This window comes from Polyodon spathula, unplaced genomic scaffold (assembly GCF_017654505.1).
Source record: "Polyodon spathula isolate WHYD16114869_AA unplaced genomic scaffold, ASM1765450v1 scaffolds_1563, whole genome shotgun sequence".
Taxonomy (NCBI): domain Eukaryota; kingdom Metazoa; phylum Chordata; class Actinopteri; order Acipenseriformes; family Polyodontidae; genus Polyodon; species Polyodon spathula.
Window position 1 is genome coordinate 9,900 of NW_024473040.1, and position 65,101 is coordinate 75,000.

The window sequence follows — 65,101 nt, forward strand, 5'->3', positions numbered from 1 at the left end:
CATGCAGGGACAGGGTTAGGGTGCGGGCTGGAGGGCAGAAGACTTTCGAGGTTTAAGATACTGGCTCCCTTTAAAAACAACAGCGCACCTCACCCCATAAACAATTGTATGTAAAGTGCGCCTTATCTTCAGACAGGCAGGGCCCGTGTGCTGGCATGTGTTCGGAACGTCGTTTTGAGGTTTGAGTCGAGGGATTTTGAAGCTATTTCAACTTGACAGAGTCTGGAGGTCGGTTTCGTCCGTCTCTGTTTGAAAAAAAAAAAAAAACATCGTCAGGTTTGCCTTCATAGCTGAGAAGCCAAGCATTTTTACACATCACTGAGCTGTCATATCCACACCCTGCCTCCCAGCTTTAAAATGCTGAGCACTTCCCTCAGAGGGGTGTTTGGTTAGGTATGGGAAGGGCACTGGGGTATCACTGGGTCATAAGTGAGAGGGTCCGTTTCTGTAGCTAGGGCATAGTGTAACAAAACTAGGTAGCTCTATTTACTGTGTACCTATACGAAATTACAATGTTATTATGCAGTTACAATGTACTTAATGTGTGCATTTGGTTGCATAATATAACACTAACCCTAACCCTAACCCTAACCCTGACCCTAACCCTAACCCTAACCCTAACCCTAACCCTAACCCTGTGTGTGTGTGTGTGTGTGTGTGTGTGTGTGTGTGTGTGTGTGTGTGTGTGTGTGTGTGTGTGTGTGTGTGACCCTGAGCGAGTCACTTCACCTCCTTGTGCTCCGTCCTTCGGACGAGACGCAAAACAATTGAGGTCCTATTGGAAGAGACTCTGCAGCAGCAGCAGCAGTTGTTGATGATGCAGAGTTCACCCCCCTGGTCTCTGCAAGTCGCTCTGGATAAAAGTGTAATAATAATAATAATAATAATAATAATAATAATAATAATAATAATAATAATGTTGATGTAATTGTAATTTTCTGGGCTTTTCTATAAGAGTAAGTGGAGCACTAGATTAAAATCACATAGATTAAAAGCACTAAGCACTAAAAAATTTGAAAAATTCCTAAAATTATTTATTTATTTATTTTTTTGAACGGGTACTTTTTGAATTGTAATTACGGGTAGCGTCTCTTTAAATGCTGGAAGTCCGCCAACGCCACCCACGGACAGTTCAGCCTGTCCAGATCACATTTTCCAAAAACACTCCATTGAAAAAACCTTGAACGTGATGTTCTCAGGCAGGGCTGAGTGACTTCACCCCCCAGGAATGTGAAAACAATCGCCCTGCAGCTTCCTAATTGAGGCCCCCGGCTTCTCCCACGATCCCAGACATCGTCGGAATTCAACCGCAAAAAACAAAAAAAACAAAAACAAAAACCAAACTAAACCAACAAAACACAGAGAGGAGGAAAGAGGGAGAGAGAGAGAGAGAGAGAGAGAGAGAGAGAGAGAGAGAGAGAGAGAGAGAGAGAGAGAGAGAGAAAAACAGAGAAAGAAAGAGAAGGAGAAAGGAAATATAAAAAGAGAGCAGGAAAGAACTAAAGAATGGTAGCCTTTCAGTACTTCTCTTTGAAAATATAGTCCTGTGTGTGTGTGTGAGTGAGTGTGAGTGTGTGTGTGTGAGACCCTGAGCGAGTCACTTCACCTCCTTGTGCTCCCTCCTTCAGACGAGACGTAAAACAAACGAGGTCCTATTGGAAGAGACTCTGCAGCAGCAGCAGCGGTTGTTGACGATGCAGAGTTCACCCTCCTGGCCTCTGTAAGTGGCTGTAGATAAAAGCTATAGCAAAGCAGTGGCACCCATTCCTGGTTTTACTAGGAGCTTGATTAGCCACAGTGTACAGGTAACAAGCTCAGGTGCAACTTTTTAAACTCTGAGGAAAACCAGGAATGGATCAAACTGCTGTGCAGTGGGGGTCCCTGCTGTCATTCACCTCAAACCATTGACCGCTCAATTCTGGCACAGCGGGTGGGCATTGCTAGGTGGACTTGATCTGGCTAAGCAGGCTAGTCAACAAACCAGGGAGCTGGGGGGGGTGGCACTGGAAGAACATGCCGCACACCAGGGGCAATGCCAACCCCCCCCAAAATCAGACACCGTGTCTCAGCAAAAAATCACTTCAAAGGTATGGATTATTTCACATGCTTTTAAAGAAAGAAGAGAGGCTGCAGGTTCAGACTTGTCTGTAAGAGAAGTATGCCGGAGGTTTGTTTTCCAGACACTCACAGCTCAGGAATGTGAAGAGAGCTGCTTCTGTTTATTGTACAAGACGTGCTCCAGCCTAGCGACGCTCCACTGCGACTCACTGAGCTGGGAGAGGCTAGTCAATGGAAGGTCAGGGCTGTACTGCTTCTGCTTTGATGACTCGTGCCCCTTCCTCCACACGATGGGGCGCGTTGCAGTTTCATGGAACTGGAGTGGGCCGTTTCTGTAGCCGGGGGAGGGGTCGTGCTGCGGCGACACAGTCAGAAAATAGACCCTTGTTCAGGCTGGGTGCCTTTCTCACTTCGGAGGAGGGAATGGGTGTATTCCACAGCCACCCTGCCACAAGCCCGACGTTCAAATAGACAATATCGAAATTTGCACCGGCATTTAGGATTCTCCACGACAAGCTCAGAAGTTAGATATGCTGGGAACTCAGTGTTAGATACTGGGTAAGACAGCCAAGCGCCATTCTAGCGCCGCTGTCTGTCCGTCTGCCATTGAAGATCATTGAGGGTGTAGCTAGCACACTGGGGTCCCATTCTACCAGCCTCACCCCATTGCAGTGCTATTGAAGATCATTGGGAAGGGTATAGTGAGCACACTGGGGTCCCATTCTACCAGCCTCACCCCATTGCAGTGCTATTGAAGATCATTGGGAAGGGTATAGTGAGCACACTGGGGTCCCATTCTACCAGCCTCACCCCATTGCAGTGCTATTGAAGATCATTGGGAAGGGTATAGTGAGCACACTGGGGTCCCATTCTACCAGCCTCACCCCATTGCAGTGCTATTGAAGATCATTGGGAAGGGTATAGTGAGCACACTGGGGTCCCATTCTACCAGCCTCACCCCATTGCAGTGCTATTGAAGATCATTGGGAAGGGTATAGTGAGCACACTGGGGTCCCATTCTACCAGCCTCACCCCATTGCAGCTGCCCTATACCTGTGCTACCATCGCCCCTCAGTGTAATACAGACCCATAGCCTGAGGGTGGCATTGACAGGAGTATTTTGTCGGCTCCCTGTTGGCTATCCTGTCCGTCACAGGGCTATTTAAATCTGCAAGTCGTGATTAATTGAGGTAAATGTTTGACTGTGTTGTTCTGAGCTCTGTGTGACAGTCTGTGCCTGGTCTAGCTCAGTCATGTTTTATGTTGTAATCTAGGGTGTGTTGACAAACAATCACAGATACATCTTTACTGTGTTTTTTTTTTTAAATGACTCTCTCTCTGTGTGTTTCACGCACAATGTAGATTTATGACCCTGGAGATGATATTGATTCAATGTCACCTCCTTAGAGACACAGGTTTCTGTTTGACTGCCTTCTTAACAGGTCCTTTTTTATGTCTTGTTAAAAGGTCACACTGTTGGATTGTTGATTTAAGCAGTTGCAGATCACTCTGAACATTTGAAAGTCGCAATCATTTTGCTGTGAGTTTCCCCCTGGCTATACTCTGCATTTGTATCAGTTCACATAATATGCTTTACCAGACCTCTCTGTGCTTTACAATGCTTCCTTATGCTTTACCAGACCTCTCTGAGCTTTACAATGCTCCCCTATGCTTTACCACACCCCTCTGTGCTTTACAATGCTTCCCTATGCTTTACCATACCTCTCTGTGCTTTACAATGCAATGCTTCCCTGTGCTTTACCAGACCTCTCTGTGCTTTACAATGCTTCCCTATGCTTTACCTCTCTGTGCTTTACAATGCTTCCCTGTGCTTTACCACACCTCTCTGTGCTTTACAATGCTTCCCTGTGCTTTACAATGCCTCTCTATGCTTTACCAGACCTCTCTGTACTTTACAATACTTCTCTATGCTTTATCAGACCTCTCTGTATTGCCCTGTAACACCTGTGTGAGTCGCCTTGGATTAAGGCGTCTGTCAAATACATAATAATAATAATAATAATAATAATAATAATAATAATAATAATAATAATAATAATGTGTGTGTAATAGTTCCTTTGTTAGCTAGCAGCTGTTGTGGGTGTGTCTCTCACCTGTACTGTGCTGCACTGTACTGACTCAGTGAACACACAGCACTCAGGCACGCCTATGGGCTGGCCCTGAAAGGAGAGAGTCCTGGGAAAATACTTCTTTATTTTGCTGCGACACCAAAACACACATTCCCACCGAGGCAAACTTTGGTCTAGCTATTGGGAAAGCATGGCAAAAACCCAGCTGTAACCTTCTCTCTCTCCCTCCCTCTCTCTCTCTCTCTCTCTCTCTCTCTCTCTCTCTCTCTCTCTCTCTCTCTCCTCTCTCTCTCTCTCTCTCTCTCTCTCTCTCTCTCTCTCTCTCTCTCTCTGGAGGTTATAACCCTCCGTTTCTCCTCTGTCTCTATCTCACACACTGCTGCTTCATCGATTATTGAACCAACTCTCTCCCTCCCTCTCTCTCTCTCTCTCTCTCTCTCTCTCTCTCTCTCTCTCTCTCTCTCTCTCTCTCTCTCTCTCTCTCTCTCCCTCTCTCTCTCTCTCTCTCTCTCTCTCTCTCTCTCTCTCTCTCTCTCTCTCTCTCTCTCGTTGTGTTTTCTGCAGAGTTGCTCTTCTCAGATCAGATGATGCTCTTTCCTCCTCACTGTAGAATCAGCTCTTCACAGTGTCAGTCCTCGTCAAAGACCAGGAGGGTGAACTCTGCATCGTCAACAACTGCTGCTGCTGCTGCAGAGTCTCTTCCAATAGGACCTCGTTTGTTTCACGTCTCGTCCGAAGGACGGAGCACAAGGAGGTGGAGTGACTCGCTCAGAGTCACACTCACACACACACACACACACACACACACACACACACACACACACACACACACACACACACACACACACACACACACACACACACACACACACACACACACACACACACACACACACACACACACACACACACACACACACACACACACACACACACACACACACACACACACACACACACACACACACACACACACACACACACACACACGTTTGTTTTCCTGTACTTGTGGGGTCTTCTCATTGACTCTCACTATATTGTTATTCACTATTTCTAACTCCAGTCAGAGAAAACTCCAAACAGGGTGAAAGTCGACAACAAACTCAATACTGTGGCACTTTCAGCTTTTTTTTTTTTTTTAAAGGCATATTTAGTTCTTTAAAACATGTTTTACAAAGTGGGGAGTTACTATCTCTGTGGGGACATTTTCTCAAATTTTGTCCCTATGTCGATAAAAATACCTGCACACACACACCCACGCACGCACACACACACACACACACACACACACACACACACACACACACACACACACACACACACACACACACAGAGTGAGTCAATGGCTGAGCTGGGATTTGAACATGCATAATAATAATAATAATAATAATAATAATAATAATAATAATAATAATAATAATAATAATAATAATAATAACACTGCTGTGGTTGCAGTGCGTTGGCTAGGCCTGGCATTTCCTCAGGTACTTTTCTGATGCAGTTTCCTGACGCTACAGAGTTCGGGTAAACGTAGGCGAGTGTGGGGATTCCCCTCATGCAGGCTGCAGAAGGCCCCCTGGGGTTTTAGGTGAGTTCCTGACCCCGTCACTGGATTATTTTGGAGACAAAAAAAAAAGAAATACATTTTCAAACCCCTTTCGATTTCCAGTGCCTTCGAAGGAATCCTCTCTCAAAACGTCAGTGAAGCAAATACTTCAGCACTTTACAAACGACGAAGGCAACATGACTGGCCTACCACGTGTAGTGCTAGAAGAAATAAACACAGAATATTATTATTATTATTATTATTATTATTATTATTATTATTATTATTATTATTATTATTATTATTTTACTTTTAAATTGCATTCCACTGCCTCGAGGTGGCTTCCCATGTACCTGCATGGACCCCGCAGAACTACATTTCCCATCATCCTCCTCCTGCTCACTGTTCCATCTCAGTTACACATGTGAGCAGGAGGAGGATGATGGGAAATGTAGTTCTGAGAGGGCCATGCTGGTATACCATGGGACGCTATCTTGGGAGGCAGTGGAATGCAATTTAAAAGTTCAAAAAATGGTCAAAAATGTAAAACTACAATAAAAAAATAACTTGGCCGTTTTTAACAATTTTACTGATTCCGACCGGGGAAAGAAAGAAAAAAAAAACCAAGGCTGAAAACATCCTGTTAATATTAAATTATATCTTTGCGAATTGCGTGGGTTATCGATATGGCTCATTTACAAGGAGCGCTGATAAATATATATATAACACACATGATAAAAGCGCTATTTGAAACTGCTCCGTCAGAGGTTTACAGCGCAGTAAAGGCTGAGAAAGAACTCCACTGCCAACCAAACCCGTCTGGTTGCAGGGGAAAGAGTGTGGGAAAGCGTCAAATCACCGTGCAATTATTTCATCTGTGTTGTTTTTTTTTTATTTTTTATATGGGTTTGAGGCAGATTACGGAGGCTCCAGCGCGGTTCGCATGATAGACTATTACCCCAGAGTACTCCAGGACAGCTTGCATTGCGATCTCGAACCAGCCTCAAAGGTCTCTATAAAGATCATAAAAGTGGGTGTCTCTCGTTATTATTAACTCCTGCTGGAATTTAAATCCTTTTCGAAGGTGGGAGTCGCACTGTCACCTGGAAAAGCCCTATCGCAACTACAATTCAAAGCGACCGCGCATTTACGCAGCGGTTACTATACGCGTAATGGCGTTGTAATTCTGTGTAAGTGCAGAGTAGCTGCCACGTAAAGACACGGTAATTTGAACGTGTTTGTAGTTGTCACAGTGATAGATCTAGTCCGGTGATGCAGTCGCTGGGGGATATACTGTTCCCAAAATCTTACTTCATTATTTTCAAACCTCTTGGGATTCTCAGCGCAGTGCGACGAACCAAATGGACTGAATCCAAGTTCAAACCTTAAAAAGATCAAAACATTGTGTGTGTGGTTGGGGGTGGGGGGTGTCATCTGTTTGAAAAATGTGCGTGGGAAAGTACAGAGTATCGACTGTGTTGCGCATTGTCGCGGTGCGCAAACCCAATGCAAAAACACAGGCTTGCAGATCGGCACCCTCTAACGAGCAGCGTGACACGCTGACTTGCAAACGCTGCAGATACAAAACAAGGACATGTTTTTTTTTTCACAGCGTATATCGTTCATGAATTGTACCTGCCTCCCCAAATCAGATATTAATAGGAATATACTGTACCCCAACTCATCTGCTAGTTAGAAAGATCTGGGGATCTGGGTTTATCCACAGCTGAGATCGGATTCGCATATTTCAACGGCAAGACGTTCCATGAATTCCTATGTATTTACATCACAGTTAGAAAATAATTGTGTAATTATGTGTAGTTACAGTGTGTTTAATGTGTACGTTTTGCATGATATAATCCTAATGCTAACCCTTTTCTGATACAATTATCTACCGACACACTAAGTACATTGTAACTGTGCATAACAGCGTTGTGATTATGTGTAAGGAAGTATTTACTAAGTAACTACTATATAAATACACAGTCATTGGAGATACACTTTCAGGAACAGCGGCTTGAAAGCTGGTTCCAGTTTCCGTGTTCCCTTCAGCTTTACTTTTATCAAAGGCCTTGGAGCAGGTCCTGTGTTGGCCGATCAGCGTTTAGTCACAGCGCCCCCCCCATGGTACGCGAAATGACCGCGGTCCGTCTGTCTCTGGATGTCTTGCCGGGACCCCCTTGTCAACGTCTCAATGGGGGGGGGGTCATTCCTTCAGAAGGAATTGTTATTTTCATTTGAAATATATTGAACAAAATGGGGCGAAAGAGGTAAGACTGACCCCAAAGCTGCTCAGCTTTAACCGTTAAACAGAACGCTGCTCCTTCATCAACGCTACCCCTGTTTTGTTTTTTGTTTTTTTACAATGGGTACAAAAAGATGGTATTAAATTCTGACGGGTCATATTGCGGTATCAGAAACTCCTACCCTTGTTTAGACCTCTCCATCATCACGTTACGGTCTAGGAATACAGACTGGCCATGTTTTACAAACGGGTAAGATGAATTTCCCCGCGTTTGAGACCTCGTCAACAAACACCTTTTCACACTGCATATTTTCCATTAATCTTAGGAAGGTAGCCTTTACCCACATTTGGGAAAACAGCCACCGATAATAACACGCTCATCTGTTGATCAGCCTGGGCCAGCGTCAGACTGAAAGATCGCGTGGAATTTGCTTTCCCTGCCCAGGCACGCGGAAACATTTGCATTCGACAAGCCCGTACGTGTCGACTGATTGCACTGCGAGCGGGTGTCAATCTTCTCATCAAATGTAAACTGAAAGAGATTTGCATGTTCTCAATCTACTGCTTCCTGGAATCTCCTGACAGTAAAGCACGGATCAGCCCAATGGGGGTTTTTGGGCTGCACCCCTCAATCCCAGGGGTAAAATGCACTCAGTACCGCTGGAGTGCCATTATTTTTGGCTTCTTTTTTTGCTAAATTCCTATACTGCTCTCCTCACACTTACTGTGTCTGGAAAAAAGCTCCCTATTGCTATTATGTTTAAATGTTGTAATTATTATCGTTGACTGTTTTGCCAATGTGGGTAACAATTTCTGATGGGGAAGCAAATCACAGCAAGTGATTTCCAGCAGGACTCTGTCTGGGGATTTCATGGCCCGTGTTTCCTCACTCAGACCCCTTGCTTACTAACCCCGCTGGTATCTCTGAATAGATAATCGCCTCCTTTAACAACAGACTGAGGGTTTTAACCAGCGAGACGTCGTGTCACAAGTAGAGCGCTCCCCCGAAACGTTCTCCTTTCTCTAGGGAAGCGGCGCAGCTGGGGGCGGGGAGTGTGTTGTCGGATAACTTCACTCAGACCCCTCGCTCGCTAGATATCTGGAAGCACACAGAATGAGAAAAGAACACTTGCTTGCATGTGATAAGGTTTTCAGATGTCACAGCCTGCATTAGATTAAGTTCTCTGGGCTTAAAGAGACGGGTCGCTTGTTTGTAGACAAACCTCGCTAATGACAGCACTGGAATTCTAGCTACTGTTTACTTGGGAAAGGGCTCACAGTGACGTCATGATTAAAAAGCATCTCTGCAATTCAAAATGTGAGGCTGTGTTGCAGAAAACTATACAGGTCTGCAGAGATGCTAAGATTATTCGCAGCCCTAGTTAGATCCCACCTAGAGTACTGTGTGCAGTTTCGATGACCTCACTTCAAAAAACACATCACTGCCCTAGAGAAGGCACAGAGGACGACAGCGAGGCTGATCCCAGGATTTAGTGACACACGATCGATCAGGACAGCTTCAAACAATTCAAACTCTTATATTATTATTTTTTTTTTTTTAGAAAGTCTGTTATAATCGCACTTCCTAGGTCGTTTTGTCTCAGCGGAGGCTTCCGGGTTACTGGCTGAATGGCATGTCAGTCAATCAGGGGACGCAGTGGACTGGTCCATTGCAAGGATAAAGAAGCAGAGGAGAAGGTAAGGGCTAATTTACAACCCAGACAACCGAGGAAGGGCAACATTATCTGAAAGAACGCCCTACAAAGACGAGTCTGGTGTAGAACCAGGTACCATGTTCAGAGGTGCCTGTGTGTGCGCGTGTGGGTGTGTGCGTGTGTGTGCGTGTGTGTGCGTGGGTGCGTGTGTGCGTGTGTGCGTGTGTGCGTGTGTGCGTGCGTGCGTGTGTGTGTGTGTGTGTGTCAGTGTGAGTGTGTGTGTGTGTGTGTGGGTGTGTGTGTGGGTGTGTGTGTGTGTGTGCGTGCGTGTGTGTGTGTGTGTGTGTGTGCGTGTGTGTGTGTGTGTGTGTGTCAGTGTGTGTATCTGATGAACGTGTTACAAATCGGACAAAGTCCTTTCACACAGTTTCTGTGCCATGCCTTATTAAACACACACACACTTTTTTTAATCCAGCCAGGGCTGTGTGTGAATGGATGTGCGTGCGTGTGTGTGTGCGTGCTTTCTTTCCAAGCCAGTTTCATTGACTTGTGGACAGTGATGTGTGTGCAAAGATATATTCCATATTTTGTTAGATTCTGTTTATCTGAAAACGGCAACATCAGTGAACAGAGTTTATTAACAGCAAGAAGACTAGAAGGAGTTGCCCTCACAGGAGTTTGCTGAAACAGAATTGGAAGTGACAACTCGACCATCAGTGTGTGTGTGGGTGCGTGGGTGCGTGGGTGCGTGGGTGTTTCCTTTATGATATAACTAGAGAAATTATTCAAGGTCAGCTTACAGTATCTGATGAACGTGTTACAAATCGGACAAAGTCCTTTCACACAGTTTTTGTGCCATGCCTTATTAAACACACACACACTTTTTTTAATCCAGCCAGGGCTGTTAAGAAGTCTGCAATATTCACTACATAACAGAGACCTTCGAAGGAACCGGAATGGATATGTTAGAGGCACGATTTTTCAACTGCTTTCTTTCCAAGCCAGTTTCATTGACTTTTGGACAGTGATGGTTACTGCAAAAGATATATTCCATATTTTGTTAGATTCTGTTTATCTGAAAACGGCAACATCAGTGAACAGAGTTTATTAACAGCAAGAAGACTAGAAGGAGTTGCCCTCACAGGAGTTTGCTGAAACAGAATTGGAAGTGACAACTCGACCATCAGTGGCACCTGCTTTTTCATACACAGACATGCACACTTTCAAAGGAGCTTCACTTGAGCTCAGAATGGCCTCGAAAGGACACCCAGCCAGTAAAACTTTAAACAGTGTCTATTATTCGAATAGACATATCTTAAAGAAATAAAAAACGATTTCAAACAAACAACATTCCTGACCAAACATGATAAGCCTAAATTGTGGAGATAAGACTTAGCTTTCATTATTGCTGACAGAGGCAGTGTGGCTCTAGTGGAGCTGAGGAGGGACTGGGAGGGAGGGAGGCAGTGTGGCTCTAGTGGAGCTGAGGAGGGACTGGGAGGGAGGGAGGCAGTGTGGCTCTAGTGGAGCTGAGGAGGGACTGGGAGGGAGGGAAGCAGTGTGGCTCTAGTGGAGCTGAGGAGGGACTGGGAGGGAGGGAGGCAGTGTGGCTCTAGTGGAGCTGAGGAGGGACTGGGAGGGAGGGAGGCAGTGTGGCTCTAGTGGGAGAGGGAGGACTGGGAGAGGGGCAGTGTGGCTCTAGTGGAGGTGGTTAGACAGGGACTGGGAGGGAGGCAGTGTGGCTCGAGTGCTTTCTTTCAGATGGTGTCCAATTTTTTAATCTAACACATGCTCGGCTATGGCATGAGTCACTACAAAAACAATCAATCCTCGCCAAAGAATTCCGAAGGGAGTCGGAAACGGATAAGAGATAAGCAGGAATTCCTTTGAAGTGTTCCGCACTCCCACAGCAGTTCAGCTGATGAGTAATTTGCCAGGAATCTGGGTTTCGAATCTACTTGAAAAATAAAAGCAATCTTTGAGACGTAAAAAAGCAGGGAATATAAACAAGAAAGAAGATTAATACAGAACGGGACAGTACAGACGTCAGACCCCAGTCCGACCTACTCCACTGTCCATGCACAGAAACACAACAAGATTGTTAAATACAGCGTTGATTTTAGTTGCAAACTTGTTTTACAATGGATGGAACCACAAGGTCGAAATCGTGAAACTTTGACGCTGCCGTGTCCGTCCTGTGTCCCCCGAACTTCAATGTGACTGAGCTTCACTGTGATGAAATACAGGAGACCTCAAACCTACAGCTGTGGACAATTTTGCATCGCCCTATAGAATGAACTACGGTTCCCAGCTTGCCTTTGCACCTGCGTCAACAGTGAGGCATGCTGGGAGCTGTAGTTCTTTATGCTGCGGTCGCGTATCACAAACGATACAGACCTCTATTACGATGCGTCACGTACAGCTGTGGCCAACAGTTAGCGGCTCCTCTATAGAATGAACTCACTCGGCTTCATAGAGTCCAGTGAAAGCTGCTGAATAATGTTCCCTTGTTAACATATTGAATTGCACCCCCTCTATATAGAATGAACTCCCTCAGCTTCATAGAGTCCAGTGAAAGCTGCTGAATAATGTTCCCTTGTTATCATATTGAATTGCACCCCCTCTATATAGAATGAACTCCCTCAGCTTCATAGAGTCCAGTGAAAGCTGCTGAATAATGTTCCCTTGTTCTCATATTGAATTGCACCCCCTCTATATAGAATGAACTCCCTCAGCTTCATAGAGTCCAGTGAAAGCTGCTGAATAATGTTCCCTTGTTATCATATTGAATTGCACCCCCTCTATATAGAATGAACTCCCTCAGCTTCATAGAGTCCAGTGAAAGCTGCTGAATAATGTTCCCTTGTTATCATATTGAATTGCACCCCCTCTATATAGAATGAACCCCCTCAGCTTCATAGAGTCCAGTGAAAGCTGCTGAATAATGTTCCCTTGTTAACATATTGAATTGCACCCCCTCTATATAGAATGAACTCCCTCAGCTTCATAGAGTCCAGTGAAAGCTGCTGAATAATGCTGAATAATATTCCCTTGTTAACATATTGAATTGCACCCCCTCTATATAGAATGAACTCCCTCAGCTTCATAGAGTCCAGTGAAAGCTGCTGAATAATGTTCCCTTGTTCTCATATTGAATTGCACCCCCTCTGTATAGAATGAACTCCCTCAGCTTCATAGAGTCCAGTGAAAGCTGCTGAATAATGTTCCCTTGTTCTCATATTGAATTGCACCCCCTCTATATAGAATGAACTCCCTCAGCTTCATAGAGTCCAGTGAAAGCTGCTGAATAATGTTCCCTTGTTATCATATTGAATTGCACCCCCTCTATATAGAATGAACTCCCTCAGCTTCATAGAGTCCAGTGAAAGCTGCTGAATAATGTTCCCTTGTTATCATATTGAATTGCACCCCCTCTATATAGAATGAACTCCCTCAGCTTCATAGAGTCCAGTGAAAGCTGCTGAATAATGTTCCCTTGTTAACATATTGAATTGCACCCCCTCTATATAGAATGAACTCCCTCAGCTTCATAGAGTCCAGTGAAAGCTGCTGAATAATGTTCCCTTGTTAACATATTGAATTGCACCCCCTCTATATAGAATGAACTCCCTCAGCTTCATAGAGTCCAGTGAAAGCTGCTGAATAATGTTCCCTTGTTAACATATTGAATTGCACCCCCTCTATATAGAATGAACTCCCTCAGCTTCATAGAGTCCAGTGAAAGCTGCTGAATAATGTATTGAATTACATGCCGCTTTGTAGTTTACCAAATATAACAAAAACAACTGCCATTGAAAAATGTGACATTTTTAAATCTAACACGAGATACTGTTGTGCTGCTATCACAGCTAGATTTCGTTTTTAAGTTTGATAGAAATTTCCTTTCTTTGCTGTTTGGTCTAGATTTGAACTGCAGGCTGCCCTCAGCCTGAATTCATGAGTAATAATAACACTCTCAGCTGTGCGCTGGCACCACGCTTCATGACTTCAAAACATGCACAAGAGGAATAATGACTCACAGGAACATGATTCTCTATGCTTCACTAAACTGAACTGCTACCCGCCCCCTAAGAGAAAAGGGGGCTCCCTCCAGCCCAGGGCAGGCTTGAGGCACGGAGACTGAACTGCTCCCTCCCTCCCTCACCCCTCTAAGAGAAAGGGGGCTCCCTCCAGCCCAGGGCAGGCTTGAGGCACGGAGACTGAACTGCTCCCTCCCTCACTCACCCCCCTAAGAGAAAGGGTGCTCCCTCCAGTCCAGGGCAGGCTTGAGGCACAGAGACTGAACTGCTCCCTCCCTCCCTCACGCCTCTAAGAGAAAGGGGGCTCCCTCCAGCCCAGGGCAGGCTTGAGGCACGGAGACTGAACTGCTCCCTCCCTCACCCCCTATTCAATGTTTTGAACCTGTCCTCATCGCTTGTGTCACTAAGTCCTGGGATCAGCCCAGCTGTATTTTTTGCAACAATTATCTCTAAAATTCCAATTCTTAAACCGAAGGGAACGCTGAGCCCCTGCTCTGCGGCTTGCAGCTTGGTTTCAGGAGACTGTAGGTTTCAGGACGCTGCGCGCCACCCCAGGTAGGGAGACTCGGGGGTGTCCTGGAACCAGCTCTCAAGCTGCTATAGAAAGTGTGTCTAATATAGAAAACGATGCTGTCAGCTCCACTTAAACAGCTGGCACATGAAGCGCTGGTTGGACTTTGTGTTGACTTAGTGATCACTGCCAGACCACGTGGAACGCACTTTCAACACCATTTACAAACAGGCAAGTATTACACAATTACACAAGCCCTTCGCACTTCACCGATGACTGGCAACAGCAAAGGTCTAAATAGAGGAGCGCCGCTCCGATGAGTTAATCTAGATCAACAGCTGCTGTGTCTGGTCAGGTCCGGGTGTGTCTCTGTGAACTATATGGCAAGAACAAGGACGTATGGGGTTTGAAAAAAAAACCTCTTTCTCAACTTTATAAAAAGTCAGGGGGAGGGCACATCGGTGACATCACTTCCTGCGCATGGTGGCAGCCAATCAGGTGCAGAGCAGCAGCTGCAGCTTGTGTCAATGTATTTGTGTTTAGAATGGGGGGGGGGGGGGGGGGGGGGGGGTTGTGGGCAATTCTTGTTTTTCAAAACCGTTTTGAATTTTTTTTTAAACCGTTTTGAAAGACGATCTTCTGTAGGGTCAGCGTCCCGGCTGTAGGTGAGCTCTCTAATATCTGAGAGCGTTGCGTGAGCTGTAGGTCACAGTAACTAAGTTAATCCGATCGCGAGTGACGTGGATTGAGGTTATCACGTTACCCAGCTTCATGCAATGTGTTATCAGCGTTTGCCCTTGGTGTCGCGGTAGGTTTAGCAGAGCACTGAAAGGCATTATTTATACAGGCTCTGTCTTGCAAAAAGCTACAGTGAGTGTGCTGGAGTCTGAAGTCCATCTCTCTTTAGCTGTAGGGACATCAAAACGCTCCTTAACATTTATCTCAAGTGGCGCTGCACTGGGTGGATGTGCCAGCCTTTCAAATCTGGAGGTTCAGATCAGGTGACCTTCAGTCTAGGGTGAGGCATGGAGACTGAACCCCCCTAAGAGAAAGGGTGCTCCCTCCCTCCGTCCCTCACCACACCTCTCTGTGCTTTACAATGCTTCCTTATGCTTTACCAGACCTCTCTGTGCTTTACAATGCTTCCCTATGCTTTACCAGACCTCTCTGTGCTTTACAATGCTTCCCTATGCTTTACCAGACCTCTCTGTGCTTTACAATGCTTCCCTATGCTTTACCAGACCTCTCTGTGCTTTACAATGCTTCCCTATGCTTTACCAGACCTCTCTGTGCTTTACAATGCTTCCCTACGCTTTACTAGACCTCTCTGTGCTTTACAATGCTTCCCTATGCTTTACCAGACCTCTCTGTGCTTTACAATGCTTCCCTATGCTTTACCAGACCTCTCTGTGCTTTACAATGCTTCCCTATGCTTTACCAGACCTCTCTGTGCTTTACAATGCTTCCCTATGCTTTACCAGACCTCTCTGTGCTTTACAATGCTTCCCTATGCTTTACCAGACCTCTCTGTGCTTTACAATGCTTCCCTATGCTTTACCAGACCTCTCTGTGCTTTACAATGCTTCCCTGTGCTTCACCAGACCTCTCTGTGCTTTACAATGCTTCCCTATGCTTTACCAGACCTCTCTGTGCTTTACAATGCTTCCCTATGCTTTACCAGACCTCTCTGTGCTTTACAATGCTTCCCTGTGCTTCACTGTGCTTTCACTACACTTTTAGAATATTTAGCATTTTTCAAGGGCAGAAATAAATGCATAGATGTTTCACAAAGCTAACTTTAAAAAGATCAATACAGGACAAAACTTCTTTTTTTAAACTTGCCTAACCACAAACCGTACCCGAGCTGCGACAGCGTTGAGGTTTAAACAAGGTTTCAGTTTCACAAACGCTGTTGCAAACTTCTGCAGAAAAACAGAACTTCAAACTTTCATTCCCGGAACTCCGGTCACGTGACTTCAAGGAAAGCTCGGCCTTGCTTTTGTTGCTGTTTGAAGGTTTCGGTTGGGCTGCTCTGATTGGTTGTTGCTAAGGGCAGGCAGGGCAGATTCTCTCACTCAAGGTGTTGCAGGAGAAGTTGCTGAAAAGCCAGAGCTGTCATGTTGTATTGTTTTGTGTAACAATCTGTTTAAGTTGACCCGTTTTGGTTTTTAAACCTGCAGGGACCGTAACGACTTCACAGCAGTCCGGACAGAGTCTGTTCTACTGACAAAGCGAAACGTTTCCCTCAAGACAAACAAACGTACACAATCATTTTCCAAGCAAGGCTTTTATACAGCACTTGTTTTTCATGCAAAAATTGTCCAACATATTCGGTAGTCTATGTATGAGTTCTAATAGGCTTCTATTATAACAGTTTCCAATATTGATAGTACAGCAAAGTGTAATAAAGCACAGAGAGGTCTGGTAAAGCATAGGGAAGCATTGTAAAGCACAGAGAGGTCTGGTAAAGCATAGGGAAGCATTGTAAAGCACAGAGAGGTCTGGTAAAGCATAGGGAAGCATTGTAAAGCACAGAGAGGTCTGGTAAAGCATAGGGAAGCATTGTAAAGCACAGAGAGGTCTGGTAAAGCACAGGGAAGCATTGTAAAGCACAGAGAGGTCTGGTAAAGCATAGGGAAGCATTGTAAAGCATAGGGAAGCATTGTAAAGCATACGGAAGCATTGTAAAGCACAGAGGTCTGGAAAAGCATAAGGAAGCATTGTAAAGCACAGAGAGGTCTGATAAAGCAAAGCTTTTGGCCAGAGCTGTCGCTGTAAGGCACCCTCACCATCTTTGGTTCGGCTCTTACAGTGTTGTCTGTATTGAATCGTGGTTGCTACAGAGATGCCCGCTTTGCTACGCGATTGCACTGCAAGAGACGCCCCTCCCAATACAGCCAGTGCAAGTCCCTCAGATTCACTCTCAGTGTCTCTTGAAGTTGATTCAAGAGTCTTTTAATTTAGCCATCATTCAGCCATTCCGATTATTTCAATATTTTCTCTCTAAATCTACCAGGAGAATCCGATGCTGGTGTCACAGAATATATATTCCCCCCCCTGCTCCCTGGAACGAATCTTCCTTCCATCCCTAGGAACCAATATTCGGTTCCCCTTTGAGAATATTTGTCCCCCTTTTTTTTTTTTTTGGTAACAAAGTCATCTTTCTTTACAAACAAGTCCATGCATTTGAACTAAATGATAACCCTGTACCCTAAACCCTACCCCTAACTCGAACCTTGCCTCATCCAGCCCTCTGTGACAGGTCCAGTCTCACCTACCATAATACACGGGAACAGCCTGCAGATGTTTCTCACATTCACTAGCATGACACGCGCAGAATTTACACACAAATCGGCCAGAACAGCTCAAAGCAGATTCAAAGAAGAATCACAAGCAAAATAAAAATAACAAAAAAAAAAAACCCAGCACACTTAAAGTGATACTTAAGCCATTTTAAATAAGCCCAGTTCATTCTGTTTTTTCTCAACAAATTTCCATGAGTCATAATCCTTTAATAATCTTGGTGATTTAGGGAAAAAACGCTGAAGCTGGCTTTGTGTTGACATTAGAAACAGAACAGTTGATCTCGGTTGTCATAGCTACAGCTCACGGAGTTAGTCCGACCGCTGACTCTTGAGAATAAGAGTTGTATTACAGCCCAGATCACACAGACAGCGCGTTCTGCCTGTTATATTATTATTAATTATGTATTGAGCAGATGCTTTTATCCAGAGCGACTCACAGAGACCAGGGGGGTGAACTCTGCATCGTCAACAACTCCTGCTGCTGCTGCAGAGTCTCTTCCAATAGGACCTCGTTTGTTTTGCGTCTCGTCCGAAGGACGGAGCACAAGGAGGTGGAGTGACTCGCTCGGGGTCTCTCACACACACACAAGGAGGTGGAGTGACTCGCTCGGGGTCTCTCACACACACAAGGAGGTGGAGTGACTCGCTCGGGGTCTCTCACACACAAGGAGGTGGAGTGACTCTCTCGGGGTCTCTCACACACAAGGAGGTGGAGTGACTCTCTCGGGGTCTCTCACACACAAGGAGGTGGAGTGACTCGCTCGGGGTCTCTCACACACAAGGAGGTGGAGTGACTCGCTCGGGGTCTCTCACACACAAGGAGGTGGAGTGACTCGCTCGGGGTCTCTCACACACACACACAAGGAGGTGGAGTGACTCGCTCGGGGTCTCTCTCACACACACAGCGAGTCAGGGGCCTGTGCCTGTGCGTTTTCTTTAACCTCAGGATCACCGAGACTACCTTAAAAAAAAAAAAGAAAAGCGCTTTAAGCAAAACAAAACATGATGTAAGAGTTGGGAGCAGCAGGCTTGTGGACGGGATCATAAGACTGACAACAAGCGCTGACTCAATTAGAGTCAAGGCGCAACTTGTGGAAAACCAGCATTGCCGTTCAGTTCCAGGGCATGGGTCAAAAGCCACATGCCGAGATTAGGAAGACGCTGGACGCGGTTTTGGAGATATTTCTAAGAGCTGCACGCTTTAGAAGTGTTCTTTTCCTTCATCCTCCTTTGGGTGTGTTTGCAGAGACACGGAGAGAGGACGGTGATACCCTGGTATTGTGATAGAATATCTATTTAAACATGCAGAAACTGCACGGGCTTTATTGCTCAGAGTATTTACCAAGCGAGGGGGGGGGGCCGTGTGGGATCAGAGGGGGCCCATCCTCAGTCATTCTGACAGTGCAAGCGTGGGGCTGTGTTTCATGTGCTCTGTGTGTGTGTGTGTGTGTGTGTGTGTGTGTGTGTGTGTGTGTGTGTGTGTGTTCAGCCAATGACGTCGCATTTTCTGATCACCTGATCTCTCTCTCCGTTTTGCTAAATAGGAAGGCTCCAGACAATTGATTTGTTATTTTTTTTTTTTTTTTTAATAATTTCCGTCTCCCTCCAGCGACCCTGCAGACATTTCATTCACAATGCAAACAATTCACAGAAACATTCCATTTCTTGCTTCCTGATTCATAAACAGAACAGAGTTTCGTTTCAGAGACTCGATTTACTCCACTGAGGTCAATCCCTCATGCTCCTGTCAGAAGAATCGCTTCCCCAAAGCGACTTCCTCTTCATCCTTTGAAGAAGCAGCGATGGCACGCAAGCACAGGAGAGCGAACGCAGGCAAAGAACTCTGAGCCCCTTCAAATGAAACCTCAGCAATCCCCTCTCCTCTAAACAAATTACAAACAAGACTTACAAATCCATTCCCCGGCCTCTCACTAGCACGCTCCTCTACTTCAAAAGCTAAAACCTCATACTTCCTGCGCTGCAGGTCACCTTCACCCCCTTGGTTATACACTCAGATCTAGTGAATTCATCAGTACCGCTCTCTCTAATCCGCAGGCAGCAAAATTCAAGGCTGCAGTTCAATGCTAAGTTTCCACATTCTAGGGCTCTAAAACCAGAGACCACCTTTCAACTCTCTGCCCGATTCGCATGAATTCTCTTAAAAAACGTTTCGAAAAGGAACTACGTTGTTTTTTTGCGACCGTGTTCCGTTACCTGTCTGGAAAAGGAACCGGGACAGTTGCAAGCCACTGGGAAAAAAAAAAAAAAAAAGTAATCAGATTACAGTTTACTGAAAAAATGTAATCGGATTACGTTTAACGTGTTACTAAAATTGGAATCAGATTACAGTTAGGGCCAAAAGTTTTGCATCACCCTACGGAATTAATAGAGCCGAATGAATCCTGTTAAATAGTATTTTCTTTGATTACTAAACTTTTGGGCAGATCTGTATACAGTGTGCTTTAAGGAAGCAGGTGGAGCCAATAGTGCGAGTTCTGCATCACTGTCTGATGTCTTGGTGAGGCTGCCTGCTGTAATGGTTTTCTGCTGGTATCATCCTCAATAGAACCCACTGAGAACCAGCGGCCCTCCCACACGGAGGAACATGACCCACTGGTGACTCAGCAAGAACTGGGCAGCAACAGGAGTCTCCCTGATCCACTGACTGGCAACAAGCTACAGCCAACTAGACCACAGGCACAAATAATAAGGCTGTTTCATAATCAGGGACGACTGTGTTAATAAGACACAGCTCCTGTGACTGGAACAGGAACACTAAAAGCAATCTCTCTCTCTCTCTCTCTCTCTCTCTCTCTCTCTCTCTCTCTCTCTCTCTCTCTCTCTTATACTTGTTATAAAGAGGAACACAAATGGCAGGGTCTTGCGACGATGGCTGCTCTAAGATTGCACAGTGCTTGACGTCAGCGGTTTTGAGACAGGAATTGCAAAAGGAGAAGTCGTCGTCCCGTCCCGTCCCCCAAAAGAGGAAGCATTTCAGATCCAGTGCTTTCAAAACCAGATCACCGTGTTTATCCACTGCAATATTTATATATAATAAACCTCCCCACCCCCCAGAGAAAAGGGGGCTCCCTCCAGACCAGGGCAGGCTTGAGGCACGGAGATTGAACTGCTCCCTCCTTCCCTCCCTCACCCCCCTAAGAGAAAGGGCACTCCCTCCAGTCCAGGGCAGGCTTGAGGCACGGAGACTGAACTGCTCCCTCCCCTCCCCCCCTAAGAGAAAGGGCACTCCCTCCAGTCCAGGGCAGGCTTGAGGCAGGGAGACTGAACTGCTCCCTCCCTCACCCCTCTAAGAGAAAGGGGGCTCCCTCCAGTCCAGGGCAGGCTTCTATCAAAGCTTGTTAAGTCTGCTGTCTTTCCCATTGCGACTAAAACTCTTTTTTTCGAAGGGTTTATTAATTATTTTTTTAACAGGGAGTCACACAGCGTTTGTATATACATTACATAACGCATATCAGTATTGCAATGCATAAAAAGCTGCACGTTTACACAAAGACCTCTGTGCAACGGGTACGGCAACGTGCAATGCGCTGTACTCGACCCGCGGGCTGTTTTCGTCTTTTCAATGGTTACCTCACGTACACGAGCTAAATTTTTTTTTTTTTAAAGACATTTGGAGCACAAGCAGCACGTACAGCCCGGCGCTTCCGCCGAGGGGGCTTGTAGTTGCGTAATGAGACACGCTGTGGTACGTGCAAGGAGGCACAGCGAGATCTCCCCTTTCTCTACTCTGAATGCAGATTGTGTGTGTGTGACCGGGCTGTAATTAAATGTCTTTGAAAATGTTTTTAAAGGTCTGCTCTCTCTGCGATTGTGACAGAAACCGCTTTTAAACAGCCGAGTTTACGGCTTTGATATATTGCAGGTTTGCTGGGTTTTGCTGTTTAACTAGTTTAAAACGTGCTGTGCGTGCGTACGTGCGCGCTTTTACGCAAAGACGCTCGGCTGTTTTCCCCCCCCCCCCACAATGACATGTCTGTTTGTTTGTTTGTTTGTTTGTTTGTTTATGTGCGACCCTGTGCAGGTCACGGCCTGCGTGTTATATTACGTACTATGAAGGATTTTTTAACTCAAGTCTCTGACCGAACCCCCAGAGCCACGCTTAAAAAAAACGGGAACGTTTATCTTTTTTTTTTCCAGGGGGAATACACGATTGACTATTTCAATTACTTATTGAAAAAAAAAAAAAATGCACGCAAATTAAGCTTCAAGCTAGCAGCTGTTTGCTTGGGCTGGCGGGGAGGAGCGAAGCTGTTTTTGCATGCGTGTAGCTCACACAGGCTGCTAACTGCAGAGAGGCAATAACGCTATCCACGCTGCCAAGCCAGCCCGATGCCGTGTCGCGTAAACGCACTGACACGCAGCCCTAGACAGAGGGGAGAAACTGAGACCGGGGCTCGAATAGGGGGGAGGGGGGCAGCCCTTTACATGTTCTTAGGTGTCGTTTTCAAAATTATAATAAAAAAAAAGCTGGGGAATCCCATTGCAAGATCTTGCTTGTACCCTGGCTTTGATAAAATGAATGGTTTAAAATATATATATAAATGCATTTCCCCAATAATAATAATAATAATAATAATAATGATCCTGTAGGAGTCACACCCGTTGACAAGGTCAGGAAACAAAACCAAAACACGAAACAGGTCATTTTTGTACAAACAACGCGATCGACATAAACATGTTTGTCTGCAGTATTTGACCTGGGGATCTTGTGACACAGCCTGTGTAACGCGTTTTTGGAGACAGGAGAACACTGTACAGCTGATTAATGCAGGTAACACTGCAGAACAGGGCCTCTGTTTACCAGTAATGTCTGGAATCCTGTGCTGAGCATACAACAAAAATAACTTCTCACTGACCAAAAGAAAAGAGTGAACTTACGGTAATCCCTGTGCTTTACCAGATCTCTCTGTGCTTTACAATGCTTCCATATGCTTTACCAGACCTCTCTGTGCTTTACAATGCTTCCCTATGCTTTACCAGACCTCTCTGTGCTTTACAATGCTTCCCATGCTTTACCAGACCTCTCTGTGCTTTACAATGCTTCCCTATGCTTTACCAGACCTCTCTGTGCTTTACAATGCTTCCCTATGCTTTACCAGACCTCTCTGTGCTTTACAATGCTTCCCTATGCTTTACCAGACCTCTCTGTGCTTTACAATGCTTCCCTATGCTTTACCAGACCTCTCTGTGCTTTACAATGCTTCCCTATGCTTTACCAGACCTCTCTGTGCTTTACAATGCTTAGCTTGACAATGCTTTCTCAGTGTTTTATTACACTTTGCTGTGGGTTTTAGTACGGGGGAACTTATATAAGGCAAGGCACCCCGATACAGTATTCACCCAGCAGAGCTACTCCTGGCTGCCTGGTAACACGCAGCATTGCTAATGTTGGCGAGTGCGATTGCTCCCCTGCAAATAAACAAACAAACATACAAACAAACATACAAACAGGCCGTTGTTTGACTTTGCACTCGCATCCTGCAGCAAGAGGCGTTGCTGATGTAATCAGAAATCTCTAGGAAATACCACAGCAGTGTCTCTGTGTGACGGCAACAAACACGACGCGAGGAGGGGGAGGGGGAATCTGCGTGAACAGTATTGCTTCACCAATATTATGATGAGGGTGGGGTTCTGCCCACCAGAGATGCTGCTACACTCTGAGCCTCTCGTCTGATTATTGCAATCCCTTGCGTGCTGGTAAGACCTGCCACTGAACCGAGAGGGCTTCAGCTTCTCCAGAACTGCCAGACCGCTTTCACACGCTCGTCTTTCTCCAGCGCTCGGGTCCTTGCATTGGTTACACCAGCGAGCTGCCACCAGATTTTATTTTCAAATGTTTACGAGCGCATGTGTTTCTCTCGAAACTCCACATTCTCTCTCTCTCTCTCTCTCTCTCTCTCTCTCTCTCTCTCTCTCTCTCTCTCTCTCTCTATATATATATATATATATAGTGTCACATTTAAGAAATGGTTCTTACTGTCATTTTATATTTGGTTCCATAAAACATTTATAGCCGTGGCTATTTGCAGTAAATATAGACTCTAGCTCAGCAGTGCCCTGTGTTATTGTTGTCTCTCATGTAACAGACTGGTTCAAACACACTTGCTATTTAACTCCAGTAATCCACAATGCGGAACTCCGGCTCAGACATTACGAGCAGCGTTTGAGTCAGGCAGGGGTGTTTGGAAATCTGCCAGGGATTGATGTCATTCCGGGTGCTTTGGGCTCTGCTTTCCCAGGCTGGGAGAGCCAGTCTGGAATCACGAGTTCCTTGTGAATTTCCATCCGCAGCCCGGCAACTGTTTGCTTCCCAGCTTTTGTTATTCTGAAACGTTATCTAACCAGACTTTAGACTTTAAACAATCTGCAGATCTGGCCAGGTTTGCATCGCCCTGTGGGGTTTTAGGATGGAGACTGTCGTTTAAAAAGTGAAGCGCAAACAACAAAAATAAATAGAAAACAGCCAAGAAAATTAACAAAACAACGTATTTGGTACCTATCGCTCCAGGAGGCTTCAAAGTCCCGGCGGATATCTCAGGGCAGACCAGTCTGGACCAGTGGGATCGATTGATGGGACACCCTTGCACTATCAGATCCCTCAGTCTTAACCCCTACATTTTTACTTGGGCTTGAATTATTTTTTTGATTGTTTGCACCCACAAGCCCCTGCCCCCACTCTCACCAAACCCAGCATTCGAACCCTTTCGTCCAGCAGCTCCCCTTGAGACCAGGGGGGTGAACTCTGCATCATCAACTGCTGCTGCTGCAGAGCCACTTCCAATAGGACCTCGTTTGTTTTGCGTCTCGTCCGAAGGGCGGAGCACAAGGAGGTTCAGTGACTTGCTCACCCACACAGGGAGTCAGTGGCTTTGCTGGGATTTGATCCTCCTGGTATCAAGCCCCTTTCTTTAATCGCTGGACCAGCGAGCCTCCTTCGAGAAACAGGGCTGCTACAAACCAGCTCGCTGCTTCCGCTACTGAAAAAGCTTTGGAATGGGTTACCGAGCCACGCTGTCGATGCTGAATCACTGGGATCCTTTCAGACCCGACTTGACACAGTTCTGAGATCAATCAGCTGCTGGGAACCGGACCAGCGCTGACGGGCCGAACACGAGTTTGGATATTGTTATTAATGTTTTAGTTTAGTTTTTTTGACTTTATGCCCCCAGGCAGGGCCAGCACAGATATATCTCAACAACGCAGCTCGGATACAAAGAGAGACCAGATTCAATACAATACTACCAATTACTATACACACACACATACAATCTATTGTCAGAGCGGCACTGCAGAAAGCTCTCAATCCAGATCCTAAAAATGTTCTTCTGTATAAGAGCTGCGTCTCCGTGTTGCTGTCAGGAGGCTTTGCGTAACTAAAAAAGAAGCCAGTTGTCTTTTCAGCTGCTCGCTTTCCTGTGCAGGAGAGACGAGGCAGGCAGGGGAGGGCTGCAGAAGCCCTTCCTAAAATAGACTGAAAATCATTTGAGCTTCAAAAAAAGACCACCCCCCCCCCCCCCCCCCCCCCCACCACCCCCACCTCAGACCCCACCCCACACCCACTTCCTGACTACAGTGAGAAAAGTACAGTGCAGAAACCCTCACACAAGCTGCTCTCGACTATAAATATAATTGCAACTACCGCCTCCCGAGGACCCCCTTGTTCAGACTGCGCTTGTAGATCTCCTGATCCGCCCCTCCTGCTCTGCTCTGGACTCGTCTGCCCTCAGCACCATGTTACTGGATCCTCAGCTGATGCGCTATCCTTGCACTATTGCACTGCTAACAGTCACTGTAGATATAACTTGCTGTGATCCTAACTGACTGCATCCGAGTTCATATTGTATTCTAGCAGTGTTATTATTATACACGGCATCCTAGTTCATATTGGATTCTAGCAGCGTTATTATTATACACGGCATCCTAGTTCATATTGGATTCTAGCAGCGTTATTATTATACACGGCATCCTAGTTCATATTGTATTCTAGCGTTATTATTATAGCATCCTAGTTCATATTATTATACACGTTATTATTATACACGGCATCCTAGTTCATATTGTATTCTAGCAGTGTTATTATTATACACGGCATCCTAGTTCATATCTGGCATCCTAGTTCATAGATTCTAGCAGCGTTATTATTATACACGGCATCCTAGTTCATATTGTATTCTAGCAGTGTTATTATTATACACGGCATCCTAGTTCATATTGTATTCTAGCAGTGTTATTATTATACACGGCATCCTAGTTCATATTGGATTCTAGCAGCGTTATTATTATACACGGCATCCTAGTTCATATTGTATTCTAGCAGTGTTATTATTATACACGGCATCCTAGTTCATATTGTATTCTAGCAGTGTTATTATTATACACGGCATCCTAGTTCATATTGTATTCTAGCAGTGTTATTATTATACACGGCATCCTAGTTCATACTGTATTCTAGCAGTGTTATTATTATACACGGCATCCTAGTTCATATTGTATTCTAGCAGTGTTATTATTATACACGGCATCCTAGTTCATACTGTATTCTAGCAGTGTTATTATTATACACAGCATCCTAGTTCATACTGTATTCTAGCAGTGTTATTACTATACACAGCATCCTAGTTCATATTGTATTCTAGCAGTGTTATTATTTGCACTTGCTGTAAACTACACTGTGTTTCAATATGAAGCTTGCATTGTAACCCTGCGCTGCCCTGTAACACCCCTGTGAGTCATCTGGGATAAAGGCGACTACCAAATAATTTGGTGCAAATACACTTATGCTGCAGTAATTTCAATTATAATCACACGAAAGAGTCACAGAAATGTTAGTGTGGTCCAGTGGAAAAGGGCTTGTAAGCACGAGGTCTCTGGTTCAAATCCCAGCTCAGCCATGGACCCGCTGTGGGACCCCGAGCGAGTCACTGAACCTCCTTGTGCTGCGTCTTTGGGGCGAGACGTTGCTGTAGGTGACTCAGCAGCTGATGCATGGTTCACACGCCCTAGTCTGCAAGTCTCCTTGGATAAAGGTGTTTGCTAACGATAGCTCCGCCACACCCCTCAACGTGTTCATTCTGCCCAGGAGTAAGCACTGGCGGAAATAAACTACAAAACGCATTTACTTTCCAGACAATGGGGAAGCTTCCCAAAAACGGTTTAAAATCCAAGAAGGACGTTCTCTCTGTGTAAAAAAAAAAAAAAAAAACACACACAAGAAACCAGACTTTAAGCAGGGAGGGGAGGGGGTGTGTGCGCATATTCAAACAGCAATTGCTCAATTACACAGCAATTCATGTTTAAAAAACACATTTATTACACCCCAAAAACCAATTAAACTCAAATGACACATACGAAAGATTTAAAAAAAAAAAAGTCATACTGAAATAAAAACATGAAATAAATTCATGGAACGACGCAGTCTTGCGAGTTTTATTTTGCGAAATACTTGCAGGGAGAGACTGGTTAGCTAGCTTGCTGCCGTCACTCGCTTCCCCTCTTTCTCGTCTGGCTGTCATGGCAACAGAATGGAAATAAGGAAGCAGGCGGTTTCAATTGAAGCCTCTACTCCAGGATTTGAAAGGGCGGCACTGCTTGTATCTATCATTAGACTGCTATTTTACACACATTTCAAAGATATTCAAGGCTTGGGAGTTTCCTGCTCTGTTTATATAACTGAAAGGATTGGCATGTTGGCGGTAGACATATGATTCTTTAAGCCATCTATTCTACTTTTAAAATCTCAATTCTGAAGTTTTCAGTCGATGCAAATTTTTTTTTTTGGCCGATAGGTGTTGGTGCAGAACTGAATGGAAGTCGCTGGTTTGCATGCGCCGATCAGGAAGCGCTGCGACAGGCAAATGCAAAAACGAAGCCAGCCGACCACGTGAAGAGGCTGCAGGTGAAACACACACCCAACCCTGGTACTGAGAACCTCCCGGACCGGTCCCGGGTTCGCTTAAGGGAGAGTTTCGTCAATGGGTTAGTTTCACACGGACTCTCTCTCTCTCTCGTTAGATCTCCTTACAAAGTCAAATCCCTCCCCCCTCGTCATTTTTCCAGCAATTCAACGTGAATGTAAAATTATTCAGCAGGTTTCATTCAACTTGAAGCTAAATTAGTTCATTCTGGAGGGGGCAGATCCAACAAAAAAAATCTGGAAACAAATGATTCCCTGCAAGACCAGGGCTCATCTCTGTGAAAAACATGCAGAAGATCAGACTACCTACCCCCCCCCCCAAGAAAAAGAAAACCGATAGCAACAAAAACCACGCAAAATAAAAGCATTTTAAAAATTTAGATATTTAATATCTACAAATTTGTACAACATTTTACATTGGGAGATGGGAGACACTCTGCAGTTGGATGATTATTGGAGCCACTGTTCCTGCACATACAGAGCTATGCCGGTGAAAGTGTGCGTTATAGTCTGGTTATGAAGTGAATGCAGTTTCTAATCTCTAGATTACAGTATTATATCAATAGCTGGCAGCTTCTGTAGCACTCCCACATATAATATATATCTATGTACAATACAAAAATACACTTCAGCTGGACAAAGGTGAGCACCACGCCACACAGCAGGAGTTCATCCCAGAGACAAATACTTAAGCTATTTGAAAAAGCCCATCAAGGATGTTAGGTCTGAAATTTCAAGTTTGGACACTGCAGCGACTGATTTGCTAACTTGCAGAATTATTTTCAATGACTAGCGAATCAATGAGAGAGAAACTGCAAGCCATCCTTTTGTCACAATCCTCATTTATAAAACAAGCTCTCCCAGCATTCATGATCTCGGGTGCTATATTAAGAGACTACACATCTGTTACCCTATTAAATTTAAACAGGAACCGTAGAGAACAAAATAAGAAACCAGTTTCTAAAAACTTTTGTTTTTAAAAAGCTGCTGGCACACTTAATTACGGTCAACTGAAGTGAGAATTACAAACGACTAATAACTTAGTCGCATAGAAAAGAGATTTAAACTGAAGACAGAACATATGTATTCTGTATTAAAAGCTGCAAAACAAATTAAAATGTTTAATTGCAATGCAGTAATCATTTAGTAATCTGATCGATTTGGGGGGAGGGGGGCAAAAATAGGATTTCAAAACACTTGCTAAAAAGACAAAAACACAGGACATTTCTCAAATAAAAATTTATTACAAAAATAAATCTCTCTCTCCTCTCCTCCCCTCCCCCCCAAACCGAGGGTAAACAGGTGTGCCAGCGACCAGAGCCTGCACTACTGTCCAGGTCGGGAAACATTTTAGATTCAACGGTGCGATAGCCTGTCACCCCCCCCAAAAAAACACCCCAATCAAAAAAAAAAAAACTTAAACAAGCTCCCCTTAATCTAGAGGGAAAGCCATACCAGGGGTGTCGCTGTGTAACTTAAACACTTTGAAATCTGGGGTTACATTCACGCTCAAATTTAGCTGCGATGTTTTAAAAGCACCAAAAAATTTACAAAAAAATAAATAAAAGGAGCGTCTAGGAATCCATCCCGTCCTCCGGTCTCCAAACTGTAGTGAGTTTTAGAAAACTGTGCCTGGAGAACTCCTCTCTGGACCCCCCCTCCACCAGCACAGAGACACCCCTGGTCTGTGCCCCCTACCCTCTCTAGGGTAGACTGTGTTCCTCAAAACTGCACCCCCTTTGCCAGGTCAGTCACAGAACTCTGTTTCAGACAGGGCTGGGAAGCAGAGTCTTTCTTTCTGAATGGACAGACATTCTACGAAGAGATAGTCCAGACTCTTTGGGGAGTCCCCTCCCCTCTTCCCCCCTCCTCTCATCTCATCAGCAGCGCGATGCCGGCGCCGATACCTGCAAGGCCAGCGAACGTCATCAGAGCGTTCCTCACGCTGGACTCTGTGTCCTCCACATGGAAGAAATTCACAAAGCCTTCCTGCAGAACAGAGAGAAAAAAAAAAATTAGAATGTTTCTCAATGTATTATTACAACAGTGAAGAATCTGGTAAAGACGGGCCGTCAGACGATCAAACCATCTATTTCCTCAAAATATTCAAAGATTGACAGTCAAACATGTTTGTAACTAAAATGAAGCACATCTATCGCTGCCTCCATCTCTCATTCTCCTCAAAATGATTCCACAGTGCAGATTTTCCAGTTAATTGTTTCTCTACAAGAATGGATGCCCAAATGTCTTGAACCTTTTATGGTACACAAGCCTGGCAGTTTTATTATTTTGCAACAAGGCGCATGAAGCAGGGTTTACAAAACCTGAACTGGCCGGGCTGGAACTGACCGCCCAAAAACTGCTTCATCCTCGCGATAGAGTCACGCTCTGAGAAACGCACCAAGAAGAGAGCGGTCGGGCAAGCAGCCCTCGCTTCCTTGTGCGCGGTCCAGTCTGTCCCACCTCCCCCTCCCCGGCATGGCGCCCCCTCCTGGCGTGAGAAGACAGCACGCTCACTCACCCACGCTCCGTTGTTGAGCATCCACTCGCTCTTATCCCGGAGGAGGAAGGAGCTGATCCTCTCTCCCAGGGGCTCGATGCAGTGCTCCAGACCGCTCTGCTTCAGGTGCTTGGCCACCACCGCCCCGAATGCCACCAAGCTCACCACGCGGCCCCAGTTCGTGGTCCCATCGCTGAACAGGCTCTCCGCCACGCCCGTCACGAAATCCACCTCTGTTTTCTGCCCTACGTTCAGCTTGTTGATCATTCCTGGGAAAGGAGGAAGAGAAGAAAAAAAAATGCTATCAATTTCCAAAGCTCGGAATTTGTAAACCACAAGTATAGAGCAAGCCACTACAGAGCAGCTTCACCCATTCCCGGTTGCAAAACCAGCTGGATCAGCCCCAGTGTGTACAGACAACAAGCTCAGGTGTGTGACTACTCAGTGAAGCCAGGAACAGATCACACTGCTGTGCAACAGGAGGGGGGGTTCCCCAACAATGCTCAACAGCCTGGGCTAAAAACAGGTCCTGCTGTTCCAGCCCACCGTTTCCCTTTAGGAAATAATTACTCAATTGTTTTATATTTGCATTCCCTTTTGCGGTGTAGTCATGTCAGACTGACTAATCACCTTCTCTGCAACCGAAACTCAACACACCCTTCCCCACCCCCCCCAGGGAGAGAGAGCCTGCGTGAAGATGGAACTGTTAAAACCGCAGCCACGCAAACCCTGCGCCTGCGAGGGAAACGACAAGCCAGCCCCTTCCAAAACGTAAACACCGACAAACCCACTCGCTGGGGAACTGCTAGAGACACAACCCCGACAGGCAAGAGACTTGCATCCCACTATAGAGGAATCTCATTCAGCTTCACAAAGTCCAACAAAATCCCTCTCCACAATGCCACACCTACTGAATTCATCATCCAACATATTCAACTGCACGCCACTTTGGAGTGCTCCCCTCCTGTAGGGTTACAAAAAAAAAGTGATTTCAAAAACATATGAAAAATACTATCATGGCTTCTTTCTGTTTGATTTTTTGCAATCATGTTATCCAATAAAACACCTCAAATAATTTAAAGTCAGTCCTAAAATTCTAGGCGATGCAAAACATTTGCCCAGAGCTGTACAGCAGAGCGTCCCTCTCCCACAGGTGTGTGAACCGCCAAAGCATGGGGAGGAGGGGGACTTAAAAGCCTACAAAATTCAAAACCACCCCACTACTAAGCTTCAGAAACCAAATGAAAATGAAGAGCCTCTCCAGTTCAGTGGAAAGAGGGGGATGGACTGGATCAAGCCTCATTGCCATGGGAATCAATCCACATAGCTGGATTGTAAACATCCTCGCTCTGAAAGTCAGCAGGCTTCGCTTCTGTGGTTTGGGCTTGGAGACAAACCCTGCAGCATGGCTGGCAATCCTCAGGAGATTAATTTAGACGCTATGAATTGTTTCATCTTCCCTATTTTCTTCTTTGGGGGGTGACTTGTTATCTGTCAACAACCACTCCTTCCTGGTTTGCCTCCCTGCGTGGCTAAGATTGCAGTTCAAATATTTCTCTTGTTTGTTGCTCTGCTCACAATGAAAGCGATAGCCCCAATAAGCGGCATTGGGCTTGTTTTGAAGCGAGTCGCGGGTTGGGATTTGCACTCTAAAAACAAGCAAGCTGTACAAAACCTCAGTTCAACCACCGCCCCAGTCTCTCTAGAGACTACCTATGGAAAAAACAGACATCCATCCGTGTGGGGGAGGGAATTAACAGCGTTTGGAAAGAGCTCCTCAATTAAGGGGCGTGTAAAAAAAAAAAAAAAAACGAGTTTCTACAAAACTATTTCGGGGGGGGAGTCGCACCAATCTCAATCAAAACAAAATCGATCACAATCTCTCCTAATCTCGATATAAAACTTGCGTGTTCAGAGCTGCATCTGAAATACCATCGTTCTCGTTTTACGCCGCGGCTCGGTTATGTATTTTATTCATGCATTATAAACATGTATTAATGTTTAAAGACACGAATGCGCGTAGACACCCAAATGCGTAAACCAGCCCCGCATCCTTCAGCGATCATTGCTACAGGAAACACTGAAACTATCCTTAAAAAAGCACCTTTTACAACTCCCCCCCCCAACAGATTTCAGCAATGCGGGTTTAATTTTGCAATAAAACGAGGCGCGATCCTGGAGAGTCCAGCTGCACAGAATCAACTGCGATCCTACCGAGAAACTAAACCGACCCTTTTGGTCAGACACCCCCCCCAAGGACCAGACCCCCTCCTCACCCCCCGAGCTACCTACGACCTGCTCGATCTAGATGGGGGGGGAGGGCGACGTGCTTAGTTGAACTGCGATGGCTCTTTGATTTGGCTAAACCGAACCCCAAAACTGTGGGGGGGGGGGTTTTGGTCTGGGGGAGGAGCTGGGCTCGATGCGAGGGTCACGAAGTCGATCTAGTGGGGGGGGGGGGGAGGGCGACTAGAATCTTGATTTGCGCTAGGATGGCTCTTTGATTTGGCTGGCTTGGTGGACCTGGGTGGGGGGGGGGGGGGCTCGCACCCCCTACCGCACTGCAGTCCCCCCCCGGGCTCCATGGGGTGCTTCAGAGCTCAGCCAGCTCGCACCCCCTACCATAAACAGCCTTATATTAAAACCAGATTAAAAACAAACACGATACGGGCTTTCCAGCAAACCAAACTAACATTGCAAAAGCGTGCCAGGTGTCTGCATACTAGAGACGGTCCACCAACACCCCCACCCCCCCCAAAAAAAAAACAAAATCAGAGGTATATCAGATTTGACCTGGTCTGCCTTGGGTCTGAATGCCAAACAGAGCAAGGGAAGCTGGCGGAGAAAAGCAAACCCGCACAGACGCGTTATAATAACATTTAGAGAGAGCCCGCTCTGCACGGCGTGCGGTCCTCACCGTTGAACGCGTACTGGTGCTTCTCGATCACGCCGTCCGCGACTCGCCTCAGGGTCTCCAGCGGCTCGCTTCGGCTCCGAGCAGCGGCCGGCAGACCCGCGTACCCCCGCAGATACTCCCCGATGATCGCCCTGGTCTCCCGGGCGAGCCGCCCGCCCGGGCGAGGCTCCTCGAAGCCCGGCACCCCCCCGCAGACCGGGGTGTCGGGGGAGGACGGCAGGGACCCGTCCTCGTTGGTGCTCAGCGGGAAGCCGGGCAGCCCTTTGGCTTTGCAGGCGATCCGGGCGGGTTTGGAGGTCCGAGCGGGGCAGGAATCGGGTTCGTCCGAGCGGTGCGGCTCTTCGGGTTTTTCCGCCAAGCCTCGGACGAGCTCGGGCTCCCCGCGCGTCCCCGCGTCCGCTCCCGCGCTCCGCTCTGGAAGGAGATGCGCGTACCCGCCGGGGCCGCCATTCCCGCAGCACAGATTCAGCTGAACGACAGAGTTGGGGGAGGTCCGCTTCAAACCCAGCAGCGTCAGGCTCATCCTTCTCCGGCTTGACTCGGTCACACAGACAAAACAAATAATAAAAAAAAAGGCTAAACTCGGTTTATTTGAAGAAAAACCCCGAAAACAAACGCGCTTTCGCTCTCCTGTCCCGCCTCTGCTGTCTTCTTCGTCGGAGACTTTAACGGAAGCTGCGCGCTCCCACCCTCCTTTATATACCAGCCTGGCTCCTCCCCCTCCCGTGACGCCACAGTAGAACGCGTCCGGCGTGCTCTACGCCTGGGCTTTCCGTGCGCTTTCTTGTCTTCCTTTGCAGCGACGTACTGTGCGTAAGGACTTTTATCTGTTTTAAAACCAGAAAGTACACTTTCCCCCCCTGTCACCTATATCCGATATAAATACATGCATTTACCGGGCTTTTCAATGTGTGCTGGTATTCAAAATTACACGTCAATAAAACACACACGCACTGGACACTCATTCATTAGTTTGAGATATTTGGTTTTTTTCCTGATATCACGAATATAATACATCTATGAAATGTGACTGAGATACTGCAATATTAAACACGTGTTCTTTTTTATAATAATAATAATAATAATAATAATAATAATAATAATAATAATAATAATTGCTGTAAAACTATATATATATATATATATATATATATATATATATATATATATATATATATATATATATATATATATATATATATATCACGTATATATTTCTGAATTATCACACATCAATTGCAGTTTTGGTTCGCAGGAGGAAATATGACCCTTTAATTTTCCACATGGTCTCTCTCTCGCGTCTCTGAAACAACATTGTTTAAGAACGATCGAGAACATTCGAGTTATGTCAACAGCTAATTATTCTACAGCCCCGAGAGGCAATGTAAAGCAATTAACGAACAAACAAACAAACAAACAAACAAACAACACTGTAAACTAAACTCGAAGCAACGAGGAAGCGGAGAGTCACTGTCTTTTTCTTTCGCATTTGAAGATGTGGTTTCAGGTGGTAACACTAGGGGGCGGTATAAAGCCGAGGGCAGAATCTCTACACAATCTTCGGTGCAGCTTCTCTGGTCACGAATAATGTCTAATTGTTTGTTTTGATGTGTCGTGTTACCTCGATTGGGTGTGACTGCAGTCTCAGGCGCAGCTCTGTAAGAGTAATTGGGTAATTATCTGTACAGTAAGTCAGTCTGTCAGTAAGAACAAAACGTACATAAATACACACATAAAGGCGTGGGTGCAACAAGGTTTCATCCCCCAAAACAGCACGCTAACCTTCTAGGTGAAGGGTCTCCGCAGAATCACGGTCTTCTGATGTCACTTCCTCCCAGACCAAATTTAGAAGTCAGGCCAGTCCGATGAGTGAAATCCTATACAGAGGGGGTGCAATTCAATATGATAACAAGGGAACATTATTCAGCAGCTTTCACTGGACTCTATGAAGCTGAGTGAGTTCATTCTATATAGAGGGGGTGCAATTCAATATGATAACAAGGGAACATTATTCAGCAGCTTTCACTGGACTCTATGAAGCTGAGGGAGTTCATTCTATATAGAGGGGGTGCAATTCAATATGATAACAAGGGAACATTATTCAGCAGCTTTCACTGGACTCTATGAAGCTGAGGGAGTTCATTCTATATAGAGGGGGTGCAATTCAATATGTTAACAAGGGAACATTATTCAGCAGCTTTCACTGGACTCTATGAAGCTGAGGGAGTTCATTCTATATAGAGGGGGTGCAATTCAATATGTTAACAAGGGAACATTATTCAGCAGCTTTCACTGGACTCTATGAAGCTGAGGGAGTTCATTCTATATAGAGGGGGTGCAATTCAATATGATAACAAGGGAACATTATTCAGCAGCTTTCACTGGACTCTATGAAGCTGAGGGAGTTCATTCTATATAGAGGGGGTGCAATTCAATATGTTAACAAGGGAACATTATTCAGCAGCTTTCACTGGACTCTATGAAGCTGAGGGAGTTCATTCTATATAGAGGGGGTGCAATTCAATATGTTAACAAGGGAACATTATTCAGCAGCTTTCACTGGACTCTATGAAGCTGAGGGAGTTCATTCTATATAGAGGGGGTGCAATTCAATATGTTAACAAGGGAACATTATTCAGCAGCTTTCACTGGACTCTATGAAGCTGAGGGAGTTCATTCTATATAGAGGGGGTGCAATTCAATATGATAACAAGGGAACATTATTCAGCAGCTTTCACTGGACTCTATGAAGCTGAGGGAGTTCATTCTATATAGAGGGGGTGCAATTCAATATGTTAATAAGGGAACATTATTCAGCAGCTTTGAACGTCATGTGATTATCCTCTGGAACAGGACATTCAGAACCTCAGTGACACATGTCATGCTGTGCCTTTTTCACTCATGCTCTTACTCAGTTGTCTGGAATGTTCAGGGCGGGGAAACCCGTGATGTCATTTTCCAGATGATGTCACGTTCTGGACCACGAAGTGAACCCTGCCGAATCTACCACCGTGTTTTTGCACTCTAGTAATTCCAGTTTTATTTGGTTTGCCATGCTTATTAATATGCTTTCTCTGTGCTTTCTTACACTTTGCCGTGCTTTTACTATGGAAAGAGGTGCGAACAACAAACTTGCTGTAATTTTCCCTGCCTGATATTTGTGCCTTGCCTTCTCGACCTGCTGTAATTATCAATATCCACACATGTTCAACACAAGGGCCATGCTCATCTCAATATATACCAGCAAGGAACAAATCAATTTTTCTTGAGCCGAGCTGTCTGGTGTGCCGCGCAGCGTCCTGAAACCTAAAGTCTCCTGAAACCAGGCTGCAAGCCGCAGGGCAGCGCCTTCGCGTTCCCTTCGGATTTAGACAATGCTAGCATTCTTCACATGCCATGTGATTATATTGACGCGAACATTCCAGCTGTTTTTGTTTTTTTTCTTCATTTTTAGGTCAGAACTGGTACGATCCGGTTCATTCTCTCAGTAGCTGATCGAATCTGCTGGATAATTCCTGTAGAAACAAGGGGCGCAGGTCTAGAGCCCCTTGTTTAAACAGACACAGTGGTGTGAGACCACCGGCAGACACTGTGCGTTTGATCAGGAGGATTGATTATGATTGGATTACTAATTTAATCAGGCTAATCTGCAAGGAGACAAGCTGAAGATAAAACGCTGGATTCTTTCTGACAATGGAAAGCCATTGTTGTCTATCAGCTGTATTCTGGTGCCACCTGGTGGATGAGACTCGAAATTACACCCTTAAAAATGTTATATGATTTCATAATTGCGACAGAACACACACACCTCGAATTAGTGTAAAATTTTATTTTAAATACCGACCAAAAAAAAATATTTCCCCTCAAAACTGCTCCCCAGACTTTTTGAATTAGTTGATACACATTTCTATTTTTTTTTTATTTAAAATACTACTACTAATAATAATAATTTTAAATATCATCGATATCTGGAGTTATTGTCTCTGAAAGGAAATTCTTTTTAAAAGATGATACAATCCCTAGATATGTTTTTTAAAATTATTATTATAAAATTCTTTAAATGCATTTTTGTTTAAAAAGCTGTTTGTGGTGAACTCTACGTGGTACGAGAAATGTCCGAGAAATATAGTATCCCACAGCTTTCGGATTTATTGACAGCACGCCAGTTTGTTTAAAGTCCCTGGTCCTCGGCATCCCGTACTGGTTTTCACTGCAACAGCTCTCAATTACTAAACCAAACCTTGCACTGCACTCAGAAATCTGCTTGACGCTTTTTTAAATCGTTCTCGGCTTCCAAGAAGCTGCAGATTTCAAATTAATGATCCGATTTTACAGCCAACTTGAAACCTCCACGTGTTCCAAGAGCTGATAACAATTTAAAAAGGGTCCAATTAAGCAAATGATCAGATCAATTCAGGGTGTGGTTCAGTAACTGCGAGCTGAGCTGGAATGAGACATGGCAGGGGGTCCCCCAGGAGCAGGGTTGGGGGTCCCTCAGTTAAGAGGGGTACAGCTGCAGTGGATTATGTGTGAATAGATCTTGTGTGAGCCCCACTGGTTCAGGAATTTGTAAAATAATTCAGACTTATCAGCATAGTCAATAATAATAATTTAGCAGACTCACAGAGACCAGGAGGGTGAACTCTGCATCATCAACAACTCCTGCTGCTGCTGCAGAGTCTCTTCCAATAGGACCTCGTTTGTTTCACGTCTCGTCCGAAGGACGGAGCACAAGGAGGTGAAGTGACTCGCTCAGGGTCTCTCTCACACACACAGGGAGTCAGTGGCTGAGCTGGGATTTGAACCTCTTGGTATCAAGCCCCTTTCTCTAACCGCTGGACCACCAAACAGGGATAGAGGGAGTAAACAAAATGAACCAAGCAAAACACATTTAGCATTAGGGAAAAAAAATAATAATTATAAATGAAAGACCAAAAAAACAATTATAATCAAAAAGAGTATATTTCTATTTACAAACGTGGCTGGGATCAGAAGCATAATATCTCAAGATACTGTACAAAAAACAAACACGTTCATTTTCTATTCTTTACAAAACGCCCCATATCGTTTCAAGCGCTAAATTATACAGTCCCTTCAATTCTCCATTCACTGCCCCCTGGTGTTGACAAGCGGGGCTACATTATCCCATCGTTCAGAATGCATGGTCTGAGAATCAGACCGTGACGCAATCTTTCACATATCCTCTCTAGCGTCCTTTCACAAGCAATAATACATTTACAAGCACAAGGATTCCTTTTCAGAGCGGCGTCTGCTTCTTCAAATCGGGGAAGATCTGGACTATCGAAGGCAGGGCTGCCCCTCCCAGTCCCGGTTCAAGCCCAGTTCCTAAAATAAACCTCCGTGGGGATCCTGAAGAAGTGGATCAAACTCTCGTTTTATCTGCTGAACCTCCTGGACTGGGCCTAGGATCTACACTCTAGGGTCTAATATATTATATATTAATTAAAGACTCATTAGTTTTCACCCTCATTGAATTAAACCACCTAACTCTTAAAGAAATCCTTCGTGCCTGGCTGTCTATGTAAACTCTACATCTGTTTATAACTTTGTATTTATTTACAGTGTTTTTTTTAAAAGGTTGTATTTCTCAGCAATGCCAGAAGCAGGAGATATACAAACGTGCAACAAAATGAAAATAATAATAAAAACACAATACAGGTTGAAAGACTTGTTCTCTCCGCCCGTAAACCTTTAAAAAAACCCCCAAAAAAACACAAATCCATTTTTACAGAACCAACCCTGCCACCCACACACTTAGCGTTCAGTTTCAAACATTTCCCTGCAGCCAAGAAATAAAAACAAAAAAAACCCAAAACTTTTCAGTGCTTTTCTTTCAAACCTCTGAAGTTCTTGTCCTGCGTCAAAAGGTGACTGGGAGTGGGGGTGGGTGTTATAATAAAACTAAGTTCGGAAGTTCTCACGTTTGTGACTCGGGTCTTAATTTGTGTAAAGCAGAGGGATCGCGAAGCCTCTGCCCTGCTGCTTGCAGCCTGGTTTCAGGAGACTGTAGGTTTCAGGACGCTGCACGGCACACCAGACAGGGAGACTCGGGGGTTTGATACAGCAAACCTCAAACTAGGGTCTCCCCGGGGGGTCTCCTGAAACCAGCTTTCAAGCCGCTGAGAAAGCAGCTTCGTGTTCAGCTCTACTTTGCCGCAAGCAGAGGAGGGATACATCTTTACTGCATTATTATAAAACATCAATTAACACCCATAATAAAGTCCAACTAAAAAAATAATCGACAGACAGACTCTTCAGGTATTATTAAAGGATCTGGTCGAAACTAAAATCTTGACTGTTTCTGAGATCTGCTTCAGGACTTTGCCAGCCTTTGCTAAGGGCAGTAGTTTGAGGTTAATTTTAAAATTAAACAGAAGCTCAAGATATCCAAGCTGGGGGTGATGTACTGTAGAATATATATAAATTAGTTTTGCCAGTGCTAACCCTCCCGCCACAGAGCAATCGAATCAGAATCAACGGTGGCCCTCTTTCACGAAGGCTCGCTGAAGAGCAGCCGCACAGCTGAGCGACGGGCCGCTGTTTGGTCAGCCGTTGGTTTAAAGAAGTCTCAAGCGCAGCATCACTACCGCGGCGCGTGACACGAGAAACCCCCCAAAAAAAAGTTCCGCCGTGGGTGTGTAAAAAAATAAGCAAATGAAAATGCCGTCGAATTGATTTAGTTCTGCATTTCCTGCTCTCTTTTTACAGCTGGTTAAAGTTGCACTGGGAATGATGACACTGCCGTTCTCTCACACATTTTAAAATTTCCGGTTTTGGAGAACGCTCAGCCCTTTTTATTTTTGCATTTTTACACAGTCAGCATCATCATCATCATCATCATCATCATAAGCAGCTGTAAGAAATAATACAAAAACGTAGAATATAAAAAAAAAAAAGAGATCTGACAATTTGTTTTTTCTTTTTACAGACCCAGGGGGAGTGGCACGTGCATTTCTTTAGAATTAATCTGAAAGCGTCCTTTTAAAAAAAAAAAAAAAAAAAAAAGACTAAAGTCCGATTTCTGCCCCAAAACGGGTTTTTGCAGCTCGGCCAGAACAGGGTCGGTTTGTCCCAGCCTCAAATGAAGCGAGTTTTTCTTGTCTTAGTGTTTTGCCCGGTCCCCTGGGGTGGGGGAGGAGGGGGGAGGTGTGCAGTCAGTCGCCGGACCTTGCGACCGCGTTGAAAAGTCAGTTTGGGGGGGTCAGCCAGCCTCCACCTGGCGCAACTTTTCAGTCAAACTCCTGCGTTAGTGTGTGTTAACCAATCTGCCCTCCCCTTTCGTGAATCCCATAAATCCGATTGGGTGCTTGCTGGGCTGCTCTTGTTGTGATTGGCCATAATTAGAAGCAAGTCAGGATTGGGGGTCAATTCCTGTTTTAAAATTCATTCCCAATTCCTGTTCCTTTTTTTAATCGATCCCGACACGTCGTCGCTGATCAGAACTGCAGCGGAGCGGCGCTCTGTTAAAACGAGCTTCTCACAACAGCGGCAGCACCTGACTGCAACTGAAGACGCTGCTTGTGAATCAGTTAAACCGGCTTCCAGTGAAAGCAGCAGCCGAACAATCAATCAATCACAACGACTGCTAACTGCAATTCCTTAGAAGGAACTGGAAACTGATTTTAAAAAAAAGGGGTCGGAATTGAAAACCAGGATTTCACCTCTTCAGTTCAGTGTTCCATGAACTGCGAACCCAAACCTGATGCATTTCCCACTGACAAAAAGTTTCGACTAGAAATACCCCCCCTCCCCCCCAATCACTCCCTCTCTCCCTCCCTGGAGTCAGTCGCCAGCCCCTCAAACCATATTTCACCAGCTTTCCCCCCCCGACCACAGAGTGAATATTTCTGGCTGTCTCCAGAGCTAAGCCTGGTGGAGCGAGGCTGGGGGCGGTGGGGAGGGAAGGGCTCTGGCAGGCTGTTATCCCGCCAGCTTGCTGGTTACTAGCGAGGACTTCCTCGGAGGGAGGTCTTGCGGTGTGGGAATGTGGTCTCCCGTCACCAGATTCTTGTCCGGGCCGGCACTAGGCAGCTGCTTCTTGTTCATCTTCGCTTTGGCCATGTTGTAATCTCCCGAGTCAAAGTACTTTTGCTGCAGGCAAGAGAAGGAGAAAGAGAGAAAGAAAGAGAGAAGGTGGTTACATTTGAGCAGTGAAATCAAACATGACTACAGCTTAGCCTCACCCCCCTATAGAATTTACTAAGCTTGCTTTATAAAGTCGAATGAAAGCTTCTGAATAATGTCACTTCAGCAAATTGAGCTGGACATCGCGTCTTGGTACTGCGTTCCCCATACACGGCACGAAAAACTGACACTGAAAAAAAGTGACATTTCAAAATCTATCATGAAATACTGTACTGCTATTTCGGCTTCCTGTAGACTTTATTTGCGATCTCATTGTGTAGTTTTTTTTTTTTTTTTTTTTTTTTTTTTAATCACACGATGTTAAATAAAAGATGTAAATTATGTTCATATGGTTTTATTATTAATTTATTATGTCTCAATCTTAAAATTCTAGTTGATAGTTTAAGTGTGTGTGTGTGTGTCTCAGTGTGTATGTGTCTCAGTATGCGTGTCTCCATGTGTGTGTGTGTAAAACTCTTTGGGATCCCTGTGATGAGAGGCGCTTATAGAAATGTGAAATCTTGCAATTAAACGAACTGCGGATCCCCAAACCCGAGACAACGACTAAACCGAGGGTACCCCTTTCTGCAGCCTCTTCATGAGGAAGTCGGAGCCCCCTGGTTTCTGCCCCAGGCTGGGGTATTTGGCTTTCAATTTCATCTCTTCCGCCCTGACCGGATTGGAATCCTTCTCCTGCGAATCCTGAGAAAACAGAACAGCGTTATCCTTCGCCTCCTCCTCTACTGGCTGACCGGTCCCATGCCTCCACTCCTCTTCCCTCGCCCCTCTGCGGGGAAACCAGGTACCGGAGAGCCTCAGGACCGCTCGGTCTCTTCCCATCCCACTTACCACACCGCCAGTAAGAAGCCACAGTTCAATACCAGCAGGGCTGAAGACAGCAATGCTGCTACTGCACCGACCTCAGAGTAAGAGGCATGGGAGGCGATATTAAGAGTCTGTTTTGTGAAGCTGCTGGGCAGGAGCACAAACCAAAGGACTGAGTAAAAGTGACAGTAATAATAATAATAATAATAATAATAATAATAATAATGAGCGTGCATCCACAGCTCAGAAGCCACTCTCGAGACCAAATGCTAAAAAAATAAAATTGTTTTTGTTTTCTTCTGATCATTTCACTCCCTGCAAAAACGCCGACGTGAAAATATTGTTTCCAGGGCAACCATTCACAGCCAAGCTCGCTTTAAAATGATTATTCCATGCTATCTTTATATCAATAATAATAATAATAATAATAATAATAATAATAATAATAATAACAACTCTGCCTGGAACATTTTATTAGCAAGCCATGCTTTATATCTATATAAAACCTGCCAAAGTTACAACAGAAAATTGTATTATTATCCTAAATAAAAATTATTATTATTATTATTAATAATAATAATGTTATTAATATTTTAAATGCTACACGATTTATTATAACCGGAAATACCCGCTTAAAAAAAACGGACAGCCGCTTCAGCCAATAACATCGAGGCACTCTCTTGACTGGCAGCCCTGCTGACCACTCAGAGCGGGGAAAGCCCGAGGAAGAAGGCGGGGTTTCCCCGCTCAATACGAGTCGCGTAAGAAATTTCCAGAATATTTATAAACAACCAGACCCGTCTCTTCACACGACGACATATTGCTGAGATTTTTTTAAAAAAAAAGACATTTAACTCGGATGCGCGCAGTTAAAACGCAGCAGGAACCGCGTACCTGTTTCTCCTCTCCCGATTCCAGCTGCGTTTCAGAGTCCTGGTTTTCCGACGACATCTTGTACAAAAAAAAAATAAATAAAAACGTGTTTTTCTTCTTCTTCTTCTTCTCTCTCGCCTCACAAATAATAATAAAAAAGCGGCTTGCGTCTGTGTCCGCTCCCCTTCTCCCCCCTCGGTCTGCAAATCGCCTCTCGATGCAATCTCTCCGCCAAAATGGAGAAAGACGGCGATGACATCATCGGCCGGGATCTCCGAGGCTTGAGGGACAGCCAGAGCAGCCAATGGCAAGGGAGAGGTCGTAACGGTCAGCCAATGGACGTTGCTTTTAAAAAAAAAGCCGGGACCTGATGTTGATTGACGAGCGTTTTGACCAATGGTGGTAGAGGTTAGATTTCAAGCAGCCAATCACAGACCTCATGCGGGTCTGCTCTTTCACAGGTTGCGCAGGGATGTCTGCTTGTTGTATCCAGTCTAATTTTGGAGATATACACGCTTTTATTACAAACATATATTTTGTACAGCAGTCTAAATAATTAAGTTTAATAATATTATGACCCCTGTATTATTATTTTTTTTAAATATTGCGCATATTATTGGGTTCGACACACTTTGTTCAGAGTGACACAATCATCTTGTTAAACGTCACCCTTTTTTAAAATTTTAATCCCTGATCCAAGACCGCGGCGGCACTGGCAGTGACGTCGTTCTTCATCGAAAGCGCCCAGCTGTTCCCATTGGCGGGTTCCCTGGCAGCTCCCGCGTTCCCATTGGCTGTTTTGACGAGCTGGTTGCCGGGCAGACTGTCCCCGGTGTGGCGGGAAGCTCGAGAGGAGCGGTTGATTTCTAACGGCTGGAGCGCGGGGACGAGGCGGGAAATAAATAAGGTAAAAACACGAATTTACACGAAAGTGAAAGAGTTTGCTTAATAAAAAAAAACACAAATAATAAAGATTTAGAACAAAAATATATATAATATATGGCTAGAATCTCGTATTGTTATTATTATTTTTTTTTTAAATATTTTTAATATCGCTACTAGCCGACAGCGGTCAGATATCTAAAATATTTTGTCTGTGCTCAAGAGAACACTAGAATAAAAATAAAACGAATATACAATGCAATTACATGCTGCACAAATTCATAATAATATCCTGGTACTAATGATAACAATAACTTTTTTTTTTTATTTTTTAAAGAGAATATGTTTTTATTTGTAAACCAGAAAGTATACAAAAAAATGTTGCTTATTTACCGTTTTAATTATATCTATCTATCTATCTATGTCTGCCTGCCTGCCTGTCTGTCTGTCTGTCTGTCTGTCTGTCTGTCTATCTATCTATCTATCTATCTATCTATCTATCTTCTTTATATTGTTATTATAGTATAATTATCTATGAATCTATATATGTGTTGATCTACCTATCTGTCTATGTATCTGTCTATCTGTCTATGTATCTATATATGTATATATCTATCATCTATCTATGTATCTATCTATATGTGTTGATCTACCTATGTATCTATCTATATATATCTATCTGTCTGTCTATCTATCTATCTATCTATCTATCTATCTATCTATCTATCTATCTATCTATCTGTGTATATATCTATCTATCTGTGTATACATCTATCTGTGTATATATATCTATCTGTCTGTCTGTCTATCTATCTATCTATCTATCCATATATATCTATCTATCTATCTATCTATCTATTTGTGTATATATCTATCTATCTGTGTATATATCTGTCGGTCTGTCTATCTATCTATCTGTGTATATATCTATCTATCTGTGTATATGTCTATCTGTCGGTCTGTCTATCTATCTATCTGTGTATATATCTATCTGTGTATATATCTGTCTGTCTGTCTGTCTATCTATCTGTATATATGCTGTGTTTTACTTGCAGTTGACTGATTCCACCAGGAGCAGTTTAAAGCAGTCCGGTGTGCAGAGGATATTTCAACCCTATGGCGACGGCACAGCTGCAAAAGAAAACTTTGGTTGGCATTTCCGCTTCCCTCAAGTTTCCATCTCTCTACAATAATGCGCACGGCTGTGCGAACTGTATGAGCTTGTGTGTGCTGCGAATGTGGTTTTCACACTGCCTAATGATGTGTGTAATCATCGACCATAGTTGCTGTAAATTAAATGTATAGAGCCTGTAGATGAAGGAAGAATGAGATATGCTGTAATGCTGTATAGTTTACCACAGTAATTGTGTGGTTTTCCCTTGGTTCTGTTATACAATTGCAATTTACCAAGATTTGCCATCTTTCCAAATGTTCTTTACCACACCTCGCCCTTTACCCGTGCTTCACCATACTTTCCAGAATTCTTCAGTACACTTTCCTGTCAAATTATTTTTTCCCCCAGGGCACAGCTGTGTTTCCAAGTAAAGTCACCACAGAGAGTGAATCTCTCGTCCTGGTGAAAAGGCTTCTGGCCGTGGCCGTGTCCTGCATCACTTACCTCAGGGGGATGTTTCCTGAGAGAGCCTACGGGAACAAATACATAGAAGGTATGAGAAGCGCAGAGCCGAGCGCGGCACCTGACGCGGCCTCGGAGAGCAGCGCAGCGTTACTTTCAAACCGTTAAACTTGACCGTCAGACTTCCCAAGAACTGCCTTTCCACTGGAGCGTGCGTCAGACACGTTTGCTGTCTGTGTGTCTTGTATGAAGAGCTCAGTTCAGGCAAGGCTTGGGTGAAACTCTTCAAACCCAAGCACCACGATACTGGACACTGAGGCACTGTTGCAGGAGTGGCCAGCCCTGGTCCTGTAGAGCCACAGTCCCGCAGGTTTTATAGGTAGCCCTTTATCATCAGTTTCTGCAGAAAGCAAGTTATTGATCAATTTAAGAAGTTCATTTGTTCAGTTCAGTCAGGAGTGGTCAGCTCTGGTCCAGGAGAGCTGCAGGGTGTTCAGGTTTGTGTTCCGAATGGTCTTTAATTACTTAACGAAACACATTACCTTCTTAACGAGTCAAAATGAAATTGTTTCAAGTCTTCAGAAACTGACGATTGAGGGTTGCCTATAAAACCTGCTGGATTGTGGCTCTCCAGGTCATTGCCAGCGGTAAATAATTCCGTACCTTAATGATCCTGAATCTCTTCCTTTAGATCTCTGTGTTAAGATCCTCAAAGAAGACAAGAGCTGCCCGGGGGCGACGCAGATTGTAAAATGGTAGTTTGTTGTTCAGCACAGTTTTAGTATCGTAAGGTGAAACTAACAGGGGTGGATTTGATAATCCCATACCTCTGTGAAAGATAAGCCACAGCTGGATTAAACATCAAATAAACATCAAATACAATTACAGTAGCGTTACCTTGCCGAACCATTGGCAAGCAGTGCACCTCCCAGCTGTGTCAACACAAAACAAACAGGATTTTGCCCTGCTGTGGGGTTACCGGCGGTGTGCACATTGGTAAATTATACAAATGCAGCTTGTGTTTGAATCTGTTTGAAAGACTAATTCATTTGGTACTTAATGAGGTAATTAAACACTATTGTTTCTTGTACACAAACTGCATAGTGGCTAATTAAGTTGCCTCATAATAAGACTTGACAAATTAAAAACTCTGTATTTATTTATTTCCAGGATGTTTGGGTGCTACGATGCTCTGCAGAAGAAGTATGTAAGTTAGCAAAATCGATCTCACACGATCCACCCAGGCTTTTTAAAAGGTAGTTCAGTACGAGCAAAGTAACAGGGTTACAGTAAAACAATTACAATAACTCTTGTCTTTTTCTTTAATAATTGCCTTGACAAAGACTTCTCGATCTGAGTACAGCTCTGGCCAAAAGTTTAGCATCACCTAGAGTTTGAGGATTGAGAGATAATTAAAAATGAATAACTGCACGAACGTAGTTCAGATCTTTTTATTAAACACCCCCGTGCAATCAAAGAAACTACAAAACGATATCGCTTTAAAAAACAAAAAAACAGTCTACCGGAAGGAAGCTGTAACAGCAGCACAGCAGGGTTTCATGTTAGATTTTCGAAATGGCACATTTTTCAATTTTTGTCAGTTTTTCTGTGGAAAACTACAAAGTGGTACCGTAGCGCAGCATGTTAACGAAGCATTGCTCAGCAGGGTTCATTCGACTTTATGAAGCACAATGTGTTAACTCTATAGGCTGATGCAAACGCTTTCAGCCAGCGCTGTACTGCATGTTATATTTCCATTCTCTCTCTACAGTTGCGTATGGTTGCCCTGTCAGTAAGTACATTTCTAAACTACATTAGTGTTCATTTTCAACCTACAGTATTTCAGCAATTTTCAAAATATTTGTTATATATATATATATATATATATATATATATATATATATAATATATCATATAATATATATATATATATATATATATATATATATTATATAATAAAGTTCAGGTTTACACTGATCCAGAAGACCCTCAGGTAAAAAAAAAAGTAGAACACATGTTTTTTTTTTTAGAAATATGTTTGATCATTTTTTTTTAGTTGAAACTGATATAACTTAAAGCGTTTAATCGCTGTTGTTACACTGTGTGTTTTTTTTGTATACAACTGTAGGTCTCCCTGGGTAAAGGCATCTACTAAGAAATAAATAATAAATAATAATAATAATAATAATAATAATAATAATAATAATAATAATAATAACGAGTGTGTTTGTATAAGATTGTCTCTTGCGATGTCTTTTTCAGACAGTCACAGAGTGCTATCAGTTTAAATTCAAATATACCAAGGATGGAGCGGTTATGGATTTTGAAAGGTGAGGCGACTTTCGGACGGCCGTGTTATACAAAGGTTCTGAGCAGCAGCTTATCTGAATAACACTGTTATTTGAATCAATAATATGTTAAAGGGTACATAAGGACCTTTTTTTATTTTATTGTGTTACGTGTTCCCATGTGCCGCTACAGCTGTTTACGTCTACGTTTTGACCACTTTTAAAAAAAAAAAAACTTTTAAACTGCATTCCCTGCCTCAAGATGGCTTTCCATGTACCTCTCAGAACTACATTTCCCATCATCCTCCTCCTGCTCACTGGTGATCTCAGTTACATATGTGAGGAGGAGGATGAAATTCTAACCAGGGGGGAGAAGGCAGCGGTTAATGCGAGTTCAAACGTTATTCGATAAAATCGTGATCATCTTAAAGCAAAAAACAAAAGAAAAACTTCAGATGACTTAATATAATTGACAATTTAGTTTCCGTCAAAACTCTTCACGTGCTGGTAAAAGAAACAGGTGATTGATTAGTTTGATTGACCAGAAGATAAGTATGCAGGTTTTAGCTGTATTTCTGTATTATTTATTTATTTATTTTACTACAGCAGCAGCAATAAGAAAACGGACACCAAAGTCTCCTGTTGGGACACAAGGAAAGCCAGCGTGCTTCTGGTCCGCAAGCTGTATGTCCTGATGCAGAACCTGGGACCATTACCAAGCGACATCTTCTTGAACATGAAACTGTTCTACTACGACGAAGGTGCAGTAACAGGAGCTTCGACACCTACAGTTCTTATAAGAACATGGGAAAGGTCGCAAACGAGAGAGGAGGCCATTCGGCCCATCTTGCTCGTTTGGTTGTAGCTTATTGATCCCAGAATCTCATCAGGCAGCTTCCTGAAGGAGCCCAGGGTGTCGGCTTCAACAACATTACTGGGGAGCTGGTTCCAGACTCCCGCAGTTCTCTGTGTAAAAAACGTGCCTTCTATTTTTTGTCCATTTGTGACCCCACAAGCTTAACTTTTACACTGCCTTGACTTGATTTGACAGCGCTGTTTCCGAAACTCACAGAAAATGTATTTATTAGTTTGCTTTTTTTCAAATGCATTTATTTAACCAGGATAGAACCCTTGACATACAGCTCTGGCCAAAAGTCGTGCACCCCCCCTATAGAATGAACTAATGTTGCTTCATAAAGTCCAGTGAAACCTGCTGGATAATGTTATGTTAAAGTACTGAATTACACACCGCCCCGTTCTAGTTTTCCAGATACTTAATGAAAAACTGACATCACCTGAAAACCTTGACATTTCGAAATCTAACAGGAAATATTACTGTACTACTGTTATGGCTTCCGGTAGACTTTTTTTTAAATATATTTTAAAGATACTAATAACAAACTAGCGTTTCCAAATCAAACGTTCCTTGGGTTCACTAAACTGCCTTCTCTTTGGTGCCGGAACATCCTCTTGGCTGAAATCTCAAACTAGGAAACCTAAGACAAGCAACTTTGCACTGCAGCGAAGCTTTCCTTTTTGGCCAGTCAGTGTGAAGGTGTTTTCACCCACAGTGACTCCCGCTGACTACCAGCCCCCGGGGTTCAAGGAGGGCGACAGCGACAGCATGATGTTCGAGGGGGAGCCGGTGCACCTGACCGTGGGGGAGGTGGCCACGCCTTTCCACAGCCTGAAGGTGAAGGTGACCACGGAGAGCGACCGCATGGAGCAGGTGGACCAGGGGCTGATCTGCACAGGCAAGACCAAGCAGAGCCTGCAGCTGGACGACACAGAGGAGGGGGGAACGCAGGACGGCAGCATGAACATCATACAGGTGAAGCAAGGGAGGGAGGGAGGAACACAGAGCAGCATGAGTATCATACAGGTGAATTATTATTAATTAGTCATTTAGCAGACGCTTTTATCCAAAGCGACTTACAGAGACCAGGGGGGTGAACTCTGCATCATCAACAACTGCTGCTGCTGCTGCAGAGTCTCTTCCAATAGGACCTTGTTTGTTTTGCGTCTCATCTGAAGGACGGAGCACAAGGAGGTGGAGTGACTCGCTCAGGGTCTCACAGTGAGTCAGCTGAGCTGGGATTTGAACCTCCTGGTATCATGCCCTTTTCTTTAACGTTTTGAATAAATAAATAGATATTTATGAATATTTATTATTTATGAATAAACATTGAGAGCTGCATTAGTGGTTGATAGGGTCCGCTTTTGTTAATTCGTGTTTGATATTTCACTTTTTCTGCGTCTCCTGTTCCGTTAGGAAAGCACACTGGAGGAGGCCAGGGCAGTGGATGGCAATGTGAACAGCATGGAAAAGGAGGACTCAGGTAGACTAACAGCTCTTTAAACTGCCAGGCATCGACGATCTGACCGTCATCAAAAAGACATTCTGATGGGATTTAAACGAGTTCCTCAAACCAGTCTTTGGGGAATCGTGTTACACGACAATGCAGGTTGCAGAACAAAGAATAGAGACACGGTAGCAGTCAAAGAACAAGCAGTTATGTTTTTAGTGTGCAGCTTTAAAAAAAAAATCATAAATAGAAGAGCCCTTTTAAACAGGGCACGGCTTTGCTCTTGAATGTCTGAGTGGCTGCATTGGAAGCAACTCTGCCACAGCCTATCAGTTTGAAATGGTTTTAAATCCTCATACAGTATTACTAACAATATGCATAATAATGTGCATACCGGTATTTGAAAGCTGGTTGAAAGGTACGCTCATGGGTATTTAGAGTCTCACTCCCAATCGCTACATAATTCTGTGCCAGACCCAGTGTGCCTTGTAGAGAGCTACTGTATGGCATTTTTGAATAAAGTTTGCTATTGGGTTTAATACAGAGAGTTCTAATCTGCTGGCTGATGTATTGCTTTTTAGAAATTGTGCTGACCTGTCAGGAGGATATGAAGACTGCTGATGAAGGATCCTGCCTGAGTGATTCTCATTCCCAGGTAACCCATTGAATCACTTTACAGAACCCAGTACACACCTTCCATTAACAATCAGCGTGTGTGTGTGTGCGTGTGTGTCAGTGTGTCCTGAGATCTCAGTGTGCGCGCGTGTGTGTGTGTGTGTGTGTGTGTGTGTGAGTGTTATATATCCTTTTCTGCGTTTATTAAATTAAATTTGACCTTTTTTTGGCGATTTTCAAATTTCACAACGACAGTAACAGTAATCTGAATTGTACTTTTAAAAAAAAAAATTCTGGCCGGCGAACTTTTGCACTGTTGCCAAAATATCTAAAAATATTTTTGATCATTATACCTTTTTTTTGGGGGGGGTGGAGCTGAAATTCAGAAATCAGAAACAAATAGCGTAAAAATACATAGTATGACTACAATTATTTAAATATAATTCCCAAACAGACTTGTCTTTTCAATAACACTGTTATATATATACTGGATGTGTTTCCTAGGTGGATCAGCTGGTCAGCAAGACCTCAGGCTTGGCTGTGGCTGGCAGAAGGACGAGGAGTGGGAGAGGAATAGCGCCCTCTGTTGTAAGTACATGCGTTGTGATTCACCCTATAGAATTAACTAATCGTGCTTCATAAAGTCGAACGAAAACCTGCTGAGTCATATTACGGCCAAAAGTTTAGCATCAATTCAATATTTTAACATGACATTATTCAGCAGGTTTCATTCAACTTTATGAAGCTAAATGAGTTAATCCTAGAGGGTGCGGCAAAACTTTTGTCCAGAGCTGTACAGTGCTACAATTATCACGTATAAAATCCTGCAATAACTGTTTCGTGTGACTTTGTTCGGGATTTGTTCAGTTTTAGTGATAATCCTTGCTGCTTCTCCAGGTGGGTGGGGGAGAGCTTTGCAGGACATCTCCCAAAACGGGCAGAAAGAGGGGACTGGCTGAGAGGAGCAAGCCTGTAAGTGTGAACTCAGGAGCCAGGGGGCGCCGCACTGCTTCATTTATTGATTTTTATTTTATTTATCTGACGTCTTTATCCCAGGCGACTCACTCAGGTGTTACAGGGCAGCGCAGGGTTACAATGCAAGCTTCATATTGAAACACAGTGTAGTTTACAGCAAGTGCAAATAATAACACTGCTAGAATACAATATGAACTAGGATGCCGTGTATAATAATAACACTGCTAGAATACAATATGAACTAGGATGCCGTGTATAATAATAACACTGCTAGAATACAATATGAACTAGGATGCCGTGTATAATAATAACACTGCTAGAACTAGGATGCCGTGTATAATAATAACACTGCTAGAATCCAATATGAACTAGGATGCTGTGTATAATAATAACACTGCTAGAATACAATATGAACTAGGATGCCGTGTATAATAATAACACTGCTAGAATACAATATGAACTAGGATGCTGTGTATAATAATAACACTGCTAGAATACAATATGAACTAGGATGCCGTGTATAATAATAACACTGCTAGAATCCAATATGAACTAGGATGCCGTGTATAATAATAACACTGCTAGAATACAATATGAACTAGGATGCCGTGTATAATAATAACACTGCTAGAATACAATATGAACTAGGATGCTGTGTATAATAATAACACTGCTAGAATACAATATGAACTAGGATGCTGTGTATAATAATAACACTGCTAGAATACAATATGAACTAGGATGCCGTGTATAATAATAACACTGCTAGAATACAATATGAACTAGGATGCCGTGTATAATAATAACACTGCTAGAATACAATATGAACTAGGATGCTGTGTATAATAATAACACTGCTAGAATACAATATGAACTAGGATGCTGTGTATAATAATAACACTGCTAGAATACAATATGAACTAGGATGCTGTGTATAATAATAACACTGCTAGAATACAATATTTAGAAAAGACAGGAGTTGTTTAAAGACCGGAGGAAACGCTTGGTAAATGTGGCCCACGGTGTCTTGAGGTTTTCAAATGGTCTTTTTCCCTGTTTCAGGTTTCCCGGTTTGAAATACCGTGCAGCCAGGAGGATGCTCCAGCACCAAAGAGAAGGAAGTTTAGTGAGCCCAAGGAACGCTTTTAAAGAGAGGAATCGACAGGTTCCTTTTGGTAGCACCGCGGCAAGGAGCTCCCAGCTGTGACCCCTATAATATCCACGCTACACACAGGGGGCTGTGTGTGGGTCAGTGGTGTACAGGAGACTGCGATGGGAAAAGGATTGACTAACATGGTTTTATATTGACAGAGTGGACAGAGACTCGCTTTGTTAAACGTGAGAGTGCTTTTAAAACGAAGCGGTCCCTTTAACGTTCCTCTGCAGCTCTTTTGAGGCTGTGTTAATGTGCATGGTGCAGTTCTGCGCAGTGGATTCAGCGTTTTCTCCTGCTTTTTGATCTGTGTTCGCAGAGCTACTGTTTGTTCCACAGCACCTATTTCTTTTTGTACTGGTCGTGTTTTTGAAGTGCAGTCGTGCGATCGTCATCTGCGCTTCACAGGCTGTTCAAAGTGTTCTCTCCTGCACACCGGCTAGAGGCAGTTTTATTTTATTTGATATAAGTCTTTGCGATAAAACTTTGTACTTTCTTTAAAAAGACTGTGACAGATTTGAAGTGCATTTCCTATCAGGCGGTCTGACGTGTTATTTTTTTGTCCGGTTATATGTTGCTCTTCAATAAACGAAGACAAAACGAAAAGATGTTCTGTGGTTTCTTGATATCGCGTGCCGATGCAGGCTCGGTGACGATGGGGGTGGCATTAGGAGTAAACCATCATTAGGAAATAAACACGAGGGCACCTACCATCTGAAAACATTTACACAGAGAGGAGTGCGGCTCCCACCACTGCTTCTCTATTTACATCAGCGGAAGAGACTGTGTTCAAATCTGATGAACAGAAAATTGTGAGTCAGCAACTGGGCATGGGATTCAAACCCAGTCTGATCGTCGAGCTCCCAGTCCCTGTGCTTTAACCACTTGGCCACCCCAGGGCACAGGCGCAGCCAATCTGCTCTTGAGCTGTACATGGTGGGATTGATACAAACCCCAGGCTCCTTCGATCTAACCCCTGCGCCGCTTTCGTGTCCGTCGCCATCGATATTTATTGATCACCAGTTGCGTAAAGCGATAGCCACCACTCGGGATAATAAACCGCAATTGAGACGCTTCACTTTCAGCCTCGGTTTGTCAGAATCTGATTGGCCACTGTCCTTGGACTCTGCAAAACCCCATTGCTTGTAGTAGCTGTCCGTCTCCTGTTAAAACCCGCCCCCTTCAAGCGGCTGCGACCCGCGCCTCCCCGCCTTATTGCAGCGGGGGGGCGGTTCCAGATACGACTCTTTCTGCGATTGGAAGGACGGGTGACAGCTCGGGCTCTGATTGGCTGTCCCCTTCCCCAGCTGTTAGTCGGGTCGGGTTAGGCTGCGCCGGGCAACAGGAAGTTTTGTATTTACTTTGTAACTCCAGGAAGTAGACGGGAGAAAGTGACTTTTTTTCTCCCTCATTATCTTATCAGAAAAAAAAAAAAAGTTTAATCAGAGGGAATCTAACAACAGACACCGCACAGAAAAGCATCCGGGACGAGAGAAGAGAAGTAAGTCGTGTCAGTTCGTTGTTGTTATAGCTCGCTGGGGGAGTGATTTATAAGCGAAACGCCACAATATATGCCTTTTTTTGTTTGTTTTTTTTGGTTTGCCCTTTCAAGCAGGACTTGCAATTAATTAGAATCGCTTGGTTTCAAAGGCATCAGGTGCTCGTTTATAATGACACGCGTGTTTGCTCTCTGTTTGCGCTTCATTAATAACCGGCAAACTCCCGAGACTGGATCCACAGGCTCATTTTAACATGTGTTTTGAGTTCGCCATATATATAGATATATCCACACAACACTTCAAAGCGTCTGTATTTAACAATAGCGCGATCGACCTCCTTTACAATCTCCACATCGCATTATCGCCAACCTGCCGGGTGTTTATTTTTTTTTTTTGTGTTTCCTTATCCGTTTCCTCGTGATTTGTAGCATTAAAGAGGTATCTGGTCAGACCTGTTATGAAATAAATCGTGTGCGTTACAAAGCAGGCTGTCCACCCACGCCCGCCCTGTTTTGAGAAAGGTGGCTCGGGAATTCAATATGCTTTCCCTGAACACTGAAATATCTCTCTTTGTTTTGTGCTTCCTCCTCCACGTGGATTGCTCCCGCAACGCCGGCACCGTGCAGGAGGAGCACGGGTTACATGCAGCATATATACTGGACAGTAACGCCACTGCAATAGGCGCACACTGTCGAGTGTCCGCAGCGTGTCTGTCTTTTTGACAGCTTTCTTAAACCCGGAGCCTCTTGTGAAAGACGAATCAATTAGAGGTCCCCCTTTCCAATTCCCATTCTCTTTTGATCAATTCCTTCAAAGGATTTCCTTGGATTTAAAAAGGAATTGGGAATTGATTTTTAAAACAAGCAATTGGAAATGTAAAGTAGGAGTTGACCACACCCTTACTACTGACGTCATTTTTTTGATTCATTTGACACTTATAACCCCCCCCCCCCCTTTTTTTTTATTGCAGGTAGTGGAAGAATCACACCTGTTTAGACCAGGAACAGATTATCAACCAGGCTTTTTATATGCGAGGGAGGGTGAAAAGTTTAACATACACAAACAGGACACTCAACAAGGCATGCTCTCAACAGCGCACCGCAGGGCTAGCGAGATGAAAGAATGCACAAAAGCAGTCCCCAAGGAGAATCAGAGCTGAGGCAGTCACATGATTACAGATAAGGAGAGGCGTTCCTTGTCCTGAGTTCCAGAGTGAGTTTTGCATCCTGTTGGCTGAAGACCTTATAATCATGCAAGCTCTGGTGAGACTGGCGCTTTTATCACACAGCTGTACTCTGCACAGGAATATTGTTTCGCTGCCTTGTGATTTTGAAAATCTACAACGTAGCTTGAAAAAATCGTGTCCCCTGTTTGTTTGTTTTAGTTTTTTTTAGCTGATGGCATTTCTCTATGCTTGTTTTTTGCAGAATGCAGAAAAAAAAGTTAATCTTGTGACATAAAACTTGATAGAAGGAACAAACGATAAATAAACTACATGCATGAATCTACATGACTTTTTTTTAACGCCTCCTCCAGCCAGGCACACATTTTGAGATTCTTACTTTTAGATCCGCTGAACTGCAAGGATGGGAATAAGACTCCCACTGCAGAGCAGTTTGATCCCTTCCTGCTTTTACTAGGAGTCAATCAAATACCCACATTAACACGTTCACTCTGTTTATTCTAAACAAACCCAGCACTAATAACAGCAGGTACAGAAACATACCGGGTAGCTTTCATTTTTCAAACAAATAACAGGGGCCACCAAAAACGGTTGAAAAAGACCCGATCTCGTGACAAATAAATTGTAATCGATCGATTTTATGTTGCAGAATACGCAGGTGTGCCAAGGTTTACAATTGCATTAACACTGGCATTGCAATTACTGTAGCCCTACTGTAGCATTTAAAAAAATAAATAAATAATTAGTATGTCCAGTTGTAATCCTCGAATGAGTTTCATTGCAAAAGAATGGAGTGTTCCTTGGTATAAGTGGCTCTCTTGTATGCGTATAATTGAGGTTGTGTCTTTTTCAGTGCATCTTTATTTGATGTTGATCTCAAGTTGAGGGTTGGGAAGCTTCGGTCTGCGTCTTAAATTCGAAGGAGTACCGTGATTCTGAACGGCACAGTTATGTTGTAATTATGAATTGCACAATTCTGTTGTAATTACAGTTAATTGTAAATGGCACGCTAGTTGCAGTTAAATGCAAAACCGCTCCGTGCCATTGTAACTGCCGTGGTGCTTGAACCCGGGTCCCGGTGGTAAGGCCGTGTCTGTGCTGCAGCTGCGGGCAGCTCCTGAACCAGCATGACCACGTTGACCCATCGGAGCCGGCGCGTGGAGGCCGCGGGAGGGGGGAAGCAGCAGCAGGAGGAGGAGGGGACGGAGAAGCGGGACAGCCTGGAGGACGAGGGAGAGAAGGGGGACTGCAAGGACCTGCGGCTCACCCTGATGGAGGAAGTGCTGCTGCTGGGACTCAAAGACAAGGAGGTGTGTTATCACCGGGGATGGGGGCTGGGCCCTAAATAAAGCTGTGTTTTTTTTTGTTTTTTTTTTCATGGTTATCTCTGTTATTTCCCCGCAGTGTAGCCGTGTAATATGTAGTTCTGATGTGAGAATTCATGTTTTTGAAAGAGTTGTGTAATATGTACATCTCTGACCAAACCAAGTGGTTTTAATCACCTAGAGCAGGGCTTCTCAGACTCGGTCCTGGGGACCCCCTGTGGCTGCTGGTTTTAGTTCCGACCCAGCTCTCAATTACTTAACGAGACCCTTAATTGAACTGATAATTTGCTTAATTAGACCTTTTTACTTGTTTTCAGCTCTTGAACAGTTTGCATGTTTCAAGTTAGCTGTAACATCTGATAAGTGTCTTGAACTCTGCAACTGTTGAAGAGCTGGAAACAGGTAAAAATGTCTAATTAAGTGAATTGTCAGTTCAATTAAGGGTCTAGTTCAGTAATTGTGAGCTCTTTGGAATGAAAACCAGTGGCCACAGGGGGTCCCCAGGACCGGGTTTGAGAAGCCCTGAGCTAGAGTTTTAGGGTTGAGACACAATAATAAAAAATAAATAATAAATAAATAAACTACATGAACGTCATTTAGATCTTTTTTTCTTTATCATCAGGTTCTCGAAGAAGCTGCGACTTTATGAAGCTAAATTAGTTCATTTCATTGAGGGGGGGGGGGGGTGCAGAACTGTGTAAGATTTATTATACAGTGTAAGTGGTGTGGTGTTTCCCTCTCTCTCTGTGTATTCAGGGCTACACCTCGTTCTGGAATGACTGCATCTCCTCCGGGCTGCGCGGCTGCATTCTCATCGAGCTGGCGCTGCGGGGCCGTGTGCAGCTGGAACCCCAGACCATGAGGAAGAAGAGACTGCTGGACCGCAAGGTGAGACTCGCCCGGCACGCGAAAATAAGCAAGCAGAATAGATTTAAAATTCACAACGATGAGTCGAGTTCAAAAGGCTAGACTATAAAAGTAAGTCTTTAATCGTGCCTCGGTAAAGACTGACCGAAGCGGCGTCTTTGTTTAGAAAGAGGCAGTGAGTTCCGGTGTGTGTGAAGCTCCTCTCTCCTCTCCTCTCCCCCCCCAGGTCCTCTTCCGCTCAGACGCCCCCACAGGAGACGTGCTCCTGGATGAAGCACTGAAGCATATCAAAGCGACGGAGCCTGCAGAGAGCGTGCAGAGCTGGATAGAGCTGCTCACCGGTGAGAAATGAGCCTCTGTGCACCTGCATTAAACTCCCACAGTAACAGCACAGTGTGAGCAGGGCAAAGGATAGGCTAGCTCTGTGAAGCACAGAGAGGTCTGGTAAATTTCTAACCCTGCTCAATAATAATAATAATGATACAGCTTTCCCCTCCTCTGTTCCCCTCCTCGCTTGCCTCTCTGCAGGAGAGACGTGGAACCCTCTCAAACTGCACTACCAGATCCGCAACGTGCGCGAGCGCCTGGCCAAGAACCTGGTGGAGAAAGGCATCCTGACCACGGAGAAGCAGAACTTCCTACTGTTCGACATGACCACGCACCCCGTGACCAACACCACAGAGAAGCAGCGTCTGGTCAAGCGCGTCCAGGACGGGCTGCTGGAGCGCTGGGTGAACGACCCCCACCGGCTTGACCGCCGCCTGCTGGCTCTCATCGTGCTGGCCAACGCGGCCGACGTGCTGGAGAACGCCTTCGCCTCGCTGGCAGACGAGCGCTACGAGACGGCCGTGACCCGCTCCAGGGAGCTGCTGGACTACGACCCCGAGGCAGAAGCCTGCAAGCCGGGCGCCGTGGAGATGATCTGGGCCGTCATGGCTGCTTTCAATAAAGCCTGAGCAGCTGAGGCTGGGGGCATGGCACTGTGAGGGTATGGGACTGTGAGGGTGTGGGTGGGGCTGAGGGTGTGGAACTGTGGGGGTGTGGGCGGGGCTGAGGGTGTGGAACTGTGAGGGTGTGGGCGGGGCTGAGGGTGTGGAACTGTGAGGGTGTGGGCGGGGCTGAGGGTGTGGAACTGTGAGCGTGTGGGCGGGGCTGAGGGTGCGTAACTGTGACGGTGTGGGCGGGGCTTCTGAAGAAGGGCCGCGGTTTGTGGATATTCCTTCTATACCATCAACGCTAGCGGTTATTGAATGTATACAGAAATATATACATGCATCAGTACGTGTGTGTGTATATATATAATGTTGTAAGTGGACCCCTAGGAGTTGTGTTTGGGTGTAGAAGTGAGTCTGAGCTGCAGTTGACACTGTGTTAATAGCAAGGTGCGTGCAGCAGGTTCTGAGATGCTCTGCTCCACAGTGCAAGTGTAAGAACTGGAAGAGATTGGGCTCGTCGTCTCAAGGGTTTTTTCTTCTGTAGGTAACAATGAAGGGTGTATAATATTTGTTTTGATATTATTATTATTATTATTATTATTATTATTATTATTCCAAAACATGTAATGTGTATGATTAACATAGATAATTTAAGATTATTGTTTTTTTTTTTGAGGCAAAATTGGCTTTTAGAGCACATATATTTAAATAAAACTGAAATTATATATTAGTATGGGGTTCTGCCATATATTTTGAATTTAGAACATTTTGCAGTGCACTTTCTAAGGAGAGAGAGAGAGAGAGAGAGAGAGAGAGAGAGAGAGAGAGAGAGAGAGAGAGAGAGAGAGAGAGAGAGAGAGAGAGAGAGAGAGAGAGATATGTGGATGTCCTGTTGAAATATATTTTATTGGTCTTCATGGAATTGTAAACATATTTAGCAGATTAGTAAATGTGTCTGAAGATGTTTCTGGAAATGTGCTGTCGGTCTGAAACGCACGTCCTTTCAGTCGTGGATCTCTGACCTTCTCTACCCCGACTGGCAACAAATAAACCGGAACCCTACTTCTGAATTGAAGTACTCTTGTTTGCTCTGTATCTTTTTACAAGGCTGTAGTCTCCTTTCAGATGAGTCGGTGACTAACTCAACAAATACGAGCTAGACAAACAAATTGTCCAGGCTTGGAGAGAGTTAACCAGTTAAGCTGAAGGGAACGCGAAGGCGCTGCCCTGCGGCTTGCAGCCTGGTTTCAGGAGACTGTAGGTTTCAGGACGCTGCGCTGCACACCAGGCAGGGAGACTCGGGGGTTTGATACAGCAAACCTCAAACTAGGTCTCCCTGGGGGAACAGTTGCAGATTCAAGTTACTTTATAAAATGTTACAACTGACTTGGAACCTGCAGCTGTTTTAAGAGCTGATTTAAACAAGTCAAAAGGTCTAATTAAGCAAATTATCATTTCAATTAAGAGTCCAGTTCAGTAATTGAGAGCACCGGGTTTGGGGATCCCTGATCCACTGCAGTGCAAAACTAAAGGAAACGAGTTCCAACGTGGATCACTAGATGGCGCTGTGTCTTCTCATCAAGCCTAAGTTACCTGTATCTGTGGAAGCGACTAGGACTGAAGACTAGCTCCTGGATTCGGGTGATTGCACCTTGGCAAAGACGGTATCTGCAAAAACACCTGGGGGGGGGGGGGGGGGTATATAAATGGTATATAAATACCTGGGGGGGGGGGGGGGGGGCTAAATACCTGGTCCCCCTCGTTTGGTGTCCGACCGATTCCAGTGAAGGCCACAGGGTGGCGGTAGCGGCCCGCGTTTCACCCGTCCCTGCTGATCGCTGTGTTCCCTGTGGACAGTCAGCGTCTTCTGCTCTAGCGCTGTTGATTACACTGTGTAACACAGTTTTTGTTCCTGGGTAGTAAGTGTTATTTCCTAATTGCTTATGCCTCAAAAGTATAGAACATGGCTATTATTCCCCACAAACTTTGCTTTTGTGACCAGGACAGTGATATTTCAAAATATCACTATTTCCAATGGGAAAACGGGCAAATGTGTGTCTTTTCGTTCACATAAAGTCAGAAATAAAACAACATATGAATCCAAATGAACATGTATTTATACTAAAGTAATACAAAAATGACTACAAAAGATTTAGAAGTGAGTAGTTTTTCGAGATTTACGATTATACTGTAAATACGTGTGTGTGTCTGTGTGTGTGTGTGAGAGAGAGAGGCACCGCTGCTCGAATCAAACTCGCAGTGTCTGATTTCGATCGCTCCCTTTCTGCAGGAGAACGGGAATCTTGCTGAGAAATGCCTTTGGCGCTTCGTGCTGTTCCTCCCTATCAAACGAACGATCCCTAACACGCTGCTTAGCAAACTCCCAACACTTGTACCCGCCCTGCTGTATGACCGGCGAGACGGGCTGGGCCGACCCAACCACCCAAGTGCCTTTTCTTCCTTTATTTGGGGACCCCGGGGCTAGTGCTGGGAGAAAGCGGAGGGGAGGTCAGCTAGGACGGGATCCCTGTTTCTGACTCACCCTCTCAGCCACGCACGCCCTGACGAGTCCCCTGCAAACCGCACAGCTGGAGTGCATGGTTCATTTTTAGTTTATTTGGCGAAACCCTGTCCTTTTGAATCCTGCGGTCACACTTTGAGGGGGACCCCAGTGACAAAGGGGGGGGGGAGCCCTTTGACCTTTCCTTGGCCCCTCTAGGTCGAGGTGCGAGTCCGCTTTCGACAGCTATTAATTTCAGGCGCCTCGCAATGAAATTATGGGCAGGACGGAGACAGCTTAGCAGCTCAGCGGAGTGATTGACGCTTCACAGCAGTCACTCCACCCCAGCCCTTTCGTTTCCCTTCCCAGTGATTTCGTTCATCAGAGAGGCTTTTCTTCGTGCTATTATTAAACTCGGCTTTACGACCAGGACAGAAATCAAACAGTAGCGCATCATTCTTTAAACAGCTTCTAAAAAGTCTCCTGCGTTTTAACGCGTGTGCGGCTCTGTGTTCCTTTTCTCTTTACTATTTGAAATTAATTGCACGGGTGGTCTATTAAAGTCGTCAATTCAATCAGACAATCAATGAAAGACGATTTTCAGTTCCAGTGGTTTAATTTCAGACGCACAGCAAATCAAAACTACAGAAGCGAGGGTCTGTATGCAAAGTTAACCTCTCGACCTCTTCTTGAAAGTCAAGCCAGAAGCGGAGCCGGAGCGACCTGAGATATATATATACAAAAATTAATTTGAAAGAGCTATTGGAGCATAAAAGAGCTGGCATTTAATAAAGCGAGGTGTGCCCTGGTGTCAAAAATGACCGGCGTCATAAACGCAGGTTCAACTGCGATAAAGAGCAAGTCATTTGTCACAATTAGCGCGGGGTCACCGCGCCGCGCTGTAGCTTGTTGGTGGAGCGGCTATGGCTATAGCGAGAGTGCGTTAGTTTAACTATTACCCTGATAAACTAAACCCCTTCATAAAATAAAAGCAGATCTAGTATGAAACAATTGTCGGTAGCTGTGTTTTTTTTTAATGCGTATTTGTTTTAATAATAATAATAATAATAATAATAATAATAATAATAATAATAATAATACAAGTGTATCCCTTTTCATCTGTCAAATGTTTTTTTGGTTTATGTTGTCGTGACAGAATGTGCATTTAGTTAGGCTTATTTGTTACATTTGAGTTTCAGTTAATGTCTCTTTAAATTTAAAAAAAAAAAAAAAAAAAAAAAAAAAAAAAACGGTTCGAGGATTATCCGATAATGCAGCGTTTTCAAATTGTCAATCAACCGAGTGGTAATCACCCCTTCCAGTATGAATATCAATCCGGCTCTCTTTATCTCTCGCCGGACACGCACCCCAGCCTCACATCACATTGGCCAGCCACAAAAGCACCGAGACAGCCCGCCTGTGACCGCCGGGCTTCACCCTTCCCCTGGGCAGAGACTACCGCCGCTGCCGAGCTCCGCGCTGTGCATGCCCTGGTAATGCCCCGAGGGTCCGGTCTCTTGGGTCAGATGGAGGGAGTGGGCATTTAACGATGGATCTCAACCCCTTTCACCTTGCCCGGAGGAAAATGATTTTTTTAGGCGATGATTATGAAGCAGGGATTGTTCAGCTCCAGCTGATCCTGTCACTGCGCTCCGTCTTGGACCATCAGAATTCAGAATACTGTCACTCAGCCAGCTTCGCTGAGGTCTACAAAAATAATTCCAATTAAAATTAATTCTGATATTTTAACAACGTGAGAAAATTCTCTTATGGGTCTTCAGTGTTTTGTTTTGCTGTAAATTATTATTATTATTATTATTATTATTATTATTATTATTATTATTATTGTTGTTGTTATGTTGTTGTTTTGTTTGTTTTGTTTGTTTGTTTGTTTGTTTGTTTCTTAGCAGACCCTTTATCCAGGGTCTGTTGATGACTCCCCCGACGCTAGCTATTGTACTGTCCAGTCAGCGTGTTAAATGCAAAACATTGTCCACATCTGTAGTTTATTTTCATTCTGGTTTTGTATCTTTACACAGCTGACCAACTTCAGTGTGTGTGTGTGTATGTGTGTGTGTGTTTTTTTTTTCTGATGCAGACGGATATCAACAATTTATGTGCAACCTCTCCTACAGATTGAAGTGCCGCCAGGGAGTTCTTTCCAAGGCTGTAGCTTTAGGGGGCTTTCCACCAGCCCCCCCCCCTTTATTCCGTACTGCCAGACCTTCTTCACCGTTCTGGGGGTCCCTGTGGATCTCAGCGCTGGAGCCCCCTGCTCTCTCCCCTCGTGAAGAAGCAACTGACTCTATCCTGGGACTCATTTCCTTTCCTGTAGGTCACTAGACCGGGCTGGCCGGGCTACAGTCGTTATTTTTAGCAGGACGGTGTCTTTGCCAGGATTTTTTTTGGCTTGATTTTTTGAGCAATCTATCAATGCTTTCAACACCGTCTGTTAAAGGACTGAGGTCCCTTTAGAGTTGATGTGGCCGATCGGAGAGTGAGTGATTTATTTATCTATCTATTTATTTAGGATTCTTTTTCTGTCTTTATGATCGACTCCTGTCTTTATAGAGCTGTTATGTGACTGTTTTCAAGAAAGTTGTTAAAATAGAATTTCCATAGAATATAAGTTCCTCCCAGTCCTTCCTCAGCTCCACTAGAGCCACACTGCCTCCCTCCCTCCCAGTCCCTCCTCAGCTCCTCTAGAGCCACACTGCCTCCCTCCCTCCCAGTCCCTCCTCACCTCCTCTAGAGCCACACTGCCTCCCTCCCTCCCAGTCCCTCCTCAGCTCCTCTAGAGCCACACTGCTTCCCTCCCTAAAAATTAGTTTTTTTCAATAAGAAAGTCTGATAAGGGGCAACACCACTGCTTGTGTTCCATTCAATCAATGCCTGATTACCACACAGTGTCCAGGCTGCTCTTTCATCATCTCTCCATATCTACGCTGTAAGGAGTCTTTTCCAACCCTAACCAATTTAAGCAAAGCCACACTCTCTCCCAGACAGGCATGGCCTTGCATATTTCAGCCAGACTGTGTGGTTTAGCGTTCCTCCCATTCCTCTCTGTACCCCCCCCCACCTCCCCCCGTTTCCACAGAGACTCACAGTATTGACAAGTCCCGATTGATCAGCCCGGGTTGGTGAAGCCATTAGTCCTGCAGGCAACACCATTGTTCTGCAGACAGACAGAGTCCAATCAATAACAGCCGCCCCCTCTACTCTACCCTAGCTCGGCTTCTCTCCTGGCTTGTTTGTGTGACTTTCTCTCACTGTCTGACCTGGGCTAGTGTCAAATCCTTTGCTGTTTTGTTCAAACCTTCCTGGAACTTGAAACTGGAGGTAGTAGAGGAAAGAGAACTCCACTCTCCACACCGCAGAGCGCTCTAGCAGTATAGGAAAGAGAACTCCACTCTCCACACTGCAGAGCGCTCTAGCAGTATAGGAAAGAGAACACCACTCTCCACACTGCAGAGCGCTCTAGCAGTATAGGAAAGAGAACTCCACTCTCCACACTGCAGAGCGCTCTAGCAGTATAGGAAAGAGAGCTCCACTCTCCACACTGCAGAGCGCTCTAGCAGTATAGGAAAGAGAACTCCACTCTCCACACTGCAGAGCGCTCTAGCAGTATAGGAAAGAGAACTCCACTCTCCACACTGCAGAGCGCTCTAGCAGTATAGGAAAGAGAACTCCACTCTCCACACTGCAGAGCGCTCTAGCAGTATAGGAAAGAGAACTCCACTCTCCACACTGCAGAGCGCTCTAGCAGTATAGGAAAGAGAACTCCACTCTCCACACTGCAGAGCGCTCTAGCAGTATAGGAAAGAGAACTCCACTCTCAACACTGCAGAGTGCTCTAGCAGTATAGGAAAGAGAGCTCCACTCTCCACACTGCAGAGCGCTCTAGCAGTATAGGAAAGAGAACTCCACTCTCCACACTGCAGAGCGCTCTAGCAGTATAGGAAAGAGAACTCCACTCTCCACACTGCAGAGCGCTCTAGCAGTATAGGAAAGAGAACTCCACTCTCCACACTGCAGAGCGCTCTAGCATTACAGGAAAGAGAACTCAATTAAAACACAGATCTAATACAGCAATAAGTATTCTGTATTCTGTATTAATAACATTGCATACTGTGTTAATGGCATCTATTTTTCTTTCTTATAGTTAAAGCAACTCATAACCAAAAAGAAAATGATAATCTGCAGATGCAAGCTCAGAAAAAGGTGTTTAAAATTTCAAGGCTCTCAGATTGCCGCTGGTCAGGGATAAAGGCACAACTTTGACTGGAGTGTCTGCGGTCTGGAGGCCAGGTTTAAATGAGCTCTCCTGGGCTTGGAGGGGCGAGCCTCCCCCCT

At 44.6% G+C, this 65,101-nt stretch overlaps 4 protein-coding genes and 1 long non-coding RNA gene across 10 annotated transcripts; 3 read left to right on the top strand and 2 right to left on the bottom strand.

Annotated features, from left to right (window-relative positions):
- The first annotated feature begins 18,063 nt into the window (after window positions 1-18,063).
- On the top strand, window positions 18,064-19,686 carry LOC121309878. Its single transcript, XR_005948710.1, has 2 exons — window positions 18,064-18,121; window positions 18,274-19,686. It is a non-coding gene; the product is annotated as an uncharacterized LOC121309878 (long non-coding RNA).
- An 8,065-nt stretch (window positions 19,687-27,751) lies between these two features.
- On the bottom strand, window positions 27,752-33,478 carry mcl1b (MCL1 apoptosis regulator, BCL2 family member b). Its single transcript, XM_041243048.1, has 3 exons — window positions 32,802-33,478; window positions 29,906-30,153; window positions 27,752-29,373 (listed from the first exon to the last, which is right to left on the bottom strand). Exons 1-3 carry the CDS (start codon window positions 33,322-33,324, stop codon window positions 29,257-29,259), a joined length of 888 nt encoding a protein of 295 aa, XP_041098982.1. The 5' UTR covers window positions 33,325-33,478; the 3' UTR covers window positions 27,752-29,256.
- A 7,118-nt stretch (window positions 33,479-40,596) lies between these two features.
- On the bottom strand, window positions 40,597-42,858 carry ensab (endosulfine alpha b). The gene is made up of 3 exons (XM_041243053.1): window positions 42,666-42,858; window positions 41,526-41,648; window positions 40,597-40,913 (listed from the first exon to the last, which is right to left on the bottom strand). Exons 1-3 carry the CDS (start codon window positions 42,720-42,722, stop codon window positions 40,743-40,745), a joined length of 351 nt encoding a protein of 116 aa, XP_041098987.1. The 5' UTR covers window positions 42,723-42,858; the 3' UTR covers window positions 40,597-40,742.
- Window positions 42,859-42,963: 105 nt separating this feature from the next.
- Window positions 42,964-53,331, top strand: hormad1 (HORMA domain containing 1). 4 transcript variants are annotated; one of them, XM_041243044.1, is made up of 15 exons: window positions 42,964-43,551; window positions 44,582-44,675; window positions 45,049-45,193; window positions 45,794-45,857; window positions 46,273-46,309; window positions 46,874-46,894; window positions 47,069-47,095; window positions 47,365-47,432; window positions 47,997-48,151; window positions 48,962-49,221; window positions 49,663-49,729; window positions 50,278-50,351; window positions 50,816-50,899; window positions 51,209-51,283; window positions 52,349-53,328. In XM_041243044.1, the coding sequence occupies exons 2-15, from the start codon at window positions 44,643-44,645 to the stop codon at window positions 52,433-52,435; spliced, it is 1,197 nt and encodes a 398-aa protein (XP_041098978.1). In that variant the 5' UTR covers window positions 42,964-43,551; window positions 44,582-44,642; the 3' UTR covers window positions 52,436-53,328. The 4 variants fall into 4 exon arrangements, with proteins under 4 accessions (XP_041098978.1, XP_041098979.1, XP_041098980.1 ...); XM_041243045.1 differs by having other exon boundaries at window positions 48,000-48,151; XM_041243046.1 differs by lacking the exon at window positions 51,209-51,283 and having other exon boundaries at window positions 52,349-53,331.
- Window positions 53,332-53,765: 434 nt separating this feature from the next.
- Window positions 53,766-59,323, top strand: LOC121309881 (Golgi phosphoprotein 3-like). Of its 3 annotated transcripts, none has more exons than XM_041243050.1 (6): window positions 53,766-53,940; window positions 54,909-55,200; window positions 56,226-56,431; window positions 57,203-57,334; window positions 57,540-57,654; window positions 57,842-59,323. In XM_041243050.1, the coding sequence occupies exons 3-6, from the start codon at window positions 56,249-56,251 to the stop codon at window positions 58,267-58,269; spliced, it is 858 nt and encodes a 285-aa protein (XP_041098984.1). In that variant the 5' UTR covers window positions 53,766-53,940; window positions 54,909-55,200; window positions 56,226-56,248; the 3' UTR covers window positions 58,270-59,323. The 3 variants fall into 3 exon arrangements, with proteins under 3 accessions (XP_041098984.1, XP_041098985.1, XP_041098983.1); XM_041243051.1 differs by having other exon boundaries at window positions 54,909-55,150; XM_041243049.1 differs by lacking the exon at window positions 54,909-55,200.
- The last annotated feature ends 5,778 nt before the right edge of the window (window positions 59,324-65,101 follow it).

What these genes read in the sequence shown, in the direction of transcription:
- ensab (XM_041243053.1), bottom strand. Translation starts at nt 42,722, where the DNA reads ATGTCGTCGGAAAACCAGGACTCTGAAACGCAGCTGGAATCGGGAGAG. An exon ending in AATCGGGAGAGGAGAAACAG is followed by an intron (nt 41,649 to 42,665) that starts GTACGCGGTTCC and finishes CTGTTTTCTCAG; the next exon opens with GATTCGCAGGAGAAGGATTC. An exon ending in TGAAGAGGCTGCAGAAAGGG is followed by an intron (nt 40,914 to 41,525) that starts GTACCCTCGGTT and finishes TCTTGCCTGCAG; the next exon opens with CAAAAGTACTTTGACTCGGG.
- LOC121309881 (XM_041243050.1), top strand. Translation starts at nt 56,249, where the DNA reads ATGACCACGTTGACCCATCGGAGCCGGCGCGTGGAGGCCGCGGGAGGG. An exon ending in TGGGACTCAAAGACAAGGAG is followed by an intron (nt 56,432 to 57,202) that starts GTGTGTTATCAC and finishes CTGTGTATTCAG; the next exon opens with GGCTACACCTCGTTCTGGAA. An exon ending in AGAGACTGCTGGACCGCAAG is followed by an intron (nt 57,335 to 57,539) that starts GTGAGACTCGCC and finishes CTCCCCCCCCAG; the next exon opens with GTCCTCTTCCGCTCAGACGC.
- mcl1b (XM_041243048.1), bottom strand. Translation starts at nt 33,324, where the DNA reads ATGAGCCTGACGCTGCTGGGTTTGAAGCGGACCTCCCCCAACTCTGTC. An exon ending in GCACCAGTACGCGTTCAACG is followed by an intron (nt 30,154 to 32,801) that starts GTGAGGACCGCA and finishes CTCCTTTCCCAG; the next exon opens with GAATGATCAACAAGCTGAAC. An exon ending in TGCTCAACAACGGAGCGTGG is followed by an intron (nt 29,374 to 29,905) that starts GTGAGTGAGCGT and finishes TCTGTTCTGCAG; the next exon opens with GAAGGCTTTGTGAATTTCTT.
- hormad1 (XM_041243044.1), top strand. Translation starts at nt 44,643, where the DNA reads ATGGCGACGGCACAGCTGCAAAAGAAAACTTTG. An exon ending in TGAGTGATTCTCATTCCCAG is followed by an intron (nt 50,352 to 50,815) that starts GTAACCCATTGA and finishes TGTGTTTCCTAG; the next exon opens with GTGGATCAGCTGGTCAGCAA. An exon ending in TGGCTGAGAGGAGCAAGCCT is followed by an intron (nt 51,284 to 52,348) that starts GTAAGTGTGAAC and finishes TCCCTGTTTCAG; the next exon opens with GTTTCCCGGTTTGAAATACC.